Below are 72089 nucleotides of genomic sequence, written 5' to 3'. Positions count from 1 at the left end.
ACGTTGAGAGAGAGAGAGAGAGAGAGAGAGAGAGAGAGAGAGAGAGAGAGGTGAAGAAATGAGTTTTAGTCCGAGTACATAGGCCCTGATCACCTCGTGTTTCAGAAAAGTGTGTGACGGTACTGAACTCATCACATTTCAAAAACCAGATATGAACTGAAAGTGCTCACGTGTTTCATTATATATTGCATTTGTCTGTAAATTTAAACTTTTGCAACATGTTTGCAACTTCATTGAAAATACTATGATCAACATCATCAACAATGTTCACCACAGATTAATTCAAAAAAGTCATTAAATATATAAATATGTCATTAGCTGAAGTAGAAATAGTACATTCCCTTGACTGCTGTCAGTGTATCACCACTTTATATAGCAAGTGCAATTGCCTTTGCCAAGTCCTTTAAGCAATATATGCCACTTTGCAAAAGCTCATTTGATTTACAAATTATAAATTAGCTGACATGAACATTACGGGAAAGCTCCTTTAACTTAGGAATACCCGACTTCCCTAGAGGATCAATTTCACAGACCTGCCTTTCCTACAATGGCACTACAATGGCACCAGCTGGATTAGATAAACATAACAATGGAACATTCACACCTTGGGGATTAAAAGTCTTCTGTTTGTCACTCGAGTTGGTCAGGCAAGGACTCGGGTTTCAGGTACAATGCAAGTTAAAGCAGCCTTCCCCTAATGATATGCAAAATGCCTTTCACTTATACAACGTAATTGTCTCATCAATACATACAGCAAGTTTCATAAACATTTTAGAATTATTCCAGTCTTATATATTTTTAGAATTCTTCCAGTCTTATATCCCTCATTGGGAAAGTTAGTTAAATATGCAAATTAATAACTTGCTGGTGTGAAAATGCTAAACAACTTTCATTGAAATTTTATTATATTTCTTCAATGTACAAAGGAGGTTTCATCGAGTTTGATGAAGTCATTCAAGATATAGCCCAAATTAGAAAAGTTCGTTAAATATGCAAAGTAGTAATAAGATGTCTTTAACTGATTTTGCTATCCCGATGGTATCTCTTCAAGGTGTCTTGAAACTTACTTCAATTATGAAATAGTTTTCGGACTAACTCAATAAGTTTGACAACTGCCACCAAATAGTCGGCAAAATTCGTAATAATAATTTCGGTCATTTTATCGTCGTTAGCTAAACGGGTTGACTTGGCGGAAGTAGCTTGTATTGGACGATCTGAGGCCTCATTTTTTCACACTGCCCTATGAGTGTAGTATTCGAACAAGGGAGATCAAAATCGGACGCTGTTCAGTGGCCTGGATATTTTTTATAATATCGAATAAATTGAACCTATTAAAAGTACTCTCTCTCTTTTCACATTGCTCAGATATTGATATTTTTGTCTGCATATTTTTCTACATATTTTTACTTTTGATTTTAAGTCTTTTGAATCTACATTGGCAGCACACGTACGGCTGCACCCATCATGTGGTGACGGGCGTGTGGCGTAATGTTGTAGGCAAATTGTTCAGAACAAACAGCATTTTGTATCTCGAGCCTGCAGCTCGTGATTTTTCAAGATAAACAAGCTGATATACGTGTGTGAACACGTGAGCTAACAAAATGTCCGACTGATGGCAATTAGTGTGTATAGTGAAGCAAATTAAGTGCATAGACCACTATTCAACACCACCGAGCCAAAGAAGAAAGGTAAAGAATACTAATTCAGGCATGTTTTAATAATAGCTCTGGACATATTAATATGAAATTGACATCTGTCTAATCAAACTACTTACCTAAATAATTAGCAAGGGACATAAAATGTATAGTACGACAGTACGAGTTCGTCGATCAATTTTGTAATACGACCCGATTATGTGTCAAACTTTAACCAAACGGATGGAAGGAACAAAATCTAGAGGATCCTCGAATATTGTCCATTCCAGTTTTAATACTTAAAAATTATGGCATTGATCAGTGTCTATCAACAGTCAACGAATTTCAGCAGGCATCAGGCTAGTCTTTGTGGCAACTTACCGAGACTAATTATTCACAGGTTAGCGGCATTACGTTGCTTTCATTTTTGTTCTTCCACCAATTCAGCGTCTGCTCGAACCATCTGCCACATGGCACCACAAAATAAAATATTAGATAATTACTCTGTGCCATGCCACCGTTGTGTACGTTGTGTTATAGCTGATAGCGTTCACGGGTAACAGAGAAAAGTGTCTCATTCATCAACTCACCGATATTTTGAATATTTTGCCTTTCCCATCCTAAAATGTCCGTTTAACTTAGAGCACGTGTGACCCAGTCAAGGAAGTTATGTCTGTGACATAGAGCATTTAACTATCTGGAGTGGTACACGGTGCACTCACATGTCGACAGCAATAATTGCTAAATTACGTATATTGTTGTGTCATATATATGATTAACATTTCGGAGAGCATCGCAAATATACTCTCTTTGTTTGCGTCATCTACATTGCAGCGATACAAGGTATGGGCGATGATAGATGCGTGCATGGAACTACCAAAAGATGCGTTCGTGTCTTTTAGCAACACCAATTAACAATTGCTCAATTATATCTATTGTTGCGTTATACATAAGATTAACATTTTGGAGAGCATCGCAAACATACTCCGTTGCAATTGCGTCATCGATATTTCAGCGATCCAAGGTATGGGTGATAATAGATGCGTGCGTGTCTTTCAGGGACGAGTCTTAAGCGACAGTATATATAAAATGTATCATGCATTACCATAATAGTTTCATAGCCCTCACCATTGTCTTCGATAAAGTGATCGACGTATCTTCGTGTCCTCGTTCGCAAATCACTCTCTGAAAGCAGAGACTTTAACTGTGCAATACCGACATCTTTTGAATTTCGCATCACAAATATTACCTGGGGTTTAATGAGAGAGAGAGAGAGAGAGAGAGAGAGAGAGAGAGAGAGAGAGAGAGAGAGAGTATGAGATGAGTAACTGGTTTGTATGAAACAATTTCTGGAACTGACTCTTTATTATCTAGATGAAACTGTGCTCTCCTGTTCTGAAACACAACCTCATTATAGAAAATGGTGTCTCGAAAATATATGTGTATAGCCACGGAGACTTTTGCAACCATGCGGCGTCCAGAAAGACCGTCTCTTGTTGACAACTAAGTCTACTTTAGGACACATGCTAAAACGCATTGTCTGATAACTTCCACTCACAAGGAGTAAACATTTGCAATATGACCTAGACACAATTTTTTCATGACATCATATTGTCAGGCTACTGTTCATTCGTTAGATTATTTCAATATAGCTAAATCATTCCCCTGTACAATTACCGACGAAATTTCTCAAGAGTTCGCACACGACATATAATAGTATAAACACGTGCATTGTCAGAAGACATCGAAAGATTCTATGGTATCTTTTTCAGGTCTTCTCAACAACCGTGTGTGAACGGGGCAAGTGGTATCGACAGTTAGTCAAAGTGAAAGATTACTCGCCTCTGAGGTGCCTTTCAAACCTCCCATAGGTCACCTTCATTTGGGTCATTGTACTGTTTTCTTTTTTTTCAGTTTTGTCTCATGCGGATATAGCATGATTGAACTTGTCAGATTATATATGATTGTACTGTTTCAGTTTGCTTGGTTAGAAGAAAAATCATGTGATGTCACATGATGATTACAAATAATTGTCAATGAACTAGCCAATCGTGCTTCTTGTTTCCTGATACATCTTGATAAAACGATTTTGAGTAACCTACACTCTCATTCGACGATACGCAAATACTCATCATAATCTCAAATCACATCCGATGATAACATTACCTTGTGTTTAGATTGTATCAGTCCCTCGGGTGCCATGCTTTCCCTGAGATACGTTTAAATTCCTACGGGAAGATCGTGATTTCTTAGCTTCTCTGACAGTTCGGCATGGTTTGGTTCTCAAGCGGGCAAAATTCATCGAGCAATTGATACAACTTGTAGGGCAGCCTCCTCTGAACACTTGACGTAAAAGCTCCTTACAAGTCTGTCTGGGCAATGTCCTCGTGAGTGATCTACATGACAAAGTACGTAGGGTGCATTATGGTTTTATTTTTCGAGGGTGCCTAAAATATCAGTTTCCGCCAAGAAAGGCACAAAAAATACCGAATCTTCCCACGACACTGGTAGCTTGTAACAATGACGACATACCCCATAAGCTGTTTCATTGTATCCCTTTTAAGCCGAAACCCCTATTATACTTGCGTGTAGGTGTAGCTCTTATATGTCACCAGAAAGTCAGGACTCAAAGTGTCAAGCGAGACAGCATAGACTCTGAGGAAGGCTAAAACTTCGTTTTCGAGCACTCAACAGCTGCAGTAGATAAAGGATGAAAATATCAATGGACGTCGGCCAGAAACGGGAGAGCCTAGAAGATTGTAGACCCACGTTAAAGTTGCCCCAACATTCTGCAGCTGTTACTTAATATAAAAAGTAAACTCTTCAGTTTCCACTGAAGCTCAAAGATGAATGTATTAGTTATTAATAATGTCATATGGGAAGAATTTATATATAACAAGAATATATATATATATATTATAATATATATATATATATATATATATATATATATATATATATATATACATATATATTATATATATAATATAATATATAATATAATATATAATATATCATATATAATTATAATTTCAAAGTATTCAGGATCCTTCCTATATATATAATATATATAATATATATTTCCGTGCGATGTAATTTGGACCTTTATTATGTCTGTGTGGCGGATGAAGTTGTTCGGCTCCAGATGATTCCGTTTACATTCGGACGTACGTTCCTCTTGATGCGTCAGTGTAGTCTCTCGCCGTCGGAATTTTGGGATTTTTGGTTGCGCTACCGGCAGCACCACCGTCACCTGCTCTTCATCCAGTCCTTGTTTTCTCGTCAAATTCATCAAGCTTCTTACCAGAACTCAACTGACAACTTCATGAAGTTCTCTGGACAACACTGGTCAATTTCTACAAAATCGTGTTCACTGCTTGTTCCATATTTTGGTGAAGAAAAAGTCAGCAAACTGATACAATCAAAGAAAGGTTAAAGCATCTACATTGACTTGGCATTGATCTTCACCACCTGTCAGAAATGAATTCATTAATATACAGCAGGGCCACCTTAATGGCCATTAACACCAAGTTGCTGAATGGACCATTGCCAATGCCGAATTCCTCCACCTGGCAGAGACTGAAGGCTCTCAATCTATACAAAATTCACCCAACTAAGCGAGGCTGTGGAGCCGAGAAATACAAACAGAGACAAATACCTGTAATTATCAATGAAGCTCTCCTCAACTCAAAGTGAAACCACCATGCAGGAGCAGTAAATTTTAGCAATCTTACTTCAATTTTGCGTCAGCCAACCACCGCGCATACAAAGAATATTGCTATTGCACTGTTCAACGCACACTCAGTAAACAATCCGAAGAAGAGAACTGAAATCACAACTTTCATTACTGATTTCAACATCCAGTACATCTTCCTCACAGAAACGTGGCTGAAAGTCACAGGTGATGAAGCGAAGTGCGTTGACCTTACACCTGCAGGATATAACATGAAATAATTTCCCCGTTCTCCCAGGGGAGGTGGCCTAGCCGTTATCTTCAACAGTAACTTCACTTGACGTACATCTTACAAGACTCAGTTTCCATTCGATCATTCGTCATATGAACTGGCTCAGATCTCCCTCACTCTACTATAAGATATTACTCACTTTCTGTGAGTGTATCACCCACCACCTACTCGTAAGAACAAACTCACTGATTCGCTGTTTCTCAGTGAGTTTCCAGACCTTCTAGAGTACAGTTACACCTTAAGTGGTCGTTCCATCATCCTTGGTGACTTAAATGCACATGTTCACTATGATTGCCAGAGTAATCCTATCACTCGGAAAGTCACGGATCTTCTCTCCACGTTTAGTCTCACTAAGTCTGTTTCACAACCCACCCATGACAGAGGACACATTTTAGACTGGATTGTTCATCGACCTGATGATAATCTGGTTCTCTCTACTTCAGTCTCCAGTGTTATTAAATCGGATCACTCCAGCACCATGAGTCATCTCAACGTAGAAATACCACGCCTGACAACTACTTTCGTGTCCTCCCGTAATTTACGTGCAATCGATCGGAATGATATGGAGCAAGACCTCCAAAGATGTTTGTTAACCTCTAAATGTGAAACTGTTCAAGATCTCAATTCTCACTTGTTGACCGTCTTAGATAAACATGCTCCAGCTGCCAAACGGAAAGTTCCAACTCGGAGTGCAAACCAAATGGTTTAATAGTATTGGAGACGAACTCAGAGCTGCAAAGCAACGTCGGCGCTGTGCTGAGAGACAGTGGTTGAAGACCGGACTGACAATTCATAAACAGTTACACATCCATGCTAAGAAAACTGTGACAAATATCGATCATGAAGCTAAAACTAACTACTACAGTAGCAAAATCAACAACAGTCAAACATGCAAGCAATTGTTCAGTGTTACACATGATTTACTTGGCAACAAGAAACCCTCTCCTCTTCCTACCATATACCCTGCCATTGAACTCCCATATCGCTTTTGCGAATACTTTGACAGCAAAATTAAAACGATCAGAGCAAACCTTGATCATACTGATTCTCCCCTTCCATGTGTACTGAACCTTGCTTTCATGGAGAAAATCTCAGTCGTTTCAAACCAGTTTCTGATGACGTAGTGAAACGCATCATACTAAGTTTAAGGTCTCCTACCAAAAGTTGTGACCTTGATGTTATGCCAACCAGTCTCTTAGTTGAATATTTAGACATCCTGTTACCCACTATCACCAAAGTCATTAACAATTCTCTCACTTCAGGTATTTTCATGACGTCTATAAAACTGCTCTTGTAAAGCCCTTGCTTAAGAAACCGTCTCTTGAACCAAGTGATTTATAGAATTATCGACCCGTCTCAAATTTGCCCTTCCTTTCGAAAATCATAGAAGGAATCATTCTCATGCAGTTAAATGACCATCTTATTTCAAACAAATTGTTGAATCCACTTCAGTCAGCCTATAGACCACATCCTAGCACAGAAACAGCCCTCCTTAGAATTGTTAATGATCTCCTCACTGCACTAGACAGGGGTGAAATTAGCATTTTGACTTTGTTAGACTTCTCCGCTGCGTTTGACACTTTAGATCACGAAATTCTCCTTCATCGACTGGAACACTCTTTTGGAATCACTGATTAAGCGCCATCCTGGTTTAAATCCTATCTGTCCCATAGATTACAGTTTGCTTCTATTGATGGCCGTAAGTCACATGTGTCACCTCGTAATTTGGTGTCCCTCAGGGCTCTGTTTTAGGGCCCATTTTGTTTGTATTGTACACAGAACCCCTTTTTAATATCGTTAGGTCACATTCTGTCAGTCGCTATGCATTTGCAGATGGCAATCAACTCTACAAAGCAACCAGAAATGATGAGATCCACTCTGCCATAGTATCCATTCGAGATTGCATTAATGATGTCAAAACATGGATGAGGTACAACAAACTCCGGTTAAACGACAGTAAAACTGAAGCCATGATTGTCAAATCACCCAGACTGCAAGGCAAATTGTCCCTTCCTGACTTGATGTTAGTTGGTGATGCAGTTATTAAGTTTTCCTCACCTGTGAAAAATCTTGGTGTCACTTTAGATCGCCATTTAACCATGTCAGAGCACCTACATAATGTATGCAGAGCTGCCTATGTTCAGCTGAGGCAGATCAGTTCTATTCGTCATCTGATCACTGTTCAAGCCACTCAGACTCTTGTTATTGCTTTTGTCCTATCTCGTTTAGACTACTGCAACAGCCTTCTTTCTGGCCCAAAACACCTCATTGACAAATTGCAACATGTTCAAAATGCGTCTGCTAGACTTGTCTATAAAGCAAAAAAATCACACAACATACAACCTATTTTGAAATCGCTGCATTGGTTGCCAATTGCTAGTCGTACACAGTACAAACTTTCTACAGTTTTTTTTCGACTTGGTTTAAGGAAGTGGACCACAATATCTCTCTGACCTTTAGCAAATGTATACTCCTTCAAGACACCTACGTTCTTCATCTGACAGACGTCTTATTAGAATGCCACGTGTTGCTACAAAATCTTTTGGTGACAGGTCTTTTTCCCACCCAGGACCGAAAACTTGGAACAGTCTGCCTGTCAACCTACGCCATATGGATTCACAAATTTCATTCCGCCATGCCCTCAAGACATATTTTTTAAGGAATAGTATATTTTGTCCTGCGCCTGGAACTCCCTTTTGAGATTAGGCGCATTATAGATTTTCTTTTTTATTATTTTTCTTTATGATTATAATTCCGCGCAAAACTTGAATGGATATAGCCGTTATCATCGAGGACAAGGGAAAGAAGGATGATATAGTATCTTCAGATGCATTATTTTGTTTGAAGGTAAAGTGATAATGTAAAAAATGTATCGAAATTTAACCTGTCTTGCTGTGCATAGCGGCGCTTAAACGTTGTTTACACTGTACGAACGAACACACTCTGCAGTCTGCAATGCAATGCAATGCTGCAGTCGTCATTTTTACTGCTATTTAAAAATTGTGTCAAATCCTGACTTCGGTCATTATATATGAATAAAATTACCATTGAACTGTATCACATCGTTCTTGTTGGTCATTTATACAACCACACTGCAACTAGGAAAATTGAATTGCTCGAAACTGGAGGAATACAATGCGTTTTTCGCATATGTTCTCAGCGCCTGGGACGCTGTTTGAGAGGAAAAGTGTATCGCCGTTTGTCGTAATTATGAATGAAACTAAAATCATAAACAACCACAGAAAACAAATCACAACAAGAAACCTTTAACATTTGCCATGTAACGTTCAATCGATCTCGCTTTTACTTGTGTCTTATGAAAACACTTAATTGTGGCGGCGGCTCCAAACGCGAGCTGTCGACGAAGTGGCACAAGCTATGGAAAACCGCACTTGCCGTAAGCTTACGAAGCTACAGTAAACATTCTCGCTCTAGTACAGCCTACCGCAGAAGTTCAACAGCAATACAACACTTGGCCGATGCTAAGAATTTAAGACGTCACCTGACAGGATGATATGTTGATTTTAATACATCATATTCTTAATATTCTTTATAAATTGTCGATTTTGAGCGATGACTCAGCTGTTTACGGCATGTGACAAGCTAGCACAGCGGTAGTAGCTTACTAGCAAACGTAGGGAGCAGACGGCAGTGAACGCTCTCGTTTTCCCAAGTTGAAAAAAAAGACAGACAAACTTTCACAATCATCGTTATAAAAAGCTTTAACGTTTTCGCTATATATTACCTTTACCACATTTTTCAGTGAATTTCTTTGTTCCCATTAAATTTTCATCTGCACGTCATGCTTAGAAACAGCTTCAGTAGAAAAAATGCCTACCGTATACCCCTACTTATGACGTCAGAAGTAGGTATACGGAAATCTTGTAAACAGTATACCTATAGTGTGACGTCATATTATGGGGATAAGTGTGTCTACCTATGTGATTATATATATATATATATATATATATATATATATATATATATATATATATATATATATATATATATATATATATATATATATCCAAGTATTCCGTGAAGCGTGACGTCATCGAAGACGGGGGTTTACCAATGCTTACCGATATCTCCAAACAGAATGGTATATTATATCATTTACGTATATTGTAGTACAATCAAATTACTTGTGTAGGGCAAAAGCGTACCGTGGCCTATATTGCATTAGGCGAGAATTATCTGACATTTAGAACAACTGGAAGAAATGGTAAAAATATTTAGAACAACTGGAAGAAAATATCAAGAAATATAAAACAGTTTGGGTCGTTACACTTGAATGCTTTCTAGCTTTACAAATAGTTTAAATAATGGTATTTTGATTTAATTTTGTTAAAATGTCTGTAATCTCGCGTCATCAATGGAAGGGAAAGTACAAAGAAATGTTTGTATTTAGTCTTTATTGTAAGTATGTAAGAGATTTGAAACGCATTACAATCCCTCCTATAGATCAAATGGAATGCACAGAAGAAGAAAATATAGAGCATCAAAGTATTTTCTCAACCTACGCTGCTTCACTTCCAACGTGATTGCAATGTTTTATAACCGTTACGGCAAATGAACGTATAAACAGGCAGCAATCAAAAACTTTTCCGTCATTTGCAAGCTTGGCGTCAACACTAAAGTATTCTAAAATTTTGTTATGATTCATTGATGACTGAAAACTAAATATGTTGAAGCTTAGGCTACTGACTGAAGTAATCTATTTCTTGTTCCTTTTGTTATTTGGTAATAAAATTGAAGAAAAATAATTTGTTAATGTTTATGTTGGTTGTTTTGTCATTTTATTATCGTTCCCAATACACATCAAGTATAATCCTGACGTTCAAGTTTCCATAACTTGTAATAAGATGGATTCATAAAATACCGCATAAAATACTTATTTCGTCCTATACACATGAGTAATGCAAGATTGGTATATTTCAACTGGCACAGCAAAATATCAAACCATGAAAATCATGACAAGAGCACTACGTATTTGTTGAAATGTTGCATGACCTGAAATGACATTAACATAACTGATCTATAAATTGAGGTTTTAATGTAGCTACCATCTTGAAACTAAATGGCAAACACCGTATAAAGATGTTTTGTTATCTAGTTTGGATCTTGGGCCTCGTCTATCGGTTTTGATATTTTGGGTCTTTTAAGAGCGAATTTGGTGGTTAACCAATAAACTGTTCTTCTTGAGATAAAAGTTTTAATAAATTGTTTATTTAACTAGATAAAGGTGCAATTACAAGAAAAAATAACGAGGGATGCATTTCAGTGAATGTATGACTTTATCTGGTTTGGACCATTGAAATAGTCCGCAAGGACAAGTCGAGTCCATGGCCCACTATCAATACATAACAGTAAACGATGATGCCATAAAGGACTTAAGTGAGGACAAAAAACAAATGTTGGAGATTAAGAGAAAACGAAAAATACTTTAAAATAGATAAACAAGAAAAAGCTACAAATTATTCTATGTTCATTGAATAACTTCTTAATTCCACTTTAAACCTCTTTCTACAAGTTATTTGCTGAAATGAAGATGGTAGAGAATTATAATGTTTGATTGCTGCGTATTTAATGTTGTGTTGTGTGACTGTAAGCCTTGTTTTTGGAATACAGTAATTGCCATGTTGAACTGAACATGTAGAGTAGGTGAGGAAGTTCAAAACAATTGTTAATAGTGATAGGGAATACGTTATTTTTGAAATCAAAAACAAAAAGGCAAGAACAGTCATTACTTAGTTGAAAAATACGGAGTATGTTTAGTTGACGAAAGAAGGAATTTGAGTGGGTATGAAAATCAGAAAAAGCAATCACACGGACAATTTTCTTATGTAGGCGGTAAATAGGTTTAAGGAATGTAGTGTAAGTATTTCCCCATATTTCTAAGTAGTAAGTTAAGTGTGGTAGAATGAAGGCATTGTAGATTTTGATGAACTTAACATCGTAAAACATGGTGTCATACCAAGGGCAGTTCCAACTGGTATTTAGGGGCAACAAAGTCTGTCATTTTAGCCAAAGTTGGAAACTTTTTTGAAAAGAATATGGAGGAAAATATTGAATGTCGATGGTATTGACTCTATAGGTCCAGTACAATCACAAGTTATGGCGAGCAAACACTTCTGGGACATATTTCTTAGCAAAAGTGGCTTCCCTCTTCCACTCCCATAAACCCTCTCTCGTCTAAATGTTGAATAATTGTAACTTGCAAAGGAATTCCAAAATACTAAAACTAAAGTATTTTGACAGTAGCTTACGTTCAATAAACATTTTGTACAGGAAAACGATGATTTACCCGCCAAACTTCACAGAATTTAGAGTGCAGCTCAGGCGGGGTTACGTACCTAAGCCAACATCTTCCCAGCATGCGTTAAAGGGTGAACTGAAAATGACGTTAAACAGTCATATAATGACAGCTTTGAAGATAGAGACAAAACAGCTGGTACAGGAGAATAGCACAATCACTGGTATAAAATATTTGCGTAATGGCATTCAAATGAACCGTTCACTACACAAATATGTTTATCAGGCTGAAAAATATACACTGGTCATGCTACTGAGTATTAAAGTTAGAATGGTTCTTGTCCTTTGTGTTGAGTCTCGGATGTTTACAACACTTATGGATGCGCGGTGGTCCCTAAATGATCAACCTAAAACATCACATTTCTCATTAAAGCAACGAAGCTGTAACTGAGTGAAAAAAGACAACATTTTGAGATTACAAATGTCTGTCACCGAGAAGTATCCAGCTAAACATCACAAGGCTTGTCACAATCGAAACCAACAAGACAGTCCATGTTATCAGGAGGAAAATTGTCCGTTTAGCGACAAGGGTTTCCGATACATTCTTCTGTACTATTTGAAAGAAACCAGTGATTCCATTGTTTTGACCTTGCCTCTTTGCGGTCGTTCCCCTTGATGAAGTTGTTTTGAATGACCACTGGCTTCTTGCCAGTGTCGCGCACTCGTGGCTTTCCATACCATTGTCCACTGAAAAACCGATCCTTTGGGAGCCATTCTATTTTAAGTCCTTCACTTCTAATTAAGTTGTTTAAAATTCCCATGTCACCGGAAGTTTTCCCAGTGCCATTGTGGTAAGCCTCTGAAATCTGTTCAAGTAGTCTTCTAAACTTTGTCCACATATGACGTGTCGCTGACGTAGCGTTCAGGAAAACAAAACCAGCCATCGCTCTGTGGTTTTCCTTGTCAGCTTTATTTGCAGTTGCTACAATATCAGCATTTGAGTATCGCTCAACAAAATCAATTGGGTTTGCGAACCAAACCGCATCTGATTCGACAAGGAAAATAGTGACCCCTAATTTTAAAATCGTGTCAACTAATCTGACTCGATAGCACATATATTCATTATATGAATCCTCCTTAAATTTCATACTTTTCGAATCACCAAATTTTCGTAACACCACATTCAAATGTGGTTTCCAGTGTTTTAATGCCCAATACGCATGCTCATCACTCGTAACAAAAACTGTGAACCGCAATACATCCATGCACTCTACGTTGCAAATCCAGCTTTTCGTAATGTTGATGTATCCGAAATTCAGGAACTGCATTATTGCTAACCCTCTGTGTCTGCTCGAGTTCTCGACAGTTGATAATAAATCAGTATTGGGTTTGTTTGAATTGTTCATTCTAACAGCTTGAGTTACCATTGCTGTGGTTTGTGAGCTCTCTCGATCTTCATGATTAAGTAGGCCAGACAGAACACGCGGTGTGTTTCGAGATAAATTGGCTGTACCTGTTTTCGGGTATAGCTTACTCATTGCCTCCTCAACTTTTCTTTCCGATCCATGCGGTGCCCATCCGAGTTGATTCATCTTGTCTTCATGGGAGAGTGAGTTATACGGGCTGTGCTTCATGCTCAGTACGGTCTTGGATAAACTTTTCTCCGCGAGAAAGTAACCAATATAGCCCCACAGAGGTATCGAAAATAGGTATAGTATAAAAACCAACTTGACGCGTTTTCTCGTCATTATTCAGCAGCTTCAACTGGATTTTTCTGGATATAAGTTGTACTTTGGTGCCAATACCGCAAGAGATGGACCTATACGTTGAATAGTTGCGAATGGTAGAAACCCTGAGCTACCGACCAAGATAAAATGGTGCAGCACGTTGTAATAGAATTATATTGACAGACGAGTTGCGCGTAGCAACCCGTACACATATTAATTCTCGTATATTTTCTGGCAACATGTGTCAAAATAATCTTCCAAACGGAAATTTGATGAGCTAATGATGTTAATTTAGTACGCACTGTATACTCTTGCTCGTTTCAATAGATGCATCTCTTGGTTTTTTATCAGACCCGTGAAACTCCATCCGAGGAAAGTTCATTTCAGATTTTTTTTAGTATTTTGTCATCCATGATCACATTTTTGTACAGTTTGAGTGATGTTATCATTATGTTGAAGCTCAAACTGTTTGAGACCCAAAACGTCAACGTTATATGCTCTGACAGTCTAAAAACTCTAGCACCTGGTCGCAGGACAATTTTCGTTGACTTGCTACTGGTCTGTATGCCATCTTATTTTACTTCAACCAGCTTATCCCGATTTCGAACTCGACTCCAACACATCGTGCTGAGCTTCAGTTTGCTCAAAAGCAATAATGGTTAAACTTGGTTGTTATTATTAATCGACTATAAACTTAATCTGATACCATACGAACACTTAGTTAAAATAACATCAAAATGAAGAGTCTTTAGTTATCAATTATATTACAAGATTTCAGATTACCCCTCATTTACCTCCGGAAGTTGAAATTAAAAAAAAACTGCCATTCTACAAGTATGTCTTAACTTTATGAAGAAAGTAAGGTTTTGCTTTCTACTAATAAACTCATCTAAAACGTTATATACATTATTTCTTCCTTGAGCCTATTTTCTCAAATGCTGTAAAACGACCCTACACAACCCGTGAAAAAAACCCAAAAAACATTCCTTAGCGGCATGGATTTCCAATACATTCTTCGGTACTTTTGGAAAGGAACCAGTGATTCCACCATTTCGCTCTTTCTTCTTTGCGGTCATTACCAGCAATAAAGTTGTTTTGTATCACTACAGGTTGCTTGGAAGTATCGCGCAGTTTAGGCTTACGATACCACTGCCCGCTGAAAAACTGATCCCCCGGGAGCCATACTACCTTTGGTTTTTCTGTTTTGAGCAGCAAGTTGAAAATTCCCATGTCGCCAGAACTTTTCCCGGTACCATTTTGGTAGGTCTTGGAGATATCATCAAGTCTCTGCCTGAGTTTGGTCCAAAGAAGACGAGTCGATGACGTAGCATTCAGGAAAACGAAACCTGCCATTGCTTGCTTCTCTTCGCTAAGGGCTCTATTTGCATTTGCCACAATGTCGGCATTTGAGTAACGGTCAATAAAGGCAACCGGATTTGACAGCCAAACAGAATCCGATTCGACAAGGAATACAGACATCGGTGAATTTAAAATCAAGTCTATTAATCGGACTCGATAGCACAAATATTCATTGTAAGAGTCTTCATTATGCCTCATACTTTTCGAATCACCAAATGTTTGTAACACAACGTTCAAATCGGGTCGCCATTCTTTTAGTTCCCAGTATGCCAGTCTATCACTTGTGATGAAAATAGTAAAAGGCAGTACATCCATGCACTCTACGTTACATATCCAACTTTTCGTCATGTTGATGAAGCCAAGATTCAGAAACTGCACTATGACCAAACCTTTGTGTCTTCTGATTTTCTCTACTGTTAACAACAGGTCGGAATCCGGCTTTATCGACAAGTTTGTCATGCCTGGTAGACTCCAAACCTCTCTACTCGGTGGTCGTTCACTTTCTCCGCGATTACGTCGGAGAGACACAACCGATGAATTCTTTTTAGACAACTTGTCGTTACCCTTTGTAGGATGTAGCTTTTGCACAGTTTTGTCACCCTTGACATCAGTTCCACTGCGAACCATCCCGGGAATATTCATCGTATCCTTACGGCCGACCAAGCTGTAGCCACTTTGCCGCATATTGGACTCAGATTGAGATGAGTTGGTTTTCGTGAGAAAATGACCAATGTTAGCCCAAAAGGGAATCGAAAATAGAAACGTTATGAATAAAAACCTGACTCGTTTTCTGACCATGATTCAGTCAACGTTCCCAAGATTCCTCTAGAAGAACTGGATGCTGCTATTCTCACAGTGTTAGTGTCAAGGGGAAATCAAAGTGTTTGCCAGTGTATGCCAGAGGTATGTTTTGTAGAAATCACACGTCAGCTGTGCATGAATTGTCTCAAAACGGGAATGGTGTTTGTTGAGAGACATTAATCAACCAGAAAATCTGTCACTACTTGCCTTCCGCCCTAAGTATCCAAGCAACAAGCTCAGAGCATTTGTTATTTGTCATAGTTATACCTGGTAACTGTAACATAGCTGGTGCAGGACTTTGTATATGTTAAGTCAGTTCTAAAGAATATCGATGACTACAATGGATGTATAGCCAGTGCCGACATATTGAATATGGGGGAATTCAACATGCCCATTGAAGCTGTTGAGGAGGAACTACTGAAACTCCGCTTAAACACTCTATATATCGGAGTGCATAACAGATCCATGCCATAACTATGTGTTAGATGACATGAACATTATTGTTCCATGCATCAAGCAATGTTGGTGGTCCATTCCATTCAGACAAGAGGTATTAAGAGGTTACAGATACCTGATTTTTCAAAGCTGTTCGTACTAACCCCTTTACAAGTGGTTTCTTGGCGTTGTTCCAGCATTCAATACTTTCATGGCTTTTATGTTCAAAAGGGGCTTTGGCTATCCACTGGAAAGTATGGATCGCTGAAGTAGTAACATCAGCATCATCACACTTGTGTTAACCTTTCAATGGCGAGAGGAACTTTTGGCCAAACTAATTTTTTAAGTTTCATGTCCGCCAAATTGAAAGCTTCTACTAGACGTGTGGGGAAAAGTAAAGCACTACTGCAGTCGTATCTATACTATTTATAGTTTTAATTTTTTTATAAAAATGTTCTACAGCTAAAGGCATTTATTTTAAACTGCTTAATTTTGCCATTATATTTGTATTTAGCTAGGACACACCTATACGATGCAGGGTTCGGGGCACATGAATGTTCTACATTGATAAAGAATCATTAGCATAAGATTTTAATACCGAAGAAATGCTCATTAATTAATTTGCATAAATTAATACTAACATACCCCGTATCTTGCGCTAATAGGACACACCAGTAACGAACAATATTCTTCCGTCTTCAATATTTCTTACCGTTGTAACACAAGTTTACAGTCGAACTTTTTCATCAGCTACGGCTTCAATAGCTGTTACTTGAGGTTTAATATCCTTTATATTTATTGTCTGTATGAGAAAGTTTCTACTTCAAAAATCACTGCATACCAGCTTGTATTCATGTTGTCAATACAACCTCAAGGAAGCAATGTTAAAATTTCTTTTTAAACAAGTGAATTTAGTGTGATTTTAATTCATTTTCCAATAACACCATTACGCTCTTTTTGCTAACTCAATCCCTATGCAATGCTAATACACCGTATTTAAAAATACGTTAGGGAGCAAAGTACGACAATTATAGAACAAAATTAATTATAACATCCAAAATAACAACCACGGTCCCTGTTATATAGCGATGTCTTTGCTTTTGTTGAACCGAATGGTAGACAGATAGTGTCACTGAGTCGAAATTCACATATTATAATAAAACGACATAACAGCTTAGGACGTGCATACGTTACCTACAACAGAATATTGTTGATTTTATGTCATTAGTATAGTATGGTAACGGAGAGTGACTGTTACTTGCTTTATTTTCGTCTTAGCTTACGATTAGGTCATCTTTATGTGTCACTTTCCTTTGTAATAGATTGAGAGCCTAAACCCTATGCAATAGTTCATAGAAGTTTTGTATATTGTGACAGTATACATACGGCTTATCCATCTGAATGAGAGATACGAATCACTATGAAACGGGGTCGCCCACAGGTGTACCTGTTTTCGGGTATAGCTTACTCGATGCCTCCTCAACTTTTCTTTCCGATCCATGCGGTGCCCATCCGAGTTGATTCATCTTGTCTTCATGGGAGAGTGAGTTATACGGGCTGTGCTTCATGCTCAGTACGGTTTTGGATAAACTTTTCTCTGCGAGAAAGTAACCAATATAGCCCCACAGAGGTATCGAAAATAGGTATAGTATAAAAACCAACTTGACGCGTTTTCTCGTCATTATTCAGCAGCTTCAACTGGATTTTTCTGGATATAAGTTGTACTTTGGCGCTAATACCAACTGAAGCGCCTTGAGATGTCTTTTACATGGAAGGCGTTTTTAAAGCAATAAATATTATTATTATTATTGTACTTGGGCCTCAGCCCAAGTACATTTGTTTTCATTCCGTGGGAAAAAACTCTGTAAGGTATAACCATTTCTGGCTGAGACCAGGGAGGGCAAAATGTCTTGGCTTGATCTTTCTTGGCATAATAAATGGCGTAATGATGTTAACTGAATGAGAGTGCTTCTCTCAACCAGTCTTGAATAAGTGAGATCTGATATTAATGCTTCTCTATCTGAGTTTTGCCACAAAATCTTCTGAATATAATCAAAATGTGCATCGAAATGCAACAATTAATGCACCCTCCGTTTCCTAGTCGATGGCACGACCCTTGCTACACCCACTGGACGAGCCAAAGTGGGAGGGGTAATTTCAGTTTGGTCGAACAAGGAGGGCTCGAGACCAGAATTTAACATTTAAACTTGAAACATGTTCAATCGCTGACAAGACGTGGACTAGTGTTAATCAAAGTAAAAGTGTAATAAGGAAAGGTTTTATATCCCGGACACAATGAAAACCATTACGACTGGAAACTGTACCCCCAGTTGAGAATAGTAATGCCCACAGCGATGGAGAACACTTATCCTTGAGCTGAGAAAACCAGACTATCATTTCGAAATAGAGCTGCAGATTCGAGAAGCTCGTTCAAAATAGTTAGGTACACCCCATAAAGGGGTGGTTTCGAGTTTTGAGGGCAAATTTCGCCTCCTTCATATAGAAATCGTACGTTTGTTTTTCCAGGAGAACACACCATTTGACACAAAATTTGCATGTAAAGGGGTCGCCAGTAAGCACGTGGTCAAATCTGGCATAAGAAACAATATGAAATGTGTGGTAAAGCCAGTCCAAAATAAACTGATTTGAACTTTTGTGTTTTGTAATTTATACCATTGCAGTAACATTACCTTTTTTTGACAACATCACACAATGTAATACGTTTTGAAACTGAATACTCCGACGTATTCTGTGTCTCCTTTGCTAAAAAATACGGTATGCCGATTACCATGTAAGGAGATGATGACGTCAAGACAGATTTGTAGTGCGTTTGGTCCTGGATGGTGCACGAAGTTTTGTCAAGGTAGCTTGTGTATTTATTCCTAAATGGGAGAGATTAGGGTCGATCTTTACGAAGGCCGAAGAATGTTATGATACTCTAAGCGAGCTGAACTCTAACGCGAATGGTTGGATAATTTGGAGGATGTCTAGAATGATCTCGTCTCATTAAGATTATTTGGCGGTCAGTATTGAATTTCAACTGCGTCACAAGTTTGCAAAATGAGTATTCCGTCGAACGGTCAACGAACGATATTTTAGAAATCTGGAGACATGGCACATCGCATTTTTATTTTAGTATTTTATATTTTACAAAAGATTTAAGAAGTAATGATTTTGTCGAAAATTCTGAAAACATATTGGAAGATTTGATCGCGAACACATTTTCACTTGGGGTCAACTAGCCCTGCGTACGATGCTGTGTGTTCCGCTACAGCTAATCGCCCCGCTCACCACAGTGCAAAGACCCGTACGTAGGGTCGGTGACTTCAAATCCATTTTGGGACTTGACGTAAAAAGCCAAATTACTGTCGAAATTCAGCGTTCTTGGGCCCAAGTCGTATCCCAGCCTACCTCAGCTACTCGATCGCTTCCAAAATGACAGTCTTTTATTCACTTCTCGTAAACAACCGTCGATGTCGGCAACTCTCTCGCTAGCCCTGCGTACGATGCTAGTGTTAGCTGTAGCACATAGCATCGTACGCAGGGCTAGGGGTCAACATGGGGTCGCAGCCATGTTGCCTCAAAACTTATTTCTGTCTGCACTCAAAACTCAAAATGTCGGATATGAACCTGAAAAATCGATGCAATTTGTCAAACTTCGGCGAAATTTCAGCCTATAGACAAAATTTCATCTAGGTAAGGTAAATTTACTGATATTTGATCGACAAATAGTCCTGAGCTTGAACGTGACAGCTCGCCTTCTCGGGAAGTCAAGTATCCAGCTGCCCATACACAGTTAAGTTGCCCATATGGCCAGGTTATGAGATTGTTTTCAAGCGACGGCGGCAGACCGTACGGGGCTCTGGATATGAACCTACCGCCGGTGTAGCTGTAATAACTGTTGCGTTGTTTTTAGTGCCCACGGACGAAGTCCTGGGGGAGTTATAGGTTTGGTCATGTCAGTCCGTCCGTCCGTCCGTTCACGCAGATATCTCAGACATGCCCTGGTCAATTTCTTTCAAACTTTGCACAAGAATAGTACCCAACCCCATACAGATGCACGTCGATTTGTTTCACAATGCGATAGAATTTGGCCGTGTTAGAGGACTTTTTAGTTTACACCTCCATAGACTCCCATGTATAAGGCCAAGAAAAATAAAAATTTAGTTTCTCATCGTATTCATATTGCCTAAAGGATGCAGTGACACAGTTTTTGTCCCCACGGATAAAGTCCAGGGGGCTTATAGATTGGGTCATATCCGTCCGTGAGTCCATCAGTGAGTCCATCGGTTCACGCAGATATCTAAGACATTTTGACAAAATATCATGTGACCTTGGTGACCCTTGACCTCAAATATACATTATTGTCCATAACTCAGTAACCACAAGTGCTAAACCTTTCATATTTGGTATGATGGGACACCTTATGACGCCACATATTGTACCCCATTAATTATGCGCATATCTAATTTTGAGCGAGCCAATAGAGCTAGAGGTCTGATTTTTGGTATATAGGGATAAGTTAACAATATAATTTGTTTGACAAAACGTCACGTGACCTCAATGACCTTTGACCTCAAATATACATATTTGTCCACAACTCAGTAACCACAAGTGCTATACCCTTCATATTTGGTATGAAAGGACACCTTATGACACCATATATTGTACCTCATTAATTATGCGCATATCTTATTTTGAGCGAGCCAATAGAGCTAGAGGTCTGATTTTTGGTATAGGAATAACTTAGCAAAACAATTATTATGACAAAATGTGACGTGACCTCAATGACCTTTGACCTCAAATATATATATATATGTCCACAACTCAGTAACCACAAGTGCTACATCCTTCATATTTGGTATGATAAGACACCTTATGACACCACATATTGTACCTCATTAATTATGCGCATACCTTATTTTGAGCGAGCCAATAGAGCTAGAGGTTTGATTTTTGGTATATAGGAATAACTTGGCAATACAATTATTATGACAAATGTGACGTGACCCCAATGACTTTGACCTCAAATATATATATTTGTCCACAACTCAGTAACCACAAGTGCTACACCTTCATATTTGGTATGATGGGACACCTTATGACACCACACATTGTACCTCATTAATTATGCGCATATCTAATTCTGAGCAAGCCATTACAGCTGGATGTCCGATTTTTGGTATATAGGGATAACTATAGGGTAGAAATCTAAATATGCCCATCTAAATATTAGACATCTACCATCGAGAACAAAAGAAATTTGCTGTAATTTGAATATTTAAGGAGTTTAAGCAATTTCCACTATTAATAAAGAACCCCTGCCTCAAACTCCACAAAAGTTGCTAGACATATTTTGCCGTTGTCATGCCATTGCTTGTTTAACAACCAGTTAATCAAATGCCTAATTGACAGGAGGAAATTCAAGACCATATTTGAATAATAGTATATATTGTCCTCAAAATTACTCTATCACGGCCCAAGTACTCATTGCCTTCAGCAATACTGCCTTGTTATTATTATTATTATTATTATTATTATTATATTATTATTATTATTACAAGTTTAGGGGCTATAAGTATTATATAGAAATCTAATAACAGTTCATTGAAGCTGTGGGAATTCTGAAAAAGAGGTGTTTGAATGCAGGCCCATCGTGGCAGTCGTGGGCGCGCACAAAACAAGGCATAGTGACTGTGGAGAGTCTATGCCGGTGTATTTGCTGCAAATATACCTTCACGCATGCGCACTCGTTTGCCAGGGTAGTCTGCCAATATGAGCATGCGCAATTGAGTTTACCTGCGCGTGAATAAGTAGTCTGTACACTACGTATCATGCTGTAATCTTGTTGTTGAGCTTTGCATGTTGACAGAAACTGGAATTACTGCAGAGAATACTTTCAGGACATCACAAGTGAGTCCCTAAGGTAACAAGTAGGACGTTTAGGAAATCCTTTCAGAAAGTTCACGCCACCTGGAGTGACGGTATACAGTATTTCTACTGTACATATTGCCACATATTTCCAGATAATATGCGATGGAATTTTGCGTTTCACGTCGTTCAATCATTCAGATGGAAATGCCGGCCTTCTCCAAACTTTGAAAAAATCAGGTTGACAGACTTTGGAATGCTAACTCTTGTATAACAATGACGTAATTCATTGAGAAGACATTTGTATTCGAGCTCGGCAACATTTTTTGATTTGAGAACTCTCATCATGGCGGATTCAATGAAACAGTGAGTATTCAACAACTTTTTCGTATGTCCATGTAGCACTTGTGCAAAAATAAGCGAGTCCACAGGCCTTTGGCGAATCAATAAATGCGTTTTTCACCAAGCTGAAAGGTTGAAAGATGCGTCCATCACTTTGGGACGAGCTAGATAAATGCAGTCAAACCCAGCTGGGCATAGAAATTTGCAATAGTATGACTTTGGTCTGGAGACGACCGGCCGTGCGGTGGAACTTTGCAGCAAAGTTTCCATATCTGAACTGACGTATTTGAATGACAGGCACAGGAAACGATGGCAAATAAAAACGCATTCTCGTTGCATTTTGATAATAATGTATCAATCACAATGACACGGAAATTATGCCTCCTCCAAACAGAAGTGCCATGGTCTATTTTTAGCCCTGCTACAGTATGTCTCAGTGCTGAAAGGCCATATTGTTGTCATGCTGTCATGGCGACTTTTAAAATTTGCATACAACTGTGAGAGTGAAACGGGTTGTTTATATGTCACAAAACGTTTGAGTCCCACTGTCGTCCATTACACCTATTTCCTTCGGCATTAAAGGTGTGCAAGTGTACACATCAAAATACTAGAAAATTCACTTCATGGGCAGAACCTTGTAAAATAGCCCTTTCTTTTCTGGTTAACGAAAAAAGATACCCCTGATGTAAAATATGCATGGGCTACCAGCCATTGTCACCGGGCTACCAACTTCTGAATATGGTTGCCCTAGTGGACTGCCAGGGGAAAAAAAGTTAATTTCTAGCGCTGGGCAATATAAAACATGATACGTTTAACTTGTAATATTTCCCCTTGTCTTGGCCTGCTGGGTTTAAAAAAATGTTTAAAGGTATAAGGGACCATGTACAAATTTAGCCATTGCTACCATGGAAAGGGGAGGTCTAGCTAATCATCAGAATCATATAGTTTATGGGGTCACGCCAGGACACACAAAAAATAATGCACCACTACATGGCCATAATTTTACTTTAGTTAAACAATCAGAAATAATTTGTCATCATTATTCTTCTTGGAATGAGGCAAAGAAATCAAAATAAATTATTATAAAATGAACATTATTATACGTCGTTAATTATAAATCCATAAAATAAATAAGTACCAGTGAATTGTGTTTTAAATAAAACAAAAAAACTGTGGGCTGCTGTTACTGCTTGTGATAAATATAATGGTACATTCGGTGATAAGAAGGATTGGGTTCGGATACTAGTAGAATTAATTTCAGCACATAAAATTAATTTGAAGGCATAAACTGAATTCGATAAATGCATAATAAGTTAGTAATATACTATATAACACTTATTTGGGATAACTGCATGAAACACAATTAAAAATGCTTGAAAAATTATTTCTGGTCTATGTAAAATTAATTCTAACACACTAAAATTAACGGAAAACATAAGTTTGACCAAAATGGCCCCAATATACATTATCTTTATAATTCTTTCTAGAATGAAGGCAAAGAAATTACAATTATTATTATTATTATTATTATTATTATTATTATTATTATTATTATTATTATTATTATAGAACAAATGTTAAAAGTTGTTACTTAGAAATCCATAAAATAAATAAAAAACAGTGAATTATGTTTTAACATAGACCCTCTCGAGGGTCTATGGTTTTAAATAAAAAAACTGTGGTTACCGAAATGGTTACTATGGCAACATAAAACAAAATGAACATGGAGTTTATGCTGTTATAAATACACTTAGGAGAGCATTTGCATAGTAACTGGGATTACTTTTAATGGACTTAGGAAAAAAATTGAAATTTTAAAACGCAAATAGGTTACTATGGAAACACAGGGCAGTAAAAATGGATATCATATTTTTTCTTTTTAACCCGAAATAACCCTTTGGTATAATATTTTTGTTGATTACTGGATTTTTACACTGGATATTTGGTCTTTCTAACCCAAAATATCCCTTTGATATAACACATTCTGTTGATTCCTGGATTTTAGATGGAATCTTTGAAAAACTGGTAATTTTTACTCCTGAATGGTTGCCATGGAAACATCTCATATTAAAATGAGTGTGATTTTTTTGGTGTGGTAAACAGAAAAATCCTTATTATCAATTTTTACATCAAACAATAGTTCTTTAATAGGAATTGGGGAAAAAGTAACATTTTCAATCCCAAAATAGTTACCATGGCAACTCAAAACATTAAAATAAGTCTGGTTTTTATGTTCTCTGACCCGAACTCCCCCACGAGACAAATTTCATATCAATTAAAGTAACTTTTCATTGGATATTAGAAAAACTGAAATTTTCAACCCCTAAAATGATTACCATGGAAACATAAAGAAATGAAATCGATATCATATTTGGTCTTTTCGACCCAAAATACGCATATGGTGAAATTTTCACGGAAATTCAATCTATTATTATGCGCGGTATTATTTCTATATAATACTTATATTAATTACTATTATTATTGTTATTATACCGGAAGAGATGGACCTATGCGTTGAATAGTTGCGTATGGCAGAAACCCTGAGCTACCGACCAAGATAAAATGGTGCAGCACGTTGTAATAGCATTTTATTGACAGACGAGTTGCGCGTAGCAACCTGTAGACATATTCCTTCTCGTATATTTTCTGGCAACATGTGTCAACATAATCTTCCAAACGGAAATTTGATGAGCTAATGATGTTAATTTAGTACGCACTATATACTTTTGCTCGTTTCAATAGATGCATCTCTTGGTTTTTTATCAGACCCGTGAAACTCCATCCGAGGAAAGTTCATTTCAGTCGTTTCAGAGTACTTTATTGGCCATGATCACGTTATGGTACAGTTTGAGTAATGTTATCATTATGTAGAAGCACAAACTGTTTGAGACCCAAAACGTCCACGTTTATCAAACAAATATGCTCCGACAGTCTAAAAACTCTGGCACCTGGTGGCAGGACAACTTTTGTTGACTTGCCACTGGCCTGTATGCCATCTAATTTTATTTGAACCAGCTTATCCCGAATTCGAAATCGACTCCTACATATCGTGCTGAGCGTCAGTTTGCTTAAAAGCTATAATGGTTAAACTTGATTGTTATTATTAAGTGACTATAAACTTAATCTTATACCATACGAACACTTGGTTATTAGAACATCAAAATGAAGAGTCTCTAGTTATCAATTATATTACAATAATAATAATAATAATAATAATAATAATAATAATTATAATAATTCCAGCTTTGCTCATATAAAACCACGAGAAACTCGATTGTTTCAACAGAAGTGAAAAAAAACATTCCTTTAGCGGCATGGATTTCCAATACATTCTTCTGTACTGTTGGAAAGGAACCAGTGATTCCACCGTTTTGCTGTTTTCTTTTCGGTCATTCCCCGCTATAAAGTTGTTTTGTATCACTACTGGTCGCTTGGAAGTATCGCGCAGTTTAGGTTGACCATACCACTGCCCACTGAAAAACCGATCCCCTGGGAACCATACTACTTTTGGTTTTTCTGTTTTGAGCAGCAAGTTGAAAATTCCCATGTCACCAGAACTTTTCCCGGTGCCATTTTGGTAGGTCTTGGAGATATCATCAAGTTTCTGCCTGAGTTTGGTCCAAAGAAGACGAGTCGATGACGTAGCATTCAGGAAAACGAAACCTGCCATTGCTTGCTTCTCTTCGCTAAGGGCTCTATTTGCATTTGCCACAATGTCGGCATTTGAGTAACCGTCAATAAAGGCAACCGGATTTGACAGCCAAACAGAATCCGATTCGACAAGGAATACAGCCATCGGTGAATTTAAAATCAAGTCTATTAATCGGACTCGATAGCACAAATACTCATTGTAAGAGTCTTCATTATGCCTCATACTTTTCGAATCACCAAATGTTTGTAACACAACGTTCAAATCGGGTCGCCATTCTTTTAGTTCCCAGTATGTCAGTCTATCACTTGTGATGAAGATAGTAAAAGGCAGTACATCCATGCACTCTACGTTACATATCCAACTTTTCGTCATGTTGATGAAGCCAAGATTCAGAAACTGCACTATAACCAAATCTTTGTGTCTTCTGATTTTCTCTACTGTTAACAACAGGTCGGAATCCGGCTTTATCGACAAGTTTGTCATGCCTGGTAGACTCCCAACCTCTCTACTCGGTGGTCGCTCACTTTCTCCGCGATTACGTCGGAGAGACACAACCAATGAATTCTTTTTAGACAACTTATCGTTACCCTTTGTAGGATGTAGCTTTTGCACAGTTTTGTCACCCTTGACATCAGTTCCACTGCGAAGCATCCCGGGAATATTCATCGTATCCTTACGGCCGACCAAGCTGTAGCCACTTTGCCGCATATTGAACTCCGATTGAGATGAGTTGGTTTTCGTGAGAAAATGACCAATGTTAGCCCAAAAGGGAATCGAAAATAGAAACGCTATGAATAAAAACCTGACTCGTTTTCTGACCATGATTCAGTCAACGTTCCCAATATTCCTCTAGAAGAACTGGATGCTGCTATTCTCACAGTGTTAGTGTCAAGGGGAAATCAAAGTGTTTGCCAGTGTATGACATAGGTATGTTTTGTAGAAATCACACGTCAGCTGTGCATGAATTGTCTCAAAACGGGAATGGTGTTTGCTGAGAGACATTAATCCACCAGACAATCCTTCACTACTTGCCTTCCGCCCTATGTATCCAAGCAACAAGCTCAGAGCATTTGTTATTTGTCATAGTTATACCTAGTAACTGTAACATAGCCGACATATTGAATATGGGGGAATTCAACATGCCCATTGGAGCCGTTGAGGAGGAACTACTGAAACTCCGCTTAAATACTCTATATATCGGAGTGCATAACAGATCCATGCCATAACTATGTGTTAGATGACATGAACATTATTGTTCCATGCATCAAGCAAATGTTGGTGGTCCATTCCATTCAGACAAGAGGTATTAAGAGGTTACAGAAACCTTTCAAAGCTGTTTGTACTAACCCCTTTACAAGTGGTTTCTTGGCGTTGTTCCAGCATTCAATACTTTCATGGCTTTTATGTTCAAAAGGGGCTTTGGCTATCCACTGGAAAGTATGGATCGCTGAAGTAGTAACATCAGCATCATCACACTTGTGTTAACCTTTCAATGGCGAGAGGAACTTTTGGCCAAACTTATTTTTTAAGTTTCATGTCCGCCAAATTGAAAGCTTCTACTAGACGTGTGGGGAAAAGTAAAGCACTACTGCAGTCGCATCTATATTATTTATAGTTTTAATTTTTTACAAAACTATCCTACAGCTAAAGGCATTTATTTTAAACTGCTTAATTTTGCCATTATATTTGTATTTAGCTAGGACACACCTATACGATGCAGGGTTCGGGGCACATGAATGTTCTACATTGATACAGAATCATAAGCATAAGATTTTAATACCGAAAAAATGCTCATAGATATAACTTGCATAAATCAATACTAACATGCCCCGTATCTTGCACTAATAGGACACACCAGTAACGAACAATCTTCTTCATCTTCACTATTTCTTACCGCGGTAACACAAGTTTACTGTCGAACTTTTCCATCAGCTACGGCTTCAATAGCTGTAACTTGAGGTTTAATATCCTTCATATTTATTGTCTGTATGAGAAAGTTTCTACTTCAAAAATCACTGCATACCATCTTGTATTCATGTTGTCAATGCAACCTCAAGGAAGCAATGTTAAAACTTCTTTTTAAACAAGTGAATTTAGTGTGATTTTAATTCATTTTCCAATAACACCATTACGCTCTGTTTGCTAACTCAATCCCTATGCAATGCTAATACACCGTATTTAAAAATACGTTAGGGAGCAAAATACGACAATTATAGAACAAAATTAATTATAACATCCAAAATAACAACCACTGTCCCTGTAATGTAGCGATGTCTTTGCTTTTGTTGAACCGAATGGAAGACAGATAGTGTCACTGAGTCGAAAGTCACATATTACACCAAACGACATAACTGCTTAAGACGTGTATACGCTACCTACAATAGAATGGTGTCGATTTTATGGCATAAGTATAGTGTTGTAACGTAAGCGAAACTTAACTCAACTAAGAGATTGACTGTTAATTGCTTTATTTTCATCATAGCTTGCGATTAGGTCACCTTTATGTGTCACTTTCCCTTGAAATAGATTGAGAGCCTCAATCCTATGCAATAGATCATAGAAGTTTTGTGTATTGTAACAGTATACATACGGCTTATCCATCTGAATGAGAGATACGAATCACTATGAAACGGGGTCGCCCACAGGTATAGACCTTGATCTTGAGGGCGTATATTTTAGCAGAAGATTAGTCTTCAAATTTTCTTCACAGGCGATGTAGCATATGTGCTAACAATCCTTGTAAACTAACATCTTTGATCGACATTGATATGTACAGGTTAGCTATCTCTTACGATAGAGCAATGACAGTCATACTATCGAAAAGTTCTCAGGTTTTAGGTTAAGAAGAGGTTGTGCACTATTGTCAGTGTCGTGTAGTCTAAAAAACTATAGGTATTAAACGATATTAATCTATAAATATTTAACTCTATCAGTCTTCTGCTTTCAAAAGTACATTAGAAATGAGACCATTCATTAGCTAGATTTTTTCCGAACAAGCTTGATATAAAAAAAGTACTGATTATTAATACATGTCATTTCCAGGGTATAAAACTACTTAAGTGAAAATTTATATTTATCAGGAATCAATAAACTCCATAAGCCATAGCTCTCGACTTATTTTCATTAAATAATGTTCTGTCAGTGAATAACAGATTTTCAAATTACAGCAAGAACCATATCAAAACGCCTGATTGTCTGGTAACTAACACATCCTGTACATGCGTACCAGCGTTGTTGACGGGATTATTGGTTGACAACGATATCAAATATTGTACAAAAATACTAATATTTCCACTATAAAATACCTCAGAAGAAGACGAAGAGCATGTTCTTGCTTTCAGAAACAAATTAAGGAAAATAATATCGGGAGTTACAGATGTTGTACCTTTTGGGTTTTTTTAAATCTTTCTCGCCATTATACACTGCAAACAAACACATCAAGTTCCATCGTCATAAAATTGATATTTTACATCGTAATGACTTATCAATGTTCAATTTATCAAGTAGTTAGAAACTGTTCTGACTAGGGATACTACTTGACGAAATGGGCCGTTTCTCACATTTACAGGGGTGAATTAGATTTTTATATGTATAATTTTGGGGATTTCATGATATTCTTAACAAATGTCAAAATATCATTTCACAAATGTAAGATGTCCTACACAGAATGTATTAAGAGAACATATTTTTAGAATCTCCCAATTGTTCACCGGTCTTCACAGTCACGAGAAGAGAGTGTGTCGTTGATTCTCTTGTTTGTGTGTCTGTGTGTCAGAGAGAGAGAGAGAGAGAGAGAGAGAGAGAGAGAGAGAGAGAGAGAGAGAGAGAGGAGAAGAGAAGAGAGAGAAAGAGAGAGAGAGAGAGAGAGAGAGAGAGAGAGAGAGAGAGAGAGAGAGAGAGAGAGAGAGGGAGGGAGGGAGGGAGGGAGGGAGGGAACATTTGTGACTGCTATTTGAATTTAGAAACTCGGTGAACTTGAAGTAAACTGCTCTCCGTAAACAGAATGTAACCGATTATTATAAGGAATTGCCAGCATGAAGTTCCGCTTTGTTAGGAATAATAAAAAGTGTAAAACTCTAATGTTTGTGGTGCACATTACCTTCATTTGATAGTAATAGTTTATTGTGTCAAAATTACTCACACCGAAAAACCAGCTGGCTATTGTTACATCTTCTAGCAAACACGGCATCTTTCAGTGAGTATGTTCGCAAATAATTTGAGCAAGGCTACTCATTTGCTTCAATAAGCAAGGGTATCAGACCCATACAATAGGTATTACAGATTTCTGAAACAACGCAAATCGAACAACACATTGTAGAGCTGGTGGACGTTCACAATTATTTCCTGTAGGGATTCACTCGTGACATGTCCCTACATAAATTAACATGAGTACCGAGTACTTTCTACATGTTAAAAGCGCTGTTTGGATTGTAGTTATGTTCTCTGCGCTCAGCGGACGCGCTGTACGCGTTTCCTTTCTGCTCGCGATCCCACGATGTAGTACAAAATGGGCATCCTCAAAACGCTATAATTTCGACATTTCTGGTAAAATTGAACAAAAATGTGGAAAGCGTCGTTAATCACAAATACTTCAGCTGCACGATGTATTTTTCGACATAAGGAAATAAATGTCGATGAAAAATCCTATCATATTACTTTGTACTCGAAGTCGTTTGTGTCATCATTTAAAACACCGCTCTGCTCTTAGCCTTGAGCACTGTAACCCCCACAAGGATGTATATATATATATATATATATATATATATATATATATATATATATATATATATATATATATATATATATATATATATATATATATATGATCTTTTTCCTGCTGTTCACATGCGATTGCCTGCCTTCTTGTATCGAGCATCCAGCGTATCAATCTCCCCACGCAATGAAAGAAGCATTTGCAACGTGCAGCCATCTGTGCTGATGAGCTAAAGTGAACTAAGTTCAGCGAATCTATGATTTAATTTTGTAATAAAAGCAATCATTCAGTGGACTAGTATATGAAATGTCTCAATTGTTTGCTCGGCGACAAAATTTACTACTGCGACTGAGAAATATTGATTAATACGCTACCGATAATCTTTCGCCATTTAACCTTTTGGAGCATAGTGATTTAACCTTTTCCTACTATAGTTCTTTTACCGGTTCCAGGGTACGTGTGTCATAGAACTTTCAGATGTTGGGTTTACACAGAGGTATGTTACTCATAGAACACTATGGAAGGTTACACACGGACCTATATTTTCGTCGCCCATGAATATAAAATAGACGAGATAATTTTTGGCATTGCATATTCGGATCATTGTAGAATAATAAATTGTGCAACATAAAATCAGTTATGTTTTTGTTGTTTTAGGGTGTATACGGTACATGTATTCGATACAGCCCCAGGAATGAATTGTGGGACAGCTGGGAAAGGTCTATAGGGAGACGATTGCTCGAGGCATAGTCCCACTAGGCGGGCGTCATCGGCGGCGACTCTGTCTTAATCGCCCAAGGTAACATCTTTCTGTATGTGCCTTTGTTCGGTTGTGACTATACCCTGTACACTTGTGACCTTACATCTGGCTATAGCTAGAAGCTAAACTCTTAGAATGGTGTTATGAATTCTGCAACCTTTTTGAATACACTGTAAGAGCGCGCAGTGTGTCACTTGTTTCCCTCACATGTGAAAGTGTTGAAGAATAAATCCATGATATCACATATCAGTACAAAACGTACGCATTTTTACAGTTTAAATTTGCGATTAGATATTTTTTTTATTAAAAATAATTTCTGTGATGCCTGGGTTCAAATATCTGTACTACGTAGTCGATTCGCACTAATGGTTTGGTTAGTGCCTGACTCCATTTTTCATAAACCAGTTTTTCTGACATTATCCAATCAAACAGCAGTATTTCAATAACTGATGATCGTTTGTGCTTGTGAAAACTGTAATGCTGTCTGTCAAAGGGAGGTGATGAGAAATTCTATAATCAAATTTCTTGTACACAATTGCTCTCATAATCACCATATTCTTGTGAAGTACATTTATATCAGTTTTTAAAAATACTTAAATGCACAGGTTTTGCCAGTTTTGTTTGGTAAAAAGTTGTACCATAGACAACCATCCATACTTAAATTACACTTTTTGGTGAAAGTCATAATCAAATGTGTTCTTTAAATATACACTTCCAATCACGATTTCATTTCGAGCATATATATATATATATATATATATATATATATATATATATATATATATATATATATATATATATATATATATATATATATATATATATATATATACAAAATGTATACAATGTGCCCTCCCGGTTATCACCATAATGGCTTTATGGCAACCTCTGAACTTGGGCACAGAGAGTACGGTTATATATATATATATATATATATATATATATATATATATATATATATATATATATATATATATATATATATATATATATATATATATATATATATATATATATATATATATATATATATATATATATATATGCTCGTTCCGTTAGCCGAACGGGTTTGACTGCTGGATATCAGAGCAGCTAATTGGTACATTGTCTTTTCAACTCCGATCAAGAATTTACTTACTTTCGAATATCGATTTTTATTCTGGAGATAATTAGAGGTTATTACCCAATATCGCCTGTTCCTGTGTCGTATCAGCATGAGTGTTATTTGTGCTGACACGAATGCTGATACGACACAAGGAACACGCGATATTGGGTAATAACCGATTTATCATATACCCATGCCCATACGTTTAAGGACTTTTTACTAATAGAACGAAAAACCTTTAATTTTGAGGCTTTACTTTATTACGCCTTGCGCATAAATATCAGAATGTTTATGTGAACAGGCTTCATTCATAAAGTAGACGAAGATGTCAACATCACGCGCGACATCGCTGCAAGTCGTCCATATCTCAATGAAACCCAAGAAGAAAGACACCGGGATACAAAAAGCGTCTTACAGAAGGAACATTTTAAGGTGCAATATGCTATTACAACTGTAACCGATCAAAAACTGCTCAGCTTTAAATCTATCCTGATTTCGATCGTCGTACGGCACGGAGCTCGCGCGGAGAGGGGACGCCATTTTGTTAGTTTACCTTTAGAGTTACCATGTCAACAGTCGTCGCGCGCGCGACATCGCTGTCACGCCACGCGCTCACTACCTGTTCGGTGGAGACCGTGCACAGTGCCGGCGCCGTGCGAACGGCAGAATGTTTGCTAGAACTTGACCAAGAAACATACCATGGGAAAATATTTAAAGACTCAACGTGATATTTCCGTAATTTGCAACCAGAAATACCCATGTTCCTCGAAGCCCTTCAAGTTTTTACGTCGGCGACATCGCTTCGCAGGCTGGGAGCGGCAGCCATTTTGTTGTTTACGTTGTTTACCAACAAACTGCTAATGTAGTTCGGGACAACTCTAAAACTGATGACGTTCATCGTGTATATATCTCGACGTTTACCGTGAAATATCACGGCTGATATTTTACGTTAAACGTCACTAGGATGTAGCAATATTGGCATGGGTATATGATAATTGTTATAGGCCTAGTTGTATTATTTTCAGAAAATTGAGCGGTAGTGTCTCTTCGGTAGTATGCTCCTCGGAAGTGAAAGACTCCAACTTTTAATCAGACTTTTTGTATGGAAATATAATTTTCGGCATCCTTTTAACATCAAGCATAAAAATCAGGCTCGACGTGTAAAATCTGCTAAAAGAGAAACAAATTTCAAATATATTTGAAATTCCAATTTGCAAGCACTCCTCTATTAACACTATTTGACAACATAATTTTTCAGCAGTATTCATTCGATAAGCTTGAAAATAAGCTTCAACAAGTGGATGTGGTTTGCTTGCGACTTGTTGCTGATATATACAAGGCCACACGTAATATGTGACTAAACCGCTTGTTTTGACTGCCCTACGTGAAATTTACCCTAAGAAAATATAATAAAAAGACATTTATAAACATGTAAGCACTATTGAGTCCACAATGTTGTGTCAGTCGAAGCAATTTACGATACTTTTCAGGGTCCAAAAAAGGAATTCTCCCTTAGAACCCTCGTGATATACCTTTGTGTTTGCCAAAGGACTTGAGAAAGCAAAGAGGAAATTAAATTATGTGTATACATTGAATTAATAACTAATGAAGTAATTCGTGGAGAAAGAATTTATAGATTACGAAGAGGAAGATGCATAGTATGGTGACAAGCCAGAAGTTAAAAGATACTGCAATTTTATTTGGTGTTATACTGTCATTTAAGGTGAATACATAAGAAATCCCAAGCAGAAAACATTGGTGTTTCCATCCTACCTCTTACGAAGAATGGCGACAATCGAGACAAGAGCATGTCCAATTCCTTTCACCGCGGATTTTTAAAATGCTTCTCTGCCAGAGGACTTCACACACATGAAAACACGATATGATCGAATTTGATAAAATAATTGTTATAAATTAATTGTTGACAAACCCGTTTTTTATCAATCCCAGGGCTCGAGACACACAGAGAATATTTTCTGAGAGAAAAAATTAACATTTCCGGAACCCTGACTGAAACATTTGGAACCATCGCTTGGCAGACGAAGAGAATGCTATCAAAGTTTCATATTTTGTTCCAAAATTGACGAAGTAACGACGGTCTGCCAAGAAGTAAATTTAAGTTATATTGAAATGAAACTATGACTTCAAACAGAAAGAGGAAAAATCCATTGGCATGACTATTCATACATTGTTAACTTAACAAACCCTGTATCAAGATGACAAATCGTTTTTAAATCGAACGTTTTCAATAAACACATATTACTTATAATAATTACCGAAATAAGTTGATCACTTTGCCAAAAACGCCCAATTGAAAATCTTGAGAGAGTGACTGCTTTTCTACTAGTCTAGTTTCCATTATTTAGTTACAGCAGCTTACGGAGAGCACGATTTGGAGTGTTTTGTTATTCCTCAATGGAGATCTCAATATCAATTAAAGCATCATAATTCTCAGCGAGAATTATCAATCCTACTGATTATTGAACGATCCTACGCAGATCAACGTTTCAGGGCTGATAACAAGTAATCGTTTTTCAGGCAGTACAAAAGCTATACATGTCAAGGTTTTCCTGCTGCACAAGTGTGTTTCAGGATTAGAGAATAGCTCAATGAAATAAGGCGATATGTACCCTAAAATTTAAGACACGTATAAGATTTTGTTTAGTAGGGAATTTCAATCCTTGTACATTCTGATTGACTTTTAGATACTAGACAGGCAGTTAAAGCGATATTTACCACGATTCAATATTACCGAGGCAGGTCAACATGTTTTTTTCATAAAGAAGCAGCAAAAAGGTATTTCAAGACATTATAAAGTAACCCTACTCGCAAAAATTGTAACCATCGGTAAATAAAAGTTCGAAAGCAAATTCCAACTGTATGCTAATGTTTACCGATTCTAAAACACATAAGATTTGTTTTCGTCTAAAGAAAAGATAGCCAGGTCATTTACTTGCAAGAGTTCCCAATACATTCTTTTGCACTGCTTGAGAGGAACCAGTGATTCCATCGTTTTGCTCTCATTTCCTTTCTGTCGTTGCCCACAATGTAGTTGTTTTGTATTACCACTGGTTGTTTAGGGATGTCGCGTAGTTCTGGCTTTCCATACCACTGTCCACTGAAAAATTGGTCTTCTGGCAACCATTTTATTGTCAAGCTCTCCCTTTTAATCAAGCCATTAAAGATTGCCATTTCACCAGAAGTTTTCCCAGTACCGTTGTGGTAGGCCGCCGAGATTCGATCCAGTCTCTCCTTCAGTTTTTTCCACACACGCCGTGTCGATGACGTGGCATTCAGAAAAACAAAGCCAGCCATTGCTTCCTTGTTTTCTTTGCCGGCAGCATTTGCAGTAGCTACGATGTCGGCATTTGTGTAGCTCTCTATAAAGTCCATGGGATTTTCCAGCCAAACAGCATCTGACTCAACTAGGAATACAGCCACCGAGGTGTTCAAAATTGAATCTACTATTCTGACTCGATAGCACATAAACTCATTGTACGAATCTTCGCGGAACTTCATACTTGAGGAGTCACCAAATTTCTGAAACACGACGTTCAATTGGGGTTTCCATTCTCTCAGCGCCCAATAAGCTTGTCTATCACTGGTGACGAAGATTGTGTAGGGCAGTACATCAAAGCATTCCACATTACAAATCCAACTTTTCGTAATGTTGATGTAGCCTAGATTCAGAAACAGCACTATGACCCAGCCTTTGCGTCTTCTTGTTTTCTCTACAGTTGACAAAAGATCAGACTTTGGCTCCCTTGACGTGGTGTTTGTAGTAGGCGGTGTCAGCACACCTCTGCTGAGTGACTGCACATTGCTCTCTTGACTGTGCTGGGCAGGCAGAACAAGTATTGAGCTTTTAGCCAGTTTGTCATAGCCCGTTGATGGGTATAACTTTCTGTTTACTACACCATTTTCACGTTCATGTCCGATTTTGGCCGTTTCAGGATTAATGTGGTCTCCATGGCCGACCAAGCTGTAGCCGCTGTGCTGAATGCTATAAAAAATTTTAAATATACCCTTTTTCTCGAAGAAGTAACCTACATACAACCAAACGAAAATCGAAAATATGAACAGTATGAAACACAACTTCAGGCATTTTCCAATCATTGTTCAGCTGCGTGCACCTGGTCTCTTCGAAAAAACTGAATAATGTTATGTTAGTTGCTGTAGTGGTTATTCTAATCGCACGCCAATGCTTGAGGTATGACAGAAATGTTGAGTTATTGCTTATGATAGGGTAGTCAAATGTCATGAAATGACCTTTGCTGATCTCTGCTGACCTTTGCTTAGCAACAGAGTCCAGAAGACTGTAATTTGCAAAAGATGCATGGGGTGTACTGCAGCTCCAGTAGCTGTAAAGATTAAAAGTTGTTGTTGAGATTAAACCTATGGCAATCAATCTAGAAGATATATAATCGGAATGCCAAATGTTTCACATTGTGAAATTCCATATTAACATATGGTGGTGATACACAGATCTAAAAGCGCGGATACTATCATTCACAGTCAGAGACCAGTCAGTTCTGTAGCCAGGGGGAAAGGGCTGTGGATTTTTTTTGCATGCGTCCACTGTGGTCTAACCCTCCCACTGGGAAAAGAAACAAAATAAGCTGACCAAATTCCACCTTTCAAAAAGCAGGATGATATCCCGACCTGTCAAAGCCACAACAGAAAGTGTGATAAGTTACAGTGAATACAATGCTCGATGCTAAGAGAGGAGCCTTATCAATAATAACATAAATTACTTCAAGGTAGAACACGCCTCAGGGACAGACAGTCGGACTCTCAAATTTCTACAATGCTTGTCTGATCTACCTTTTGTGGGGGCTCTTTTTAAAGCTCTTGTCGAAAGAAAAACTTTCACCGTCTTAGGTTTTCTAAAATTCAAAATTTGATTTATTCGTCATACAATTAAAACAGAAATGGCGGCCATTTTTAATTTCAAATGTCGCAAAATGTTGGATAATTTGTTTTGCTAGTTCCAAACGTTTCACGCCCCGATTTTTATTGTTGATTTGGTAAGAGAATGGTTGAAAGTTTCATTTAGGAGAGTTTGAGCAAAAGTTTAAGTCTTTCACTTTCGAGGCGCGCACTACCTGAAGAAGAAAGTTGAGTTTGTTTCGCATTCAAAACAATTATATTTTTATCAAATTTTAACACCGACTACTAGTAAGACTACAGTGTAATGCCTGTCCCAAAATTTAAATGAGTATGAAGACACAGGTTTAGCATCCCAATCCGCTTAAAGAGGAGCGAATATATGATTCATTTGTGTAATAAATCACCTGTTCACATGCTGTGCGGTACCATCAAGACTTACGAGTTTGTGAGGACTTTCACATTTCAAATGCTTTGGTATGACCATACTCAAATTTACTACTGCGCCAGCCGAGCAAATTTGGTAAGTCCGCTACCTGGTATCAAAGGAAAACTTGATTAGCCTTTTGTATTATAGAGAGAAGATTGCTCGGGGCATGGAACCCACTGCGCAGGCGTCATCGGCGGAGACACTGGTTCGGCCAGATTTTTACCACTTTATGTAAGAGTGTTTGGTTATGACGATAAAGGTATATTAAGTGACTTATATTTTTATCTTATAGCTATATTTTAAACATTCCGTTTTCGGGTAAATTGTTGCGTGTCAGTTATAGTTGAAGAATTTTTTAACTGACGCTACAGTCCCTGGTATAATAGTTTCTTTTATCGTTGAAACCATAGAAAGCCCAACTATGACAACAAGCGCCGGTGTTTAACTATATCTTACTCAAGAAAAACATACCCGCTATATATAATAACATGTCATATGCAGAAAATGTCTTGCCATATATATATATTATACACAAAATGTATACAATATATGTATATATATATATATATAATATATATATATATATATATATATATATATATATATATATATATATATATATATATATACAAACGTCCGATGGGTATGGAATTCTTAACACTATTTAAATTCAAAATCACAACGATCCTCCTACTGAGCATTGTAAAATCATGATGACCCACTCCTCACCAAAATCAAAAACGGGGTTAACCTCTGGCTGAAGACTCTGAATAGTTCCTGACGGGCTTTTGACAGCAAAATACTTTAATATGTATACTGTTGATAGCCACGTATTACCATATAGATAAAAAATTCATAGATCGGCTTATAACCAATTCTGCTAGGAGCTGTGCTGTGTGGCTAGAGAAAAAGCCACAGTTGCAGTGGCTAGAAGTCACAGAAACTGCATGATGCACCACGTAGAGTTACATATTGCTGAGGAAATATATAGCTGTGGCAATATTGTCGATAATCTAGGAAACCTGAACACGACATAGGAGTTAATCGCGTGAAATGCTGACATTAGAAGCTAACAATGATCACCTGGTCGGGCTCGAAATTAACCGTTCTCTATTGTCCTAGGATGACCTAGATTAGGCTGTGATTCTTTTAAATTTTCGGGACGTACCATTATACCGTGGTCTTAGTCGGTGTTCATATTCGATAAAAATATTTATTTTAATGTGAAAGCAACTCAACTTTGTTCTTAAAATAATTTATGTTATTATTGATAACACTGCTCGTAGCATCGAGCACTGTAATTTCGGTAACTTATCACTCCTTTTTGTTGTTACCTTTGACCGGTCGGGATGTTATCCTGCTTTTTGAAAGGAATTTGGTCAGCTTATTTTTGTTTTTCCGACGGGAGGGTGCAACAATTATTTGACGCAAGCAAATAATATTCCACCGTCCTTTCCCCGTGGCTACAGAAACTGACCAGCCCCTTACTGTGAACGATGGTATCACAAAGTGTTTGAATTCCTCAAATTCAAATCTTATCAAACAACTATGGTGTGACAGGCTGACAACAACCGGGCTCTAGGTCGTAGGACAACTGGCGTTGACTTACTACTGGTCTGTACGCCATCTTATTCTAATTTCATAAGCTTATCCCTAGAATTCGAAATCCACTCCCTCGCACCGTGCTGACCGTCAGTTTTCAAACAATACCCCTATGGTTAAATTTGATTATTCTTAGTATTTGACTTTATTGAAACTTAAACTCATACCATATGAACACTTGGTTTAAAGTACACCAAAAATGAAAACTCTCTCGGTAATCAATGATATACAGGATTGCAGAATGATGCGGGGCAAATAATTTCCAATTTACCCCCTCAAAGTTTGAGATTCTTAATTAGAGTCATCCTTCAAGTATACCTTAAAGTGTGAGTCCTACCACATTTTGAGGCTGTTTTCATTTTATTTTAGGCCTATACTCAAGTTCTGGTTGTCAATGAACTTTGTATTAATAAAACAAACATATACACACAAACTGAAGCTTATTTGAGCGGTTTTTAGAAGGTTGTATTGTGTTATTTTGACGAAAACACGGGAAAAGTTGCACGTTTTGATTTCAATCATGGCGACATTTTCCGGAAATTGCCGAGCTCGCCCGTTTCGGGGAAAGTAGCTGTGACGTCACTAATAGAACGCGCGATGGCGACTTAGTGCATTGACTATGGCGATAGTGATAATTTCATGAGGGAAAGCAGTGCAACTGAGAATGTCATTGTCACAGAAGATATGACAAAGCTGGTCAGAATTTACAGGCCTGCAGATTTTATCAGGCGGGACCTTAACCTAAACGAGAACAAGAGCGGAACTCTTGTTGACCGTCTATGACGAGCCCACCACAGTGAAACACACCAGTGCACTACCGTACACACAACCGCAAGTTACCAAAATATGAAGGAAGTATGGAGTTGCCATCCCACCTCATTATTACTTCTCAACATAAATTTCCTCGTTCAAAATTTGTATACAAAAATTTGAATTACACCATGACGTTTGTAGATAAATGTAGTAGAGATCAAGTTGAAAATTGTCCACCGTTTACGGTTTAACACACATCTTTCTGATCCACCGCTGGAAGTGGAACCAGTTGACGGTCATGTTAGCATAAAAACCAAAGCAGTATTCTCGCCGCAAAATCTTCAGTTTGGCGTTATAAAACCTCACATGTGACCGTGAAGACATGTCTAGCCAAATTCTCGGGAAGAGATAAATTAAAATGGACATGATGTAAATATCGGGCACACTACTGGCACCCGAGGCCGGGCGGCTCACCTGGCCATTGCTGTGACGGAGTGATCAGCTACGCTTCCGCAGGTTTTTTTCTTGATCAAGTGTCAGCGATATAAAGCACAGTCTTCATTGTTTCATGACTGCGAAATTCTCAAAGAAGCTAAAATATTTTAGGGGAGACTTAGGGAGCGTTCAGTTTTTACGGCCTGGGGGGGGGGCCGGCAAACTCTTGTCGCCGGTGTTCAAAAAAATATAGACCCCCCCTGCATTTTTTGTGAAAAAAAGATGACCCCCCCCCCCTTTGTCAGACGAAAAAAATTGATGACCCCCCCTGAAAAATAACCAAAACCCATATGTCAAATTTACCCGCATGGTTTGGATTTGAACTCCGGTACGCGGCGCACTTTATTCGATGCCAGTGCACAAACTTCTCAGCCACATCCATTGAAACGTCTGTTAATTAGGACGACTGTAAGGCAATTTTTAACTTCATTTCCATAGACAACTCATGTCAATGGACATTGTATAAAGTAAACTTTATTGGAGTGGTTTGCCAAAGGCAGCCCTCCGGTTAAGAGGGTCATGGGCCATTACGTAAAGTCAACTTTATTCTAGTGGGCCACCAAAGGTGGCACGCCGGTAAAGAGGGTCGATCATGGCTATTGCATAAAGTAGACCTTACTGGACAGGGCCGCTGAAGGCGCGCGGCCATTACCATTATTCAGTGTGTGATCCCAGGGGTCCCTCAAAAATGTTTCTAATACAAGCCGCGGCTTCAATTGGGAATTTTACGGTAAGATTGCCGTGGGGTATTACATAAAGTCAATTTATTGTAGTGGGCCGCCGCAGGCGGCCCGCCGGTAAAGAGGGTCAATCATGGCCATTGCATGAAGTAAACCTAATTGGAGTGGGCTGCCAAAGGCGTCTGCCCGTTAAGAGGGTCATGGGTAATACATAATGTATATTTATTGTAGTGGGCCGCCGAAGGCGGCCCGCCGGTAAAGAGGGTCAATCATGGCCATTGCATGAAGTAAACCTAATTGAAGTGGGCCGCCAAAGGCGTCTGCCCGTTAAGAGGGTCATGGGTAATACATAATGTATATTTATTGTAGTGGGCCGCCGAAGGCGGCCCGCCGGTAAAGATGGTCGATCATGGCCATGGCATAAATTGAACTTTATTGTTGGTATTATGTTTTTGAAAATGTGTTGACCCCCCCCCTTTCCTACCAGTGAAAAAGTGATGACCCCCCCCTTTGCGGATTCCAAAATTATGATGACCCCCCTGGATTTTGCCGCCCCCCCCCCCCCGGACGTAAAAACTGAACGGTACCTTAGTCGGGCAGAAGGGAATAGATGACGACAACGCAACTGCTTTGTCAACAGTATGAAACTTCTTCGCTACACGTTGTAACACTGTTACTGGCAGTGCCGTGCTGTATAATTATACACAAACTATCGTTCAGTCTCGCAAAAAGTCATTCAATCACTATGTAAACTTTTTAGGAATAAGTTAGATATCTCCAAACGTTACTAATTATAGAGTCACACATACATGAGATGTAGTACTTGTATAATTTTATTTACAATCACTTTTGTAAAGCAGCTGAATCGGCGTTCAGTCCTGGTGGATGTAAACACGGTCATACTTCTCCGGCCCAGCATCCCCTCGACATGCTGGGCAACCTGTCGCAGTCTTGCTGCTGTTCTCGCTCTTGTCCTCAGTTGATGAAGATACACGCGAACGCTTCCTGGTGACAATGGTCATAATGGTACAGCATTGTGATCACATAATCGATGTAGTAGCTCCAGGAATTAAATTCTATCTTACCGTACATCTGGCTTCCGAACCTTGTGTATTCGACGCGAAGTCACAAGGCCAAGGCACGGCATGCAAGGCACTCGAAAATATGCACCGCAGAAAACGCTTGTCTTAATGCCTCTCTTCCGACCCTTTCTTGTAATTTTGGCAAATACGGCATCCTAACTAAACTGCATGTTAAACTGGCAATGGCTGCGGTTACTTCAGCCAGCAAAAGGGTAACTTCTCACCATGTTGAAGCCACAGCGGTAATCATTCGCTATGGCCATGGTGAACTCGTACGTTCAATTAGTTAAGTCATTTCCGGTGGCAATGCCCGCGAATTCCGAAACGACCCGAATGGCACCCAACTTCAAAATCGCACAACATATTGCATTTTTATAATATTTAACCGCGTCGTTTCCTTGGCATGATGCATTAATTTGATAAAGTAGGGATGGCAAAATCATATAGCATGGCTCATTTTATGCAAAATTAACTTTGAATTTATGCGGGACATACACTTTAAGGTAGCTACATACCTTATAGACACCTTCAGATTTTTATTTTTTTTCTCAGTTATAGAAGTTCCAAACCTAAATAATTGGGAAATCCGGCTGTGTAGAGTAAACGGTCATTATTTGCATAATAGTCACGTAACAAGCGTTTTGCTAAAATTGGTTTGTCCTCCCTTTAGCGAACACGCTGCACGATTTCCGCTTAAAATGTATGCATTGACAAACCTTAGAAATACACTTCAAATGCGTGTCTGCGCCTTTTTTCTCCGAGTCTTCATTCAAATTATGTGGCGTGATAACTACAATTCCTTGAAAAACATCTTAGTCTAACACCTTTAATAATGCATAACAAAAATACAAAGGCATAATAAGGAAATTCCAAACACGGATTTGAAGGGTATTACCAAGGCTTGTCAAGGCTTTGTATGACTACAGATTGCTTGGGAGTATCGCGCAATTTATGCTTACCATACCACTGACTCTAGATAAACTGATCACCCGGGAGCCATGCAATTTTGGTTTCTCTAATTAAACAGTACATTAAAATCCACATGTCGCCAGAGCTCTTTCCGGTACCGTTTCGGTAGGTTGTGGAGATATAGTCAAGCGTCTGCCTGAGTTTTATCCAGTCGAAGACATTGCATTCACGAAAACAAAACCTGTCATTCCTTTCTTCTGTTCGTTAAAAGACATTATTTTTATTGGCAACAATGTCGACATCTGAGTAACGGTCAACAAAAGCAACCGGATTTGACAGCCAAACCGCATCTGATTCTACGAGGAATACAGCCATCGGTGAATTTACAATCAAATCTACTAATCGAACTCGGTAGCACAAATACTCATTGTAAGAGCCCTTTTATACCTCATACTTTTCGAATCATCAAATGTTAACTTTGTAAGGCGGCATTCAAATTGGATTTCCATTCTTTCCGTTGCTAGACTGAGTCTATCACCTGTGACCAGGATTGTAAACAGCAGTACATCCATGCACTCTTCATGTACGTTACAAAGCCCACTTTTCGTCGTGTTAATAAAACCGAGATTCAGAAACTGCCCTATGACAAAACCTTTGTGTCTTCTGATTTTTCTACTGTTGACAGCAGGTCGGAACCCGGTGTTGTCAGCAAGTTGTCTTGCCTGGCGGATTCCCTACCTCTCTGCCTTCTTGTCGCTCATGTTTTCCAGGATTTCACTCAAGAGACACATTAAATGAACTCTTTTTAGGCAGCTTGCCATTACCGTCTGTTGGAGGTAGCTCTTGCAATGGTTTGTCGCCCTCGTAATCTGTACCAATGCGAAACATTCCAGGCATATTCATCGTGTCCTCATGACCGATCAAGCTGTATAGTTAATTTGTTCCATTCTTGACACAGATTGAAGGTAGCCCTTTTTGGTGAGAAAGTGACCAATGTTAGCCTACAAGGGAATAGAAAATAGCAACCGTGCGGTATGAATAGAAACTTGATGTGTTTTCTAGTCATGATTCAGTACAGCATTTGCTGTTGGCCATAAAATGGTACATTGAAATACTGAGTAACTAGAACACAGCTGGAGCAGGTGTTATTACATGTAAAAAACAAAATTAATGATAATATTATCAAAAATATCACCCGCAGTGACTGTTTGCTTCACAAAGCAACGTCTTTGCTTTTGCGGAATTCAAAGGAAGACAGATGACACCGAGTCGACAATTTGACCGGACGGAATAAACAGTAATGCCTGAGAAAAAAGTTATTTTAGTAATTCGACATTAGATTGGGACTTGCATACTTTGGCTGCCACAGAAAAGTCTCGATATTATATTATCAGCAGTAGTTAGGTAACGTCAGCAACACTAAGCTCAACAAAGAGATGGACTGTGAATTGTTTTGTCGTCGCAGCTGACGATTTGGTTGAGACACTAATGGAAATTACAATTTATTTTGTAAATACGATTACCCGCAATAAATAGAGCATAATAATTATAATAAGAATAATAATTGAGTCTCCTTAATGTGTCACTTTCCTTTGGAATAAATTGATGGCCTCAATACTATGCACTAAATTACAGAATTTATCTACATTTTAGTAGTAATAATTGTAGTAGTAGTAGTAGTAGTAGTAGTAGTAGTAGTAGTAGTAGCAGCAGTCATATTACTGCTAATGAAATAGCAATAATAATAATAACAACAACACTAATAATATAAATATAATAATAATAAGAACAACACTAATAATAATAATAATAATAATAATAACAATAATAATAATAATAATAATAATAATAATAATAATAATAATCGGGTCTTCTTAACGTGTAACTTTTCTTTGGAATAAATTGATGGCGTCAATACTATGCAATGCATTACAGAATTCTATAAAGTGTCAGAGCTTAAGATACATCGCTGGCATTAATGCTGCAAAAGATGCAACTGTGCGTTGTATAGTTCCATGTGGTCGATATCCTGAGTTGTTGACCACGATTTGATGGCGTAACGGGTTGTTATAGAATTAAATTACACATGCATTCCTCCACAGCAATCTGTGCACATTTGCCTTCGAGTGTATCTTTTGGCAGCAGGCTTCGAGAGCCTCACTCATAATAAGTATTGTAAGATTCCTGATAAGCTGGATAACCCCATGTCTGCAGAGGCATCAGTGCTGTCTTCGTTTATGGTCGGGTTTTCTCTGCCAGCTTAATGCCGAAGATCAGACAGTTTACATGTGCTTGTTAGGCAACTCGCTATCTTACATCGCGAATTAGCATCTGTAAGTATGCAATACTTGTGATGTTGACAAACAGCAAGTAGTATACTCTTTGCGCAAGTCGTTTAAACATAGCTGTTATATTTAACAGCTGGGACCAGTTAATGGACGATAAGGCAACTTGGCGAAATTATGAAGGACCACTATCCCATTCTGCAGTCCTATGCTGATCAAGTACATTGCAAATTATCAGATAATTATTGTATCATCAATCATCACAACATGTGGCAATATAATTTTCCAACGTGGAAATTTGATGACCAAATGTTGTTAACTTAGTGTATGCCATATATACTTTTGCTGGTCTCAATAGATACATATTCGGATAGTTTTCAATCGGATTCGAACCCACAACATACGGCAATCAGTCGCCTAGCTGAGAGGCCTGAGACAGAACCAGTCGGCTAAATCTCCACTCCCAAAAAGAGTGGTTCAATAGCCGGCTAAGTTGTTACATTTTTCTGACTGAGACCTTTCAACACGTTGTAGAGTTCGTGAAGCACTCACGCACGCATGCTCACTATCATACATCGCACATACACACTTTATCAAAGCGAAGAAACGAATTTCATCGCTTTAACTGGGCGAACGATAACCTCGGGGACAATTCTGTCCACCAGCAGTGTTACCGACCCAGGATAGAAAATACGGATAGTTTTCAATCGGATTCGAACCCACAACATACGGCATCAGTCGCCTAGCTGAGAGGCCTGAGACAGAACCAGTCGGCTAAATCTCCACTCCCAAAAAAGAGTGGTTCAATAGCCGGCTAAGTTGTTACATTTTTCTGACTGAGACCTTTCAACACGTTGTAGAGTTCGTGAAGCACTCACGCACGCATGCTCACTATCATACATCGCACATACACACTTTATCGAAGCGAAGAAACGAATTTCATCGCTTTAACTGGGCGAACGATAACCTCGGGGACAATTCTGTCCACCAGCAGTGTTACCGACCCAGGATAGAAAATATGGATAGTTTTCAATCGGATTCGAACCCACAACATACGGCATCAGTCGCCTAGCTGAGAGGCCTGAGACAGAACCAGTCGGCTAAATCTCCACTCCCAAAAAGAGTGGTTCAATAGCCGGCTAAGTTGTTACATTTTTCTGACTGAGACCTTTCAACACGTTGTAGAGTTCGTGAAGCACTCACGCACGCATGCTCACTATCATACATCGCACATACACACTTTATCGAAGCGAAGAAACGAATTTCATCGCTTTAACTGGGCGAACGATACCTCGGGGACAATTCTGTCCACCAGCAGTGTTACCGAACCCAGGATAGAAAATATGGATAGTTTTCAATCGGATTCGAACCCACAACATACGGCATCAGTCGCCTAGCTGAGAGGCCTGAGACAGAACCAGTCGGCTAAATCTCCACTCCCAAAAAGAGTGGTTCAATAGCCGGCTAAGTTGTTACATTTTTCTGACTGAGACCTTTCAACACGTTGTAGAGTTCGTGAAGCACTCACGCACGCATGCTCACTATCATACATCGCACATACACACTTTATCGAAGCGAAGAAACGAATTTCATCGCTTTAACTGGGCGAACGATAACCTCGGGACAATTCTGTCCACCAGCAGTGTTACCGACCCAGGATAGAAAATATGGATAGTTTTCAATCGGATTCGAACCCACAACATACGGCATCAGTCGCCTAGCTGAGAGGCCTGAGACAGAACCAGTCGGCTAAATCTCCACTACCAAAAAAGAGTGGTTCAATAGCCGGCTAAGTTGTTACATTTTTCTGACTGAGACCTTTCAACACGTTGTAGAGTTCGTGAAGCACTCACGCACGCATGCTCACTATCATACATCGCACATACACACTTTATCGAAGCGAAGAAACGAATTTCATCGCTTTAACTGGGCGAACGATAACCTCGGGGACAATTCTGTCCACCAGCAGTGTTACCGACCCAGGATAGAAAATACGGATAGTTTTCAATCGGATAGTTTTCAATATTTTTGTTTCTTTCAGACCCATGGAAATCCAAACTGGAATACAATAATCGAATTTCTTAACTTAAACCGACTTTCCTCATTGTTTTTTGTAAATAATGTTTAAATAAGTCGCTGTACAAACATTGCTATGATTTTAACCTGGCCTTGTCAGTGCTATCATGATCGTGAGAGTAAAAAAACTCCTAAAAATCCATATTTACAGAAATGTGACGTATTTCTGAATTTGATATGAATATTAAGCTTTGTCATAGTTATCGTCTATGAATCAATTCATGCTAAAAGTTGTTCATCTTTAAAATTGCATAGCTTTCAGACGATAACTTCTGATTAATTTGAACATTCTAATTGTTTACTAACAAAATACGTGCAATTCATAAGTGCCCAATATCATATCGTTATGGCAAAACATTTATACTTTTGAATTGCCACCTTATCCATAATCTACGTAATGCTCAGTTGCCAAATCTCCGATGTCCCGCATGGATAAGATATGTAACGACAAGACAAAGGTACCCAATGATACCAATTATAAATCATACTGTTATAGTTTTTGCTGTCTGGAGAAGGTTCACATGATTTTTAGCAACAGCCAATAGTTCTGGTACATCTCTTTCAATTACGTAATACTATCAAATATACACACAGTAACAGACACACAGACACAGACAGACAGACAGAGACACACACACACACACACACGCACACACACACACGCCCGATCAAATGCGATAGTGAAAGTGCAACTACTTACTCAGCATTCACCACCCTTGTATCCATGTCTTAGGTTTCTCATAGCCAGAATATCCCACTTCAACGAGGAATGTAACAATGAGAAAGGTTGCTAAAAACATAATTTTATATTAAATCACTTTTTTGTGTATTTTTTGTATACTATCAACTTGTTACAATGACTTCAGATACATTCATCCCAGTTTCAAGTTAAACGGCACTTCCATATGCGCAGGGTGACTCGATGACATCCCTTATATAGAAAGGAGAGGGAAGAAACATCGAAAAATAATACTTAAATTCATAGTAGCTGAACCTGCAATCCCATTCAAGTTAATAAAATTAATTAAAGTTTTTGATTTCTCAGGAATATCTCCAACATCTGCTTTTTTCAATTTTTTTGAATATTTTTGCTGGCAATGGTCACATTTTGATACAGTTTGAATGAAGTTATCATTACGTAAAAGCATCAAATGTTTGAAGTCCTCAACTTCAAATCTTATCAAACAATATGGTCTCACAGGCAAACAACAACTAGGCACCAGGTCGCAAGACAACTGGCGTTGACTTGCTACTGGTCTGTACGTCGTCTTATTCTAATTTAATTAGCTTATGCGTAGAATTCGAAATGTACTCCCGCACACCGTGCTGACCGTCAGTTTGCTACCAAAACCGCAATGGTCAAACCTGATCATTCTTAGTATTTGATTTTATCGAAACTTCAACTTGTAAGATATGAACCCTTGGTTTAAAGTACACTGAAATGAAGACTCTCGGTAATCAACGATATACATGAGTGAATATACGAAGCAAATAATCTCAAATTTACCCCTGAAAGTTGAGGTTCTAAATAACTGCCATTCTTCAAGTATGTCTTAACTTAATGGAGAAAGTGAGGATTTGCTTTCGAGTAATAAGGCCACCTAAAATGTCTCACATATTATTTCTTCAGTGAGTCTTATTTTCTTAAATGTTGAAAAAGGACCCAACACTTAAATGTTGAAAAACGACCCAACACAAACCGTGCATAAATTGTGGCATTTTGGAATAATAATTCCAGCTTTGCTAAAGCAAAATCACAAGAAACTTCATGACTTCAACAGAAGTAAAGTATAGCATTCATTCATTCAGCAGGCACGGATTTCCAATACATTCTTCGGTACTGTTGGAAAGGAACCAGTGATTCCACCATTTCGCTCTTTCTTCTTTTCGGTCATTACCTGCAATAAAGTTGTTTTGTATCACTACTGGTTGCTTTGGAGTATCGCGCAGTTTAGGCTTACGATACCACTGCCCACTGAAAAACTGATCCGCCGGGAGCCATTCTACTTTTGGTTTCTCTGTCTTGAGTAGTACGTTGAAAACTTCCATGTCGCCAGAACTTTTCCCGGTACCACTTTGGTAGGTCTCGAAGATATCATTAAGTCTCTGCCTTAGTTTAGTCCAAAGACGACGAGTCGGTGACGTAGCATTCAGGAAAACAAAACCTGCCTCCGCTTTCTTCTCTTCGCTAAGGGCATCGTTTGCATTAGCCACAATGTCGACATTTGAATAACGGTTAATAAAAGCAACCGGATTTGACAGCCAAACCGCATCTGATTCGACAAGGAATACAGCCATCGGTGAATTTAAAATCAAATCTATTAATCGGACTCGATATTCATTGTAAGAGTCTTCATTATACCTCATACTTTTCGAATCACCAAGTGTTTGTAACACAACGTTCAAATCGGGTTTCCATTCTTTCAGTTGCCAATACGCCAGTGTATCACTTGTGATCAGGATTGTAAACGGCAGTACATCCATGCACTCTACATTACAAATCCAACTTTTCGTCATGTTGATGAAGCCGAGATTTAGAAACTGCACTATAACCAAACCTTTGTGTCTTCCTACTTTCTCTACCGTTAACAAAAGATCGGAATTCGGTTTTGCCGACAAGGTTGTCTTTCCTGGTGGATTCTCCATCTCTGTGCTTGATGGTTGCTCAAGGTCGAGAGACGCTGCCAATGAATTATTTTCAGGTAGCTTGTCAGTACCATTTGTTAGAGATAGCTTTGGCACTGGTTTTTCACCCTTGTCATCAGTACCACTGTCAACCATTCCAGGCACATTAATCGTGTCCTCAAGGCCAACCAAGCTGTAACTACTTTGCTCCATTCTGGACACAGATTGCGGGGAGCTCTTTTCGTGAGAAAATGACCAATCTTGACAGAAAAGGGTAATAGAAAATAGCAAAGGTATGAATAGCAACTTGATGCGTTTTCTGATCATGATTCAATAACGTTCCCAAGGATCACCTGGAATAATTTGATTTTCCTTTTCTCACAGTTGTTGTACAAAGGCGAAATAACAACACTTTTGCCAGTGCATGAGATAGGTTTTTATCCCAGCAGTCACATGTTAGCTGCGCATGAATAGCCTCTGAGTTTGATTGGTGTTTGCTGAGAGAAATTAATCCACCGGACAATCTAAGATTTCTAGCCTTCGACCCCGTGTATTCCAGCAGCAAATGTACAGCATTTGCTATTTTCCACACTTAGAAACTCAAAATCATACGATGAAATACTGAGTAACTATAACATACTATTAGCTGATACAGGTTTTATTACATGTAAAGAACAAAATTAATGCAAATATTATAAAAATATCAGCCACAATGACTGTCCCTTTAGCAAAGCAACTTCTTTGCTTTTCTCGAACTCAAAGGAAGACAGATAACACAGAGTCGCCATATATACATTGGACCGCACGAAATAAACAGTAATGGCTTGAAACAAAAGTTATTTTAATTCCTGTAATTCGACTTAATTAGAAGGGGACTTGCATAGCATGGCTGATACAGAATAGTCTCGATATTATATTATCAGCAGTAATTCAGTAGCGCTAGCAACACTGAGCTCAACAAAGATACGGACTGTGAATTGTTTTTTCGTCGCAGCTGACGGATCGGGTTGAGGGCTGTGATGGAAATTACAATTTATTTTGTAAATAAGATTACCCTCAATAAATAAAGTGTAATAAAAATGAAAATAATAATGACAAGTGTCCATTGTAATATCGTTGTGCTAAACAATTTAAGGCATTTGAATAGCCACCTGGTCCATAGTCTAAGTATGCTGAGTTGCCAAATCTCCGATGTCCTGGTTTCACATTAAAGGGCGCTTCCATATGTGGAGGCTGACTCGAAGACATCCCTAAAAACAAGGGAGATGTAATACACATCTGCAAATAATACTTAAATTCAGAGTAAGTGAACCTGCATTCTCATTTAAGTCCTGCGGGGAATTCCTAATTTTTGACCTCTCGGGAACATTTCCGACCAAAGCTCATTTCATTTGTTTTTTGACTATTTTTGTTAGCCATGATCACATTTTGATAGGGTTTGAATCAACAAATCATTACATAACAGCACAAAATGTTTGAAATCTTCAAGTTCAAATCTTATCAAACAACTATGGTCTGACAGGCTTATAAAAACTTGGCACTAGGTCGGAGAACAACTGTCATTGACTTGCTACTGGTCTTTTAATTTCATAAGGTTATACCTAGAATTGAAATCCACTTGCATAGATTGTGCTGACCGTCAATTTGCTAACAACACCGTAATGGTTAAACTTGAATGTTCTTAGTATTTGACTTTATTGTTACTTTAACGTATACCATATGAACACGTTTTGAAAGTTTGAGATTCAAACAAACTGCCATTCTTTAAGTATGCCTATACTTAATGGAGAATATAAAGTTCACGCTTTCTATTAACAAACTCACCTAAAACGTTAACCATATTTTTTCCAGTGAGCCTTATTTTCTTCAATGTTGTAAAACGACCCGACATAAGCTGTGCATAAATTGAAGTATTCTGGCATAATAACTCCAGCTTTGCTCACATAAAAACCAAGAGAAACTCCATTGTTTCAAAAGAAGTGAAGAAAAATACGCATTTAGCGGTAGGGATGTCAGATACCAAGACTTGTGATCAGGATTGTAAACGGCAGTAAATCCATGCACTCTACATTACAAATCCAACTTTTCGTCATGTTCATGAAGACGTGATTCAGCAACTGCACTATGACCAAACCTTTGTGTCTTCCTACTTTCTCTACCGTTAGCAAAAGGTCGGTTTTGTTGACAAGTTTGCCTCCAAGTTGCCAGGTGGATTCTCCATCTCTGTGCTTGGTGGTCGCTCACTTTCTCCGCGATTAAGCTCCAGAGACACAACCAATGAATTATTTTAGGCAGCTTGTCATTACCGTTTGTTGGAGGCAGCTTTCGCATCGGTTTGTCACCCTTGCCATCAGATCCACTGCGAACCATTCCAGGCACATTCATCGTGTCTTCATGACCGACCAAGCTGCAGTTACTTTGCTTCGTTCTGTACACAGTTTGGGGTGAGCTGTTTTTCGTGAGAAAATGACCAATGTTGGACCAGAAAGGAATTTAGAATAGGAACAGTATGATTAAAAACTTGACTAGTTTTCTGACCATTATCCAATCACAACGTCCCTAAGGTTAAGCTGAAAGAACTGGATTTTGGTATTCTTACAGTGGCAGTACCAAGAAGAAATAAAAATACTCTTGCCAGTGTATGAAATAGTTGTATTTTGTAGCAATCATACATTAGCTGCGCATGAATAACCTCTGAGAGGGATTGGTATTGGCTGAGAGAAATTAATCCACTAGACAAATCTGTAGTAACTGGCCTTTTATCCCAAGTATTCCATCAGCAAAGATAAATCATTTGTTTTATCCCACATTTGGAAAATGGTACGTTGAAATACTGAGTAACTATATCATAGCTGGTACAGACTTAATTACATGGGAAGAACAAATGTAATGAGAATATCACAAAAAATATTAGGCACAGTGATTGTCCCTTCCTTTGGAATAAGTTGATGGCCTCAATACGCTACGTAATAAATTACATAATTTCTATAAATTGTAATAAAAAAGGTTATAATAACTGGGTTTTGTTCATGTGTCACTTTGCTTTCGCATAAATTGATGGTCTCAATACTATGCAATACATCGCACAATTTCTATAAAATGTCAAAGATGTGGATACATTATTGTTCAACTACCATCGAGAACAATAGAATTTGCGTGCGCTAAAAAGACGTACGGAACGTCAGTTCCATAACGTTTACCACCGACAAGAGGTGTCTGTGCATTTACCATTTTCAGGCGTCCCCTGTCCCTGCAGCTGCATCTGCGAGTTCACTGTTGAAAGGTTTCAAGGGATCCATTGGACGAACACCAGAATATCTCACCCTTTGTACTTTCAGTGCACAGGCTATCCTGAGAGCAGATGCGCGTCCAAGATAACGTCCCGAACTTGCGCTATAAATCATGAAAACGATCAACACTTGGCCAAGATGTATACTATTAAGGTATGACGAAAATACCGCAATGGATGCACTCGCACACAGCGTGCGAAATTCACGCTAACCCGATGGCCCGAGACCAGCAGTTTTCATGCCGGACCAGTAACTCTTCAAAGATGTCCTACTGTTCCTAAAGCCGAAAGACCTTACTTCACGTTTTCTCGCGAGAGTAGTGGCGCTATGCTCCCCATTTGTTAAGCATGTGTTAGGTTCGAGATCTCGTTGTGGTCATAAAAGGTTACTGTTTGGCGTATCGACAGTGTCGCATGTATCGAGATAAACTGGATTTCGAGGACAACAGTATCGAAATAAGAATTGTTTGGTCAACTATATATGAGGTGGTGAAATCTCCGATATAGGATGTTTACCCACCGTTTTATAAAAGTCTAGTATCGTATAATTTAAGGCCAATAAAATAAAAAGTTGTTCTCATCCTCGCGCACTCATGAGGAAATAAAATAAAAAATAAAAACCCCGCAAAAATACGCGACGATAGTGCATTACACAGTGCTGTATACAGCTGAACTGTAAACAAAATAACTGACACTAACATTCCATTCAGAACTGAACAAATGTGTCACCATTATATTAAACTGTTAAATTTGTGCATTGCTGCACTAAAATCAAGTAAAACCGCGGAACTGTTGCTATACAAAAATGTTAAGGCAACACTGCTGTGCATTTATCTTTGCGTACATTCCTATGTTTTTTTCATGGTTTTATTGCGCTCGTTCTTGTTGGTTGAAGAATAAAAAAAAACAGAAGAAAAAACCTCATCACCGCATCATTTTTGCAATATGTCTAGGATGAGAAATAAACTTTTTTATTTTTCTTTGCCTGTTAGTGTCGGCATACGGAATTTGGGCTTGGCTAGACCGAGGGGCCAGATCTGTAAGGTAGTGATCTCCCCGATATACATCGAATATTTACTCGAGATTTAACAAGTATATAGTATCGTCTAGTATCGAAGTTAGAGCCCAATTGAGGAAGTCGGGCTTGGCAAGATCTGCGAGGTGGCAAATCTCCGACATAAATATCGAACATATGTCCCGGCCGAAATCGCCGATAAACATCGGTGATTTTACCGGGTAAGTCTCTGTGGTTTACAGATCCGATGTGTCGAGACGCAAGGCAAGTCATTCTAGATTGTCTAGTATTATATAGAGTCCAAAAATTGCCGATATGTAGCTGCAGTCTGAGGTACAAAATCGGCAATTTCACAAACCTGGCATGCTGCAACAGAAGGCAAGTCATTCTTGTATAGTACCGACATAAGACCCTACATATAGATTATGTATGGCAGAAATGTCCGATATCTAAAAAAGTAGTCGCGTCTTCATGGTGATTTGACCTTGATGGTCATAAGCCTTGGTCACCTGTAAAGATTACGCTTACATTTTAAATTTGTGATTCGTCTTTTAACGTGGGTTTCGACACTTCAGTATTATTTCTCTTCATCAGTTGCCCTACTTTTTGCATCCCCTTCCTTGGATTTGACGGCGAGTCCCTCGAAGAGGAGAAGCCAGAATCGTTTTTAAAAGAGTCAACTGTTGTACTGACTCCATTTGTGTGTGATCCGGTGTTTGTGATGCCAAAACTTACCTATCCCTGGGAGTTCTGAACGCTTAGCTTTTCCGCGTTGGGACATATTTCAAGCCCACGCTTGTGCTCGTTTTCTTAATGTTAGAAATATTTGTTGTTGAATGCTGTTTTAGGGAAAAAAAACGTTTTATGTGTTTGTGCTTAACCTTTCACTGATTTCATATGTTATTTGGCACTGAGATTGGTTGCTCAAAGTTTGGTTTGATAGTCATCTTCATATTGCTTTCCTTCAAAAGAATTAAAAGGAACAAAAACAGTTTGATGTTAGGATGTTGAAGTGATGTCTTTTTATTTTTTCAATCGCATATTCTTACCCCTATACTGAGTGCGGGTAAAAAAAGTTGTGCTATATTTGGATTTGACCCGAGGATCGGGCCAGTTGATTTCGCTTCAGGGTCTGTGATTTTTTAAAGTTGCTGGCCCGCTTGGCCAGTGGAGATTTTGCGTGAGTTTCACACACTGCTCGCACATTGACTCAGCGCATGGCCCTCCGCTTCACGTCGGGCGATAAGCTGCGCCGATGTCGGAGTGCATCCTTTGCGGTATTTTCGTCATAACCTTCTAATGTTGGCAACGGAGCCGCTTCACGTAGATGTCAGTGGTGAAGAGTTGAGCGTTTCATCGCAAATCGACGCTTAGGAAAAAAGTTAAAGCCACGAAAAAAATATTCAAGCAGTTCCTGAGTTGTTTGCAGGGCACCGAGAGCAGTCAAGTCGAGTTTTATTGTTGCCACCAGACATTCTGTATCAACACTTTGCCAAGATTTTCATCGGGGCCCGACAGAGTGACGGCAGTGAGTACTAATAATCCGATATTTTAACCAGCTACCAACCCCGGCGGTGGCAGTCCCCGGGTTGGTGGGTACCCATGCTTGTTACCCAAGTTTGAAAAGTACCCCCTTTCCTAGAATATTTCTGAGAAAAACACCCCGTATTTGTGGCAAATCTGGGAGAAATTAGCTGTAAAAAACATACCCTTATTTTCGAAATCTAGGAGGCTAGTATGTTGACTTCCAGGGTTGACCCTGGAGGTTGACTTTGTATACATGTACATACATCACAAATGTTTGTCCTCACCTGATTTTAGTCACATTCATACACAATCATCTTCCTAAATTTGATTTAGGGGGGATGGACCCTAAGTGATGGGCATGTATACGTCATATGTACATACAAACGTACGGTACTGTTTTTCATTTTCTTTGTGAGTGAGACTAGACCAGATTTAGTGTCCTAGGGAGATTATGAAAGGACTACCCCTAATCTCGGAGGTTACTCTGAAAAAGTACCCCTTTTTCTCGATTTCACGGACCTAGAATCTCCGAGATGACTGAAGAAAAACACCCCCTTTTCCGTGAATTCGGTAACGCGCATGGGTACCCACCAACCCGGGGACTGCCACCACCGGGCTACCAACGATGCATCGATTGTTACATTTTAAAGAAATTCTACCGATATTTCATGTGTCAGGACACAGTTTTTAAGAAGTCTCAAGATTGATTAAGAGCGAAGTGTTTGAATCTGAAGTCGAAGGGCAGGGGAAATAAATCCCGAGCCGTCGAGCCGCTGACTGACGATGACATTTAACTTGCGCGAGCAAAGAAAACACTCGGCAACCACAGTTCAGAATCGATATCAGTCCTATGCACGGTGTGGTGAACCAAAACCAGGAACGGTCAATAGAGTAACGTCCCTTCATAAGCGCCGAAAATGTTGGCTGTTTAAGACAAGAGTAACTTTTCCCAATGTAACCTACAAAATATATAACGCTCATCGCCAATGACATGTGCGAATAGCAGTCTACGTGGTACCTGACCGTACGTTACAACCATACCACCCAGAGTATGGTACAAATGGCAACCGATGGGCAAAAACAAACCAGGGAGTATGTCATGAAAATAATAACCCAACGAGCTGTAATAAAAGAACACAAACTAATCCTCGTGTACACAAGACTGCGATCCGGAAACTGAGGGAGCATGCAACTTTCAGGTCAGAGAAAATGTCAAGTCCATTAATTCGTACGCTGTAAACTCTTAGAATCAGCGGGAAGTAATAATGTAAGATATTCTGAACGGCGCCGAAAACCACAGAAATCAACTAATACCGTCGACGATGGCCCATTACAGAATTCCGTAACCGCCGCTGCAGCTGGGATATTTTCTGGAGCAACCTTGACATGTTGCAAATTTAACAAGGGTTGGTATCTTTTTATAATAGAGCAATGACAGTCATACTATTGAAAATATTCAGGCATTAACGGTTAAGAAGTGGTTGTGCACTATTATTGTCAATGCCGTGTCGACTGAGCGGGCGTTATCTTATGTGGGAAAGACTACTTAACGGCTTTTATCCATGCATAAGCCACTGACTCATTATTTTAATGAAGTGAAGTGAAGTTTATGTCACCAGAAATATTAGACAAAATGTATACTTATGCGAAAGAGAAGAAAAAATAAGCTTAAATCTGGTGAGGGTCACAGAAATAGTTCTCGAGGAACTAGTCGAGTCCGTGTCCCTAACAAAAAATATACAGACAGATAGTTATACGTAACTGTGTTGGATGGCAAATTTGTATGTACATGGTGAAAACGTAAAACATTTGCTGTGCAAAAGGAGACAACTGAAGTGAAATCTCAGGCTCTTTTACATGTTTACAATAAAGGTATAAAATATCATGTTCAAGAAAATCGTACAGATATTAATCAATGGTCGTAGAAGATAAGCTTTCAGGTTTTTTTTTTTAAATACATTTCTACTTGAAATACTTTTTATATCGCATGAGAGTGAATTCCAGTGGTAGATAGCTGCGTATTTTATGCCATGTTTACTTTGTGTAAGATTTACTCTAGGTACATAAAAACTTTCTTGTTTGAAAAAGCGGGTTGGGTAATCATGGGATATTGAATCTAAATATTTATTTACATCATGGGCAAAATGGCCATGCAACAAATCAAAAATAAACATGCAAGTATGAAGTTTACATAGTCTAAAAATATCTAAAATACCAAGATTTTTAAATAAAGGTGCGCTTGGGGCATGGAAATCAGAGAAACTTATGAGACGGACTATCTTTTTTTTGTAGTAAAAAAATCGGTTCTAAGAAGGTCGTAAATGTGTTTCCCAAAATTTCAATACAATAGTTTATGTGTGGAAGGATCAGTGAATTATACAGTAAAATAAGTATATTTTTAGGGACATAATGCCTTATCTGTGAGATAATGCCAACCTTTGGGTAGATAGATTTAACAACCTTCTCAATGTGAGAATGCCAGTTGAAGTCTTTGTCGATTAAAATACCAAGGTAAGTTGGAGAGGAGACTCTTTGCAATGGACGTCCACCTATTTCAATACTGCCTGTTAGATGCATTTGTTTACGGGATGTTTTAATTACCATGTAATTTGTTTTCTCTGCATTAATTGTAAGTTTATTTGCAGTACACCAATGGAGGACGTTTTGAAAATCTATGCTAGTTTGGGTGAGATCAATATTGCTGCAATTGAAAGATTTGAATAAGTTGGTATCGTCAGCGAAAGAGTCAGTAGAATTGGTATGTCATTTATGTAAATCAGAAATAGCATAGAGCCAATGATTGAACCTTGGGGCACACCACAATTTATTGTCTTGTACGATGATGAAGATCCGTCAATGGAAACAGACTGTTGCGATTTGATAAATAACTCTGAAACCAATCCAGTGAGACACCTCTGATACCATAATGATGTAATATGTGTAATAAAATACCATGATTGATGGTGTCGAAAGCTTTTTTCAAGTCTATGAAAATACCGAATGTAAGAAACCCATTCTCCAGAGAATTGCTTACTTCTGAAACAAGGTCTGCAAGGGCCAACTTTGTGCTGAACTTTTTCCGAAACCCAAATTATTTATTTGATAAGACATGTTTATTTTCAAGATATGTTGTAATTTTATTGTTGACTAAAGACTCAATGATTTTACTAAAGATTGGAAGTACAGAAATAGGACGATAATTGCTGACTTCATCAGCGGCGCCTTTTTTGTAAATTTGAATTACTTTGGCAATTTTAAGTGGGACTGGAAATATACCCGGCTCAGTGAGCAATTGACAAGATGGGCTATGGGATGGGAGATTATATCAGCAGAATCTATAACTAACTAGGGATGGATTTCGTCAATACCAATAGTTTTCCATGGATCTATTAGTTTGATTTCATTCAGAAATATAACATTAGTAATGAGACCAATCCCTTCATTGTATTCAGCAATACGAACAGACAAGCCGAACTTATACTGTTGAATCATAGTCCCTGTTGACAGAGGAACTCTGCCAACTTAATGCCCTATATCAGACAGTTTACGTGTGCTTGGTAGGCAACTCGCTAACTTACATCACGAATTAGCATCTAAAGTAAGCAATACTTGTGATGTTGACAAACAGCAAGTAATATACTCTTTGCGCAAGTGGTTTAAACATAGCTGTTATATTTAACAGCTGGGACCAGTTAAATGGACGAAAAGGCAACCTGGCGAAATTATGAAATTATGACCACTATCCCATTCTGCAGTCCTACGCTGATCAAGTACGTTGCAAATTATCAGATATTTTTGTATCATCAATCATCACAACATGTGCCAATATAATTTTCCCACGTGGAAATTTTATGACCAAATGTTGTTAACTTAGTGTATGCCATATATTGTTGCTGGTCTCAATAGATATATATTTTTGTTTTCTTTCAGACCCATGGAAATCCAAACTGGAGTACAATAATTGAATTTCTTAACATGAACCGACTTTCCTCATCGTTTTTTGGTTAGTAATGTTTAAATAAGTCCCTGTACAAAGATTGCTATGATTTTAACCTGGTCTTGTCAGTGCTATCATGATCGTGAGAGTAAGAAAACTCCTAAAAATCCATATTTACAGAAATGTGACGTATTTCTGAATTTGATATAAATATTAAGCTTTGTCATAGTTATCGTCTATGAGTCAATTCATGCTAAAAGTTGTTTATCTTCAAACTTACATAGCTTTCAGACGATAGCTTCCGATTAATTTGAACATTCTAATTGTTTACTAACAAAATACGTGAAATTCATAAGTGCCCAATATCATATCGTTATGGCAAAACATTATACTTTTGAATTTCCACCTTGTCCATAGTCTACGTGTGCTCAGTTGCAAAATCTCCGATGTTCCGCATGGGTAAGATATGTAACGACAAGACAAAGGTAACCAAAAATTATGATACCAATTATAAGTTGTGCTGTTATATTTTTTACCGTCTGGAGAAGGTTTAGATGATTTTGAGCTACAGCCAATAGTTCTGGTATATCTATTCCAATTACGTATTAACTATCAAATACACACACAGTCAAAAGACACACAGACACACAGACACACACACACACACACACACACACGCCTGATCAAATGCGATAGTGTAAGTGCAACTACTTACTCAGCATTTACCTCCCTTGTATCTATATTTTACGTTTCTCATAGCCAGAATATCCCACTTTAGCGAGGAATGTAACAACGAGAAAGGTTGCTAAAAAGATAATTTTATTTTTAAATCACTTTTTGTTATTTTTTTGTATACTATCCAGTTGTTACCATGATTTCAAATACATTCATCCTAATTTCAAGTTAAACGGCACTTCCATATGAGCAGGGTGACTCGATGACATCCCTTTTATAGACAGGAGAGGGAAGAGACATCGACAAATAATACTTGAATTCATAGCAGCTGAACCTGCAATCCAATTTAATTTAATAAAATTAATTAAATTTTTTGGTTTCTCCGACATATGCTCTTTTCAATTTTTTTGAATATTTTTGTTGGCCATGATCACATTTTGATACAGTTTGAATGAATTTATCTTTACGTAAAAGCATCAAATGTTTGAAGTCCTAAACTTCAAATCTTATCAAACAACTATTGTCTCACAGGCAAACAACAACTAGGCGCCAGGTCGCAATTGCGTTGACTTGCTACTGGTCTGTACGCAGTCTTATTCTAATTTAATTAGCTTATGCGTAGAATTCGAAATCAGCTCAAACACACCGTGCTGATAATCAGTTTTCTAACAAAACCGCAATGGTCAAACTTGATCTTAGTACTTGACTTTATTGAAACTTGAATTTATAAGATATGAACCCTTGGTTTAAAGCACACTGAAATGAAGACTCTCGGTAATCAACGATATACATAAGTGCAGATACGAAGAAAATAATCTCAAATTACCCCTGAAAGTTGAGGTTCTAAATAACTGCCATTCTTCAAGTATTTCTTGACTTCATGGAGAAAGTGACGTTTTGCTTTCCAGTAATAAGTCCACCCATAATGTCCCCAATATTAATCCTTCAGAGATTGTTATTTTCTTAAATGTTGAAAAACGACCATGTATACGAAACCCATGGGCATGTTGTAGCGTTTTGGCATAATTATTCCAGCTTTGCTCAAGCAAATCCACAAGAAACTTTATTGTTTCAACAAACTCAAAAGTAAAGTAAAGCATTTATTTAGCCGCAAGGATTTCCAATACATTCTTCGGTACTATTGGAAAGGAACCAGTGATTCCACCATTTCGCTCTTTCTTCTTTACGGTCATTACCAGCAATAAAGTTGTTTTGTATCACTACAGGTTGCTTTGAAGTATCGCGCAGTTTAGGCTTACGATACCACTGCCCGCTGAAAAACCGATCCGCCGGGAACCATTCTACTTTTGGTTTCTCTGTCTTGAGTAGTAGGTTGAAAATTCGCATGTCGCCAGAACTTTCCCCGGTACCATTTCGGTAGCTCTTGGAGATGCTGTCAAGTCTTTGTCGGAGTTTTGTCCAAAGACTACGAGTAGATGACGTAGCATTCAGGAAAACAAAACCTGCCATTGCTTTCTTCTCTTCGCTAAGGGCATCGTTTGCGTTTGCCACAATGTCGACGTTTGAGTAACGGTTAATAAAAGCAACCGGATTTGACAGCCAAACCGCATCTGATTCGGCAAGGAATACAGCCATCGGTGAATTTAAAATCAAATCTATTAATCGGACTCGATAGCACAAATACTCATTGTAAGAGTCTTCATTATGCCTCATACTTTTTGAATCACCTAATGTTTGTAAGACGACGTTCAAATCGGGTTTCCATTCTTTCAGTTGCCAGTATGTCAGTGTATCACTTGTGATCAGGATTGTAAACGGCAGTACATCCATGCACTCTACATTACAAATCCAACTTTTCGTCAGGTTGATGTAGCTGAGATTCAGAAACTGCACTATGACCAAACCTTTGCGTCTTCCTACTTTCTCTACCGTTAACAAAAGATCGGAATTCGGTTTTGTCGACAAGGTTGTCTTTCCTGTTGGATTCTCCATCTCTGTGCTTGGTGATTGCTTAAGGTCGAGAGATGCTGCCAATGAACTATTTTCAGGTAGCTTGTCAGTACCATTTGTTAGAGATAGCTTTGGCACTGGTTTTTCACCCTTGTCATCAGATCCACTGCTAACCATTCCAGGCACATTCATCGTGTCCTCGAGGCCGACAAAGCTGTAACTACTTTGCGCCATTCTGGACATAGATTGCAGGGAGCTCTTTTCGTGAGAAAATGACCAATGTTGACAGAAAAGGGTAATAGTAAATAGCAACGGTATGAATAGCAACTTGATGTGTTTTGTGATCATGATTCAACGACGTTCCCAAGGATCCCCTGGAATAATTTGATTTTCCTTTTCACACAGTTGTTGTACAAAGGCGAAATAACAACACTTTTGCCAGTGTATGAAAGAGTTTGTATTCCAGCAGTCACATGTTAGCGGCGCATGAATAGCCTCTGAATTAGATTGGTGTTTGCTGAGAGAAATTAATCCACCGGACAATCTAATATTACTGGCCTTCGACCCCAAGTATTCCAGCAGCAAATGTGCAGCATTTGCTATTTTCCACACTTAGAAAATCAAAATCATACAATGAAATACTGAGTAACTATAACATAGCTGGTACAGGTTTCATTACATGTAAAGAACAAAATTAATGCAAATATTATAAAACATATCAGCCACATTAACTGTCCCTTTAGCAAAGCAACTTCTTTGATTTTCTCGAACTCAAAGGAAGACAGATAACACAGAGTCGCTATTCATACATTGGACAGCACGGAATAAACAGTAATGCCTAAGAGAAAAGTTATTTTAGTTCCTGTAATTCGACTTAATTAGAAGGGGACTTGCATAGCATGGCTGACACAGAATAGTCTCGATATTATATTATCAGCAGTAATTCAGTAACGCTAGCAACACTGAGCTCAACAAAGATATGGACCGTGAATTGTTTTTTCGTCGCAGCTGACGGATTGAGTATAGGGCTTTGATGGAAATTACAATTTATTTTGTAAATAAGATTACCCTCAATAAATAAAGTGTAATAAAAATGAAAATAATAATAACAAGTGTCCATTGTAATATCGTTGTGCTAAACAATTTAATGCATTTGAATAGCCACCTTGTCCATAGTCTAAGTATGCTCAGTTGCCAAATCTCCGATGTCCCACGTAGGTAAGACATGTAACGAAAAAAAAGGTAGCCAAAATCATGATACAAATTATAAGTTATGTTGTTATAGTTTTGCTGTCTGGATAAGGTTCATAAGATTTTGAGCTACAGCCCATAGTTCCGATACAGCTATTCTAAATCAAATACACAGACATGCCCGATCAACATGCGATGGTGAAAGTGCAACTACTTACTCAGCATTCACCTCAATGGTATCTATACTTCAACGAGGAATGAAATAATGAGAAAGGTCGCTAGAAAACATAATTGCACAATTTAGTGTATAATATCAAGATACTACCATGAATTCCCGTACATCCATCCTAGTTTCAAATTAGAGGGCACTTCTAAATGCAGAGGCTGACTCGAAGATATCCCTTATACAGAAGAGAGATGGAAGACAAATCCGCAAATAATACTTAAATTCAGAGTAACTAAACCTGCAATCCCATTAAAGTCCTATTTGTCATTTCTAATTTTTGATCTCTCAGGAACATCTCCGACCAATGCTGATTTCATTTGTTTTTTGAGTATTTTTGTTGGCCATGATTACATTTTGATACAGTTTGAATCAACTAATCATTATGTAACAGCACAAAATGTTTGAAATCCTCAACGTCGAATCTTATCAGACAACTCTGCCCTGACAAGCTAACAAAAACTGGGCACCAGATCGTAGAACAACTGGCGATGACTTGCTATTGGTCTGTAAGCCATCTTATTTTTATTTCATCAGCTTATACCTAGAATTGGAAATCCACTTGCACAGATTGTGCTGACTGTCAATTTGCTAACAAAACCGTAATGGTTAAACTTGAATATTCTTAGTATTTGACTATATTGAAACTTAAACTTACACCATATGAACATTTTGTGAAAGTTTGAGTTTAAAATTAACAGCTTTTCTTTAAGTATGTCTAATGTCTTAATGGAGAAAATAAAGTGTTTGCTTTCTAGTAATAAACTCACCCAAAACATTTACCATATTTTTTTGCAGTGAGCATACGTTGTAAAACGACCTAACATAAGCTGTGCATAAATTATAGCATTGTGGCATACTAATACTAGCTTTGCTCACATAAAAACAAAGAGAAACTCCATTGTTTCAAAAGAAGTGAAGAAAAACACGCATTTAGCGGCACGGATTTCCGATACATTCTTCGGTACTGTTGGAAAGGAACCAGTGACTCCACCTTTTTGCTCTTTTTTCTTTTCGGTCATTTCCCGCAACACAGTTGTTTTGTATCACTACTGGTTGCTTGGGAGTATCGCGCAGTTTTGGCTGACCATACCAAAGCCCGCTGAAAAACTGGTCCGCCGGGAACCATTCTACTTTTGGTTTTTCTTTCTTGAGTAGTGCGTTGAAAATCCCCATATCGCCAGCACTCTTCCCGGTACCATTTTGGTACCTCTTAGAGATGTTGTCAAGTTTTTGCCTGAGTTTTGTCCAAAGACTACGAGTCGATGACGTAGCATTCAGGAAAACAAAACCTGCCATTGCTTTCTTCTCTTCGCTAAGGGCATTGTTTGTGTTTGCCACAATGTCGACATTTGAGTAACGGTTAATGAAGACAAGCGGATTTGAAAACCAAACCGCATCTGATTCGACAAGGAATACAGACATCGGTAAATTTAAAATCAAGTCTACTAATCGGACTCGATAGCACAAATACTCATTGTAAGAGTCTTCATTATGCCTCATACTTTTCGAATCACCAAATGTTTGTAAGACGACGTTCAAATCGGGTTTCCATTCTTTCAGTTGCCAGTACGCCAGTCTATCACTTGTGATCAGGATTGTAAACGGCAGTATATCCATGCACTCTACATTACAAATCCAACTTTTCGTCATGTTGATGTAGCCGAGATTCAAAAACTGCACAATGACCAAACCTTTGTGTCTTCCTAGTTTCTCTACCGTTAACAAAAGATCGGAATTCGGTTTTGTCGACAAGGTTGTCTTGCCCGATGGACTCTCCACCTCTCTGCTTGGTGTTAGTTCACTTTCTCCGCGATTAAGCTCGAGAGACACAGTCAGTGAGTTATTTTTTGGCAGCTTTTCATTACCATTTGCTCGAGATAGCTTTCGCAGCGTTTTGTCACCCTTGTCATCAGATCCACTGCGGACCATATCAGGCACATTCATCGTGTCCTCATGGCCGACCGAGCTGTAGCTACTTTGCTCCATTCTGGACACAGGTTGAGGTGAGCTGTTTTTCGTGAGAAAGTGACCAAAGTTAGTCCAGAAAGGAATCGAAAATAGCAACGGTATGATTAAAAACTTGACTCGTTTTCTGACCATTATTCAATAACGTCCCATAGGTTAATCTGAAAGAACTGGATTTTGGTATTCTCACAGTGGCAGCACCAAGGGGGAAATAAAAACACTCTTGCCAGTGTATGTATGTAGTTGTATTTTGTAGCAATCACATATTAGGTGCGCATGAACAGCCTCTGAGACGAATTGGTATTGGCTGAGAGAAATTAATCCACCAGACAATCTATCATTACTGGTCTTTGACCCCAAGTATTCCATCAGCAAATATGGAGCATTGTTATTTCCCACAGTTCGTACTGTTCCCACAGTTCCACAGTTCGTACGCTGTAAACTCTTAGAATAGGCAGGTAGTAATGTCCGATATTCTGACCGAAAACCCCAGAACTCAACTGATACCCCGACGATCGTCTCCCGATAAGCGTCGACTATGGCCCAACACAGAGTACCGTAACGCTGCAGCAGCTGGGATATTATCTGGAGCAATCTTTACGGGTTTCAAATTTAACAAGGGTTGCTATCTCTTTACGATAGAGCAATGACTGTCATACTACTGAGAAGTTAAGGAATAAACGGTTAAAGAGTGATTATATATCATCTATTGTCAATGCTATGTCGACAGAGCGGGCGTTATCTGATGTGGAAAAGGCCATTGAACGGCCCAACACAGAGTACCATAACGCTGCAGCAGCTGGGATATTATCTGGAGCAATCTTTACGGGTTTCAAAATTAACAAGGGTTGCTATCTCTTTACGATAGAGCAATGACTGTCATACTACTGAGAAGTTGAGGAATAAACGGTTAAAGAGTGATTATATATCATCTATTGTCAATGCTATGTCGACAGAGCGGGCGTTATCTGATGTGGAAAAGGCTATTGAACGGCATTCACCCATGCATAAGCTGCTCCATCATCAGTCTTTTAATATTACATCAGTAGTGAGACCAACCCCTACATTTTATGCATCAATACAAACAGACAAACCGAACACGTACGGTTGAATCATGATTATAATACAAATATATTTCTTTTTCATAGAAGTTTCAGATTTTATGTTTGCGTGAATCCCATCTCTACAAAGTCACTCGCTGTAACATAATACTCGCAAACGTCAGAATCTTCGGTAGAGCTTTACTTTATCAGTCTTAATATGCTTTGAATCGTACGTTACAATGTTAAGTTAATGCAATGAATACGACGGTGGCACTTTTAGTTGTGTTTAGTTTAGTTGTTACATACATACATACATACATACATACATACATACATACATACATACATACATACATACATACATACATACATGCAAACAGACAGATAGAGAGAAGGTACACTATAGCATAACTCTTACTCTTAACGATTGCCATTACTAATTGCAGGAAAGGAAATAAAACAACCTGACATTACGTAATATTCGGATCACAAAAAACCAATTAGCGACCGGTTGCCTGTATGGAAACTATTCGTCAATAGTAGTGTTGCCCGCCTGTTTTTAAGGTTGATAACTTCAGCTAGGGAATTATCTCGGTGAGAGGTAACACTAGGATGCTACTACGCAGAGACGTCGTAAGTTGAAGTGGATGATGTTTATTGATACGCTGTCAGCTTGACCGACCAGAAAGTCATGCTCTTACATCTCAAAACTTCTCATTAAATAGACAATTTTTCAGGGCGTAACCTGAACATGTAAAATACTTTACAGGAAGTAACTGTACATTGGCTAAAAAGTATGAAAAGTACTTGATTGGATAAAAGATGAAAATCCAAATACTTGATTGGAAGGAAGTTTTTAAGATATTCAGAATTACTCTGCTGACTCGGCATACCAGCCGACGCTTTTTAATATTTATAATGTTCTTTTGGCAAATGCCGACTTCTAAAAATAATAGTTACTAACGTTACATGGTCAAGATTTTTGGAGCCAGAATTTGATTACATATGTATGAGCTATTGTTTCATTCCAAAGTCAATTTTAAGCGTTGACCAAATCGGTGTCAAACTTTATTATTTTAGCTTATTTGTCCATTCGAGTACAGTATCGTGGTCAATGTCAGTAAACATCTTTTGTCCGTATTCGATGAAATGTAAAGTTGTTGATTGTTTTCTAGTCTCTTTCAATTGACTGACCGGTAGTTGCATTGTATGTTAATTAACACAACGGCAATGATACTTGAGTAAACAAAAGAAAGACCATCCACGTTTTACCGTGTGAAATTGTTCATCCTAGTGAATGTTTGTCATGGGTTCAACAAAATTATACATATCCCGTGTAATACTTTCACCCAAAAATTACAATCGTTATAGCAGTGTGATTCTGAAGTCCATGCAGGGCTACGAAAATATCGCAGTTACATTAGCAGAAGTAAATTATTTTTAATCTAAAGTTTAAAATATATTCATGAGAACATTTCATAATATCCAGTAAAGCTGTCACAATATCAGTATACAAATGTCTGATATCATATGTCGGAATGCATATCGATGACATATTTTAATAATCTCACATTCATTTGCTGGTATATGCATACATTTTTATGTTTGACGAGATTAAATTTTTGCTTGTCTTGTGGGTGGGGTGTGCATGTGTGGAAAGCAAAGGTTTTGTGACGGATATTTGAATTTAAAAACTCGGCAAATTTAGAAATAGTATGCTCGGCAAATTTAGAAATAGTATGCTCCCGTATGCAAACTGAATCGCTCTGATCTACGTTGTTCGTAGCCAGGTCAACTTCCCGGGCCCACTTTTTCTCTTCTGCGTTAATAGATACGTAGAAAACAGATGGCATGGCAAGGGTGAAATGCGGATAAACCATATTCCCGCCATTACTGAATATTTAATATTAAAACTGATCAGTGACTGCACTGTGGGGTAGAGTAACCGTGGTGGTGACCGGTGTCACTGGTGGACAACACGCCATGGGCCGCGGCCGGTCACATATCTCGTAAGTCTTTTAATGTGACCTCGGAATCACTAAGTATTGACAAGCAATCATCATAATTGTGTTTTCCCGAACCCATCACTGAGTTGCTAAATTCAGGTTCAAAACAGCAAGGTTGGAGGCCTACAACGTGGGTATCCTTTGCTGCTGTATTACATTGTATTAGGGTCTGTGCTATTGCATGTTTCATAGGAAGAAAGACTTCCTAGCAAGACCCCCTAACTTAATGATACAATAACGAAGTTTTACGTCACCAAATAATAGCATGTACAATGGAGGACCGCTAGACGGCGCTTAAATAAGGTAAAAATGGCGTAACACATCAAAGTTAGGAAAATTAGTGTTTCAAAAGAAATGACTCATATATTTCGTGTGTTTTGCCAGAAATTTGTTACATGTAACACTGTTCAAAAGTTAGAAACGGCAAGCGGTTTTCGTAAACTTTGCTTTACATTTGTAAGTTTGATTCCAGCAAAATAATCATCAGCATCATCATCATTGTCGTGAAAGTTAATTTCCTTAAAAAAAACTCAACGGATTTTTCTTCATTGAAAATTAAACAAATAGGAAAGCGTCTCGAAACATTCTTTGCACTGAAAGTGATCAGAATACTTTCAATGAAAATCACGCTATCGATAAAATATTTACAAAAAAAAACTGTTTCAATCTTTCAGGTCTTTTAAGAATTTCATCCACTATGGCAAAAAAATGGACATTTGCGAAGAATTTGGCCTTGCGTCGAGTCACTATCGTTCTTGATCCTCTCTCGATTCATTTAGTGGTATCCGATGAATCTGCGGTGAACGTTGGGAGTGTCAACGGCTACCAGCTAGCACCGGTCTCCCGCGTCACGAACACAGCCAAAGAGAAAGACCATTACATCGTCAAACTAAGGGTAAATATGCAGGGATTAGTAAAAATGCACAGGTTATGAAATGAAACAATGGTATCAGCTTTTATTCAAATGTAAATTAAGGCTAGCAATGATATAACTATTAGCAAACAATCGTTTTGGCATCTTCCAAAAATTATTGTCGCAAGGCTCGTGATTTGTTTCAGTAATTTTCTTTGTTAACAAGGGTGTTACATCCGTATTGGGTAACATAGATTTCTGAAGCAACGCAAATCGAACCACATATTGTAAAGCTGATGGACGTTCACAATTATCTCCTGTAGGAATTCACCCGTGACATGTCATAATATGAATTAACGTGAGTATACAGGGCGGTTACATGGCCCAGTAACAATGAACACGTTGTTTTCACCCAAGATGGAAATTGTTCGTTAAATTGATTGTTAAATGATTTCCTAGCATTGATAATTTTTGACAACCAAACAAATTAAAGAGTTTCTTTTGCTTAGTATCAATTAGAGAAATTAGATAATTTTGCCATATTACATGTCCAAGGTCTTTTGCCATTTTCTTTATTTAATTTAATTTTGCATTCCAATAATTCCAATTTTGAATCAAACATTTTACTGCTCTGATGACACCTATCAACCTTATGCATAAGTATGAAACGTATATATACACACATATTGACATACGTGTATGTGCGAATGTCATCAAGCATTTAATCACGCTGCAATGACACCTATCACGCTAATGCATAAGTATCACATGTATATATATTAACTAACATATATATGTATATATATGTATTTTCTGCTCTGATGACACCTATCAACCTTATGCATAAGTATGAAACGTATATATACACACATATTGACATACGTGTATGTGCGAATGTCATCAAGCATTTAATCACGCTCCAATGACATCTATCACACTAATGCATAAGTATCACATGAATATATATTAACTAACATATATATAAATGTATGTATGTATGTATGTATGTATGTATGTATGTATGTATGTATGTATGTATGTGTTTATGCATATCACTACAACACGATCACTGAGTTCTCTCTGCGTGTCTGTTTTTCTTTCTGTGTGTATATATATATATATATATATATATATATATATATATATATATATATATATATATATATATAATATATATATATATATATATATATATATATATAATATATATATATATATATATGAAATACAGTGGTGAATTAAAAGTGACCCATGCGGGACTCGAACCCACACCCCCCGTATACATTACGGATGCTCTACTTGTATATATATAATATATATAATATATATATATATATATTATATATATATATATATATATATAATATATATATATATATATATATATATAGTATATATAATTTTTTATTTATATAATATATATATATATATATGTGTGTGTGTGTATGTGTGTGTGTGTGTGTGTGTGTGGTGAATATTTTCTTTAATAAAATTAATTGTTCATATGCTGTATGGTACCATCACTACTTATGAGTTTGATAGAAATCTCTCATTTCAAATGATTCGGTAACCATACTCAAATTTACTACTCCGCCAGCTGAGCAAATTTGGTAAGTCCGTTACTTGGTACCAAAGGAAAGTTGAGCAGCTTTTTGTATTATAGGGAGAAGATGGCTCAATTGCTCGAGGCACGGAACCCAATGCGCAGGCGTCATCGGCGGAAACACTGTTGGAGTTGCGGCAGGTGTTTACCTACTGTATGTGCGTATGTTTAGTTGTGGCGATAACGGTTACACTAGTGACTTGCTTCTATAAAACACACACATTGTGTTTTTCTCCGCACTTAAGGTAGAATGCACCTCGGGGACAGATATTCGGGCTCTCAAACTTTTACCATTCTTTTCTGATCCACCTCTCGGGGGAGTTCATTTTAAAGGTCTTGGTGTAAGAAAACTTTTCACCGTCTTAGTTTCTCGAAAATAGAAGATCTTATTTTTCTGCGCAGAG

General features: G+C 38.1%; 3 protein-coding genes across 3 annotated transcripts; all 3 read right to left on the bottom strand.

The window, feature by feature from the left end:
* Window positions 1-14568: 14568 nt before the first annotated feature.
* Window positions 14569-15624, bottom strand: LOC139118110 (uncharacterized). Its single transcript, XM_070681404.1, has one exon. It carries the CDS (start codon window positions 15622-15624, stop codon window positions 14569-14571), a length of 1056 nt encoding a protein of 351 aa, XP_070537505.1.
* Window positions 15625-61991: 46367 nt separating this feature from the next.
* On the bottom strand, window positions 61992-63032 carry LOC139118109 (uncharacterized). Its single transcript, XM_070681403.1, has one exon. It carries the CDS (start codon window positions 63030-63032, stop codon window positions 61992-61994), a length of 1041 nt encoding a protein of 346 aa, XP_070537504.1.
* Window positions 63033-65145: 2113 nt separating this feature from the next.
* On the bottom strand, window positions 65146-66201 carry LOC139118108 (uncharacterized). Its single transcript, XM_070681402.1, has one exon. The coding sequence runs from the start codon at window positions 66199-66201 to the stop codon at window positions 65146-65148; it is 1056 nt and encodes a 351-aa protein (XP_070537503.1).
* Window positions 66202-72089: the final 5888 nt, after the last annotated feature.

This window comes from Ptychodera flava, chromosome 19 (assembly GCF_041260155.1).
Source record: "Ptychodera flava strain L36383 chromosome 19, AS_Pfla_20210202, whole genome shotgun sequence".
Classification (NCBI taxonomy): Eukaryota; Metazoa; Hemichordata; class Enteropneusta; family Ptychoderidae; genus Ptychodera; species Ptychodera flava.
The sequence above is the reverse complement of the archived record's forward strand: the minus strand, read 5'-3'. Positions and strand labels throughout refer to the sequence as shown.

What these genes read in the sequence shown, in the direction of transcription:
- LOC139118110 (XM_070681404.1), bottom strand. Translation starts at nt 15,624, where the DNA reads ATGCGGCAAAGTGGCTACAGCTTGGTCGGCCGTAAGGATACGATGAAT.
- LOC139118109 (XM_070681403.1), bottom strand. Translation starts at nt 63,032, where the DNA reads ATGGCGCAAAGTAGTTACAGCTTTGTCGGCCTCGAGGACACGATGAAT.
- LOC139118108 (XM_070681402.1), bottom strand. Translation starts at nt 66,201, where the DNA reads ATGGAGCAAAGTAGCTACAGCTCGGTCGGCCATGAGGACACGATGAAT.